This window comes from Mastigoproctus giganteus, chromosome 4 (assembly GCF_048544385.1).
Source record: "Mastigoproctus giganteus isolate SK-2022 chromosome 4, ASM4854438v1, whole genome shotgun sequence".
Classification (NCBI taxonomy): domain Eukaryota; kingdom Metazoa; phylum Arthropoda; class Arachnida; order Uropygi; family Thelyphonidae; genus Mastigoproctus; species Mastigoproctus giganteus.
Genome location: NC_143578.1, coordinates 41,438,968 through 41,506,989, shown reverse-complemented (window position 1 = coordinate 41,506,989; position 68,022 = coordinate 41,438,968). Strand labels below are relative to the sequence as shown.

Sequence of the window (68,022 nt, the reverse complement as noted above, 5' to 3'; positions counted from 1 at the left end):
AGAGCAGCAGACAGTGTGGTAACTCACTAAGTTTTATTTGATACCTCAACAACGGCCTTGACTGCGCCGTGAGTGTGCGCAGAATGACTCCTATGGGCACCACCTCATGTCAGGGTCAGTAAGATGGCCATGCAACAGAAAGCGTAGTGTGTGTTGTGTTACGTTGAATTTAAATCTGTCCTAACTTTGCAACGTCACAACACACTGCGCTTTTTGTTGCACGGCCATCTTACTGACACTGATCGAGGCGGTGAGCGAAGGAGTCATCCTGTACACACTCACAGCCCAGCCAAGGTCATTGTTGAGGTGTCAAATAAAACTTAGTGAGTTACCACACTATTTGCTGCTACGATCACAGCAATCGATCGAATATTTCCGAAGATAATTAAAAGGGAAATCAAGGACACCTTTTTTCAATGTCCCTGGTTAGATAAATTTAAGGTGCTGCATTTGGACAGCAACAGGAGAGGTCCCATGTAAGGACTAAAAAGGTGATAGTCTCCCTCTTTATGATCAAAATAATGTGGATTTATTTTCTGCTACATGATTAAAGCTTAATTATTCTTCCGAGCACTGCTTTTCTCCCTCTATTTAACTAATTTAGGCTCATCCTTTAGAAACCCTTGGGACCACCCCAGGACAGCAGTATTAACAGAATAATGTAATCACTGAATAACAGACGACATCGTTGATAATGAAAAAACCTGGAAGTAATTATACAATTGGACATGAACTTCTCTGAGCATTGTGGAGGGGACAGCTTTTGGGTTTAATCGATAATATACAGGAAATTTGCCAGGAGGGACAAAGAAGTGATTGTTCTATTTTATAAAGCAATGATGAGGCCTCATTTCAGGGATGGAAATCTCATTTTGGAAGGACTTAGATATCTTGGAAAGGGGACACAGAAGAGCAATAAGATTAGTCAGTGGCACAAAAAGGAGATTCTTACCAAGAAAGTCCTCAGTTCTGTAAATTGCAACGACTGGAAACTAACCCTGCAAAAAACCTGATTGAAGCTTTTATGAATTTTGATGAGCTAAACAAACTAAATGCTAATGGCATTATTACTCTTTCTTCCACGGAGACGTGGTGCTGTATAAGTATATATATATCAAGTTGGCTATTCATTAGCAACAACTGTTGTGTAGGAATTGACTGGTTTATGTGCCGATGAAGGCTCCAAGTCAGAAACAGCTGATATAAGATTGTCGTTCACACAAGTGTCGATCAGTTTTTGGGTATTTGCGAGGAAGAATGGGTCGGCGTCGAGATCATTCCGATTCGTGGGGGCAAGACAAGTAGATACCGGTATCTTTACGACAACCAACATGGTTAAATGATCCTATTCTGTGGTGTCACGAGTCTCTGTATTTGGCTCAACAGCGGTCAAACAACCAGCCATAGGTCACACATGGGACAGTCACATGTCGTTGACTCCCACGGTGAGCGTCGCGTTTCATCTAGTAAAATAACAGCGATACAGCGCGGTGGTCCAGCTAACCACCCAGTATAACGTGGGAAAAACAAGACCAATATCCATATGGTCAGCGCAGATGTGAGATACAACAGGTGGCGCCTGACCCTAACATTGTGCCCATTATATCCATATGGTCTATGCGCCAGATATTAGCCTGCGTGCATACGTTATGGCAGATGACAGTTGTCACCGGTTCCTGTACTCACTGCGAGACACAAGACTTGTATGAGTGCATCCACACCAACACTGGACCACTGATTTGGAAATCTGTCACCTGGTCTGATGAATTCCGTTTCCAACTCTATCATGCCGATGGACGTATCTCCATTTGGAGAAAGCAACATGAGGCCGTGGCACCCAGATGTTCGGTTGGTTGGAGGCGGTTGTGTTATGGGTTGGTGACTGTTTTCGTGGCATGTCCTTGGTCGTCTGATCACCGTTAATCAACGGCTGAATGGGAACGACTATCTTTCCTGACCAAGTACACCTCTTTATGCTAACAATGTATCCAGACAACAATCAACAATACAATGGTTCATGCCACAAAGCCTGGCAGGTTGCTGACTGGTTTCAGGAATATAACAGTGAATTCTCCGTCCTCCCATCGCCGCTGAACTTATTCAATCTCAACACAATTGAGGATGTTTGGGACTAACTGGAAAAGAACATTCGATATTATGACCACCTACCTGACAATGAGCAGGAATTACTGGACACATTGAGCAACGCTTGGTCAGCACTACCACAGGACACCTGCGTCTTGATATGAACTGCACCTTGCGCAGTTCATACCAAGACGCAGAGCAGCCCCAAGTGGGTAGGCAAGGTAAGCGTCGCTTTCGGGCGGCAGTTCATGAGGGTGCCGAAATTATTTTTTATATTGTTTTCCGATTGGTTAACGCTTATTAGTATTCAACATTTAGGGCGGCAAATTTTATTATGCTTACTGGCGGCAGGTAGCAACGCAGCGCTACTGCGCGTACGGGCTATATTAAGGGTGAAAGACGGCCCCACGAGGCCGCCTTTTTGTAGGTGCTGATATGAAAATCTAACTCAGTGTGCTTGTAGTTTGAATAAATTTAAAGAAGGATTAGAAATTATTGTAAGTGGTGGCAAAAGAGGCCCATTCAAGGGGAAGGCGATCGGCACGATATTGGTCGGAAAATGCTTATATATATATATATTGCTATTTCCTTATATATTCGAGCAATCTAATGTCACAAAATTGTTCCCAGTCGTCCCCAAAGGTGCTTAGATTGGCACAGGAGCAAATGAAGTGAGTATTTTTTTTATATAGATTTGCTTCCATGCATTCTTTTATCAATAATAATTCTAATATTAATATCGTAGGAGTGGAACTTATTTTTTTTTTTTTCCATACCATGGTTGAGTTTGCCTCTGGTGAAAATTGAATTATTTTATCTTCGGGAAACGCCGCTTGTTTTGACAAGCAAACAGAAAAACTGACAAACGAATATCCCATAGTGTGGACAGTATTCTGGTGTCTAATAGCCGCAATTGCTACGGCGATTAACACGCTTCAGCCTGAATACTAATACTTATATTAAATCGACTAGGAAATATCCGCAATTTGCAGTCACCAGATACTAGAACCCAGGACTGATTTTGGCTGTCAAGAGCCTGTGGTGCATAATCAATAAGCCCTCGTGAGCAGCACAGTTGGTAGAATTGCCGTCTTCCCCACATCGGGTGGAAAAGATCTGAGTTCGAATCCCCTTCGATGACGAAAGAAATTTTTATGGGTTTTTTCGCAATGTATCTGAGTTAGTCGGTCTCAGGGGAGGGTAGCATGGTTTAGGTTACGAAAACCCAGGTTTTTTTGTCCAACAAACAGAAATCTACCCGACAACACACGCAATTAACAGACAATATACACGGAGCAACATGGCCTTAGTTTCCGATGCTCCTAAAACCCAATAACAACATCAACAACAACATAATCAATAAACAGACTCTTACAAGAATCTTCTCACGGAGGACCATTTCCACCTTAATCCTTTCGTTGCAAACTCTAAAGCAGGGTGTCTTAACCTTTCCAGCTCTATGGACCACTTTTCAAACAAATTTTATGTAAAGTCAAACAGATGTTGGAGGTGCAAAAGTGTTTTTTTATAGAAATAAATAAAACTCATCTTCTTCCTCTTTTTTTTTTTTTTTTTTGACTAAAATCAGTGTACTCATTTTTGATCAATGCATGGTGGATCATTGCATGCTTTGTGGACAACAAGTTTAAAAATAAAAAGAAAAAGAAAAGCTGTCCAATTTAAAGAACTAATCCGAGTCAGGAGATTTGAAATCAAAATAAATTATTATTTTAAGAAAAAAAAATAACTACTGTACTTTAATTGCCTTCAAATAGGACACTGGAATTAATATTTGTGCTTTTCAGTAATTAAAAAACAAGAGTTGCTACTAGGGGGGGGGGAGTATTTCTGATTTCACGTGTGCAAAACATACAATGTGTTTAGACTTTTAGACTTGTTATAAGGTAATAGGATATTATGGTTCTATAAGTTTTTGAAAGTTTAATACTATTAATTAGAAAGAATCGGTTTAATATCTTGAGATTTTGTGTCGTGTTGACATCCAAATCTATTTTCAATATGAGTTCCTCGTATGATATTTGGATAAACATTCTAATTCGAATGGTGTATGAAATATTACATATTTCAAAACAATAAAAAAAATAATAATAAAATAAAATAAATGCTGATGCTTTATTTATCAGCTGTGTTTTTTGTATATTTATTCACATGAAGAGGAGACCACAATGAAGAGCGCTTTTTATTTTGTAAATCTAGAAAGATTAGTATATTCTTGGTGGTTTCTGTGTACCGTAAATTGAATGAATGAAGAGAGCTGGATTTTGGATTAGACAGAAATGCGGAATTTCGTATTGTAATTTTATTTTATGGTTTTACTGTAATTTAATAAAGCCCTTGTTTATTTTTCCCTGTTTAACTCTTAATTATAACAGGAGTTTGGCATTTGTGTATTGTAAGGGTTTTATTTATTTTTTAATCTCTTTTCTTTCCCGGCAGACATTACTTTTGTCAAAAAAAAAAAAAAAAAGTTTGCACAGTGGTTACAACTCTGACTTGGCCAGTTCAGGTTGCAACACCGTTTGGAAAAATTTTTGGTGTCAAGAAATGAAGCGAGAGTGACCATTAGGGGGAAAAATAATGCAAAGACAAGTGCATACCTGAATCTAATTCAAATATACTAATGAACCTCTGTTATTTATATATCTGCCAAGTTTCAGGTGATATTAGATTAGTTTAAAGCAGTTAGATATAAGCAGTTGTGGGTTAGTTTGTTTGGTTAGTCTACAATCTCGTATCCCTTCTGATTGATCATTGTGAGTAGCAGTAATTGACGTACCTAGCCTGCTATGGTTAGTCTTAGGGTGTTTATCCCCCCCTTGCCCCTTTTAAAATCAGAAACTTGTTTTCATATTTTAAAACAGCGGTGGGGAGGGAGAAATAAACACCCTAAGACTAACCATAGCAGGCTAGGCATGTCAATTACTGCTACTCGCAACAATCAATCTCAAGGGGTACCAGATTGTAAAGACTAACCAATTACTCTCTGGCCAAAATTGAATGTGATGCATTTATGCCCTTTTTAGATCTCTGACTATGGAAATTTACTAATATATATTGGGTAGTACTCAAAGGCATCATTTTAATATGTAGTAAGCTCTTGAAGATAGCAAGTGAAGTTTGCAGTACAGCATCATCAATATCTCATTAATATTCCTGATAAAGAAGACTATTGTTACTTATTTTCAGTTTAGTGCCACCACACAGACAGCACTTTCCACAGTACCTGTGGAAAGTGCCATTTGAGAAGTGCAACATTTCCTCAGCAAAATGTGTGTGTTGAGTGGCATCATCCTGTTGGAACTGCTATCCACAGAAAAGCAGATTTCTGTTTCAGCAAAATACATTCAGCTGGTGGTATCTTTTTTTTGGTTCCAGGTAATGTGCTTTCCCTGTTATTTTACCACAAAATAAGATATGGCAAGACCATGGCCTGATATGCCACACTAGACAGTTACTTTGTTGCTGTGAAGAAAATGAATGATATACTCAACTGGTCTTTCAGATCTGAGAAACTCAACTGGTGTTTCAAATCTGTTCATATAACCATCCAGCACAATGTGACATTCGTAAGAAAGCTAAACATTGCAGAGAAAACATTCATTTTTGTACACACTTGCAAGAGTGCTAACACAGAGCAAATGTCTTTGTTCCAAATCACATACTCATAGCTAGTGACTTATTTGCCTGAAATATGAAAAAGCTTCTAACAGATGAATCAGTCTTTTTACAGACATTCTTTTCATACTAAGTTATTTTGCTACATGCTGCTAGCTTTTCCTGGGTGACCATACAGTTTTGTCAAATTGCCCCATGTTCATGTTGTCTGTGGAGATCTATTTTCTTCCATTTGTTTTTATGCTGGCATAAAATCAAACCCATCTTCCTAAACTTATTCACCAAAAGCAACACTGCGCATTTAGCTGGTGGATTCTTTATTGATTCTGTTTGGTAACATTTGCTTACAATTTTCACATGGGGTCCACCTGCTTGGCCTACTCCATGTGAACAAAATAATGCTATACGATAAAAGGTTCTTCTTGGACACTGAGCCATCAATGATAAACAAACTTTGCATTTTTCAGTTATAGGCAAGGTCATAATGAACACAACACATCCTGTCTTGGCCAGTGACATAACTAGGGTTGATGGTGCCCATCACAAATAAAAAAATGGTACCACTTGAAAACTGTTCTTTAAAATTTAAAAATTCTGGCTGAATTTTATATATTGGTACTCAAGTAACGAGTTATAATACTAGTTACGAAATAATAAAAACAAAATACACTTTTATTGTTAAAAAATGAAACTTATATTGTTAAAAAAAAATGAAACTTATATTGTTAAAAAAATGAAACATATTTGGCACCCAGGGCACATGCTCCACCTGCCTCACCATAGTTACCCCACTAGTCTTGGCACCAACAATAGCTACCACAGGGTTTCTAAACTTCAGTATACTTTATTCTGGGCCATACTGTGACTCTTTGCTGTTGTTCTTGGCCCTTATTGCCAAAGTTTATAATTAATTAATTAAAGAGTTATAATTACTTAATTATAATTCATCTGCTTTAGCACATCCAGTTTCTTGAATAAATTTATCAATTGGCATAGTGTTGAGCATCTGCTGATATTATGTAATAATCTCATGCATATTTCTTTTAATTTACTAGGTTCATCAGTTCTTTTGGTCATCTATTTTGGTTTAGGCTTTGAATGGTAACTTTTTAAAGACATAAAATGTGAATGACTTCTAGAATTGTATCATTTGTGCTCAAGTGATTCCCAAGGCCATCATAATTCCAGAGCTCAGAATGGATGCTAGAATGCTTTACTAGTTCATCATACACATTGATAATGTTATGTATTGTGTGTTTTAACTGCTTTCTGTTCTGTTTTCCTGATGAGTATTCTGTTTCATAAAATCTTTCCATTTCAAGTCCTGCATAGTTCTCTTTGTGAAAATTAAAATCCTTTGCAGTAGTTATTGTTCCTGCAAATGATCCCTTTACTTGAATATTTTATATAAAGACAGAGTTATAATTACTTAATTATATATGCTTATGTAATGTTAATTTTAGCATAATATTGTGTTGTTTCCTGTTTTAGTTATCTTGGTTTTTTTTCCCTCAGATAATCTTAATTTCAGAAGTTTGGAAAGATATGCAAAATAACTGTAATGCCTTCAATTTGGTATATTCCACTTATCTGGGCACTAGCAACTTGTTGGATCTACTCACTAACACTCTGGGGACCTGATGTGTAAGTTAATAAATATTCACTCTAAAATATATATATTTTTTTCAAATGTATTCTTCAATAATAGTTCCTGTTTTTTTACTTTATTTATTTCTTTATATATACAGACTTCTCACCCTCAGGGCACACAGACCCTAAATAATGGTGAGAATGCTGAGAGTTACAGAATATCAATACAAAACAGTAATAATCAATACTTATATTTTGAACTTAGTAAAACATACAAAGCACTGAATGTAGCTGTGGTATTGAAAATTCTAAGAATTTTCAATACCACAGCTACATTCAGCTACAACTACAAGTGACTCTAAATAAAAGTTAGTGTCCCTACTCTGACATGTCAAAGGTTATATGATTAAAAAACAAAATCATATGTTATATGATTCTGTTCTTTAGTTTGTGCAAATTTACTGATAATGGTGGCTGATAAACTTGATCTCTTAAAAATGAGGGATGAATTATTTGTTGGATATATATCTGACAATCTAAATCATTTTCAGCGATCTGTAGTAGAAAAATCATATTATGACATATCAAGATACACAACTCTGGTGATAATGTTTCCATGAAAAAAAAAAAAAAACATGGACTGTAAATCTTTGTGCAACAAGGAGCAAAAAAACTTCACCTTTGGACCTTCATACATAAGCTCCATGTGTGCATGGATTTTGTCACTTCCTCAGATTTTAACATTTTGTGTATTCAATAATCTGTTCATATGAAAAGCACACTTGTCACTGGAGATGAAATGGTCATATGTTCCTTTTCTCTATCTCTTACATATATTCATCTTCCTTAATGAGATCACACATAACTATAAAAGTTCTCCCATTTTCACCACAGATCTGACTATATCCCAGGAATCAGCAAACATATTGCTTTGTTAGTTTTGAAATTAAACTTCTATAAATTATATCTTCTCTTGACTGTCAGTGCAATAAAGAAAGGAAAATCACTGGATACCTTTTAAATTTTATGGGGAGCTGTAATTTTATTCAGTAAATCTCAGTACACTTCAGTGACATCTGATAAGAATAAGTAAGCTACATACCAGCTTTTGAGATGGCTCCTCATTAAACCTTGTGTGGTTTTTGCATTTACATAATTCCTAATAACATACCTTTAACTCAAACATGGTTTCGACTGATTTCATTTTCTCTTTTAAGCTTTTTACAAAGAATGGACATAATTTTTCACAAACAAGTGTACTGCTTGCTATTTCTAGCTGAGCTGCGGAATTTACAATTGTTGCATCATATACCAACCTCACAGTTGACTTGTGTATGGGGTGACCTTGGTAAGTTTATGCCTGTTCAGTTTTGCCTACATAAAAATGGATGTGACACTCAAGGAACAATATGCTGCTCTGAGATTTTGTTTCCGTCTGAAGAAAGCATCAGCTGAAGCATATGAAATGTTAAAAGAGGCTTATGGTGAATCTACACTTCCATATAGCACATTTCGCAAGTGGTTTAGAATGTTTAAAGATGGATGTGATTTAATCATAAAAATCAGTGGTCTTAGAGCTCCAACCACTGCTGTCATCGTAGAAACCATAAATGCTGCTTCTGTAATTTTTAAAGCTCATCATATAGTAAGGCAACTGGCAGAAATGTTGAGAATGTCAGCAGGAAGCATGCACGGTATTCTCCATGACCATTTACCTGTGACACATGTTCGTGCGTGCTGGGTTCTAAGACTACACAAATGAGCAATAGGAAGTTTGCATGGAGGTTTGTCAGGAACTGCAACAGATGGTTACTGAAGATGGTGAGGTTCTGCACAAGATGATAATAGGGGATGAGACATGGCTTCATCATTTTGACCCAGAGAGTAAGCAGCAAAGCTCTGTTTGGAAGTCTACCTCATTGCCAACACCAAAAAAAAGCAAACGTTGTGGCTTCTCCATGTCCTACAGCTGTTACGGGACCTTACTACAGAACTGCTTACTTTGTGGGATCACATTTGCCACAAATTACCACCACTGCACGCAAGTGGGTGGATGCTGCATCACGACAATGTTAGACCTCACATTGTTTATACTTTCATTGAGTACTTAGCCAGTATTGATGTCAGATGTGTTTCTCATCCACCCTACAACCCTGACCTTGCACTCTGCAATTTTTGTTATTTCCAAAGTTGAAAGAAGGAGCTGCGAAGATAACATTGTTTCCAGTCATCAGAAGTTGTAAAGACATTGGAGGCAGTTCTCAAATGCCTATCAAAAAATGGCTTCCACCACGTTTTCAAAGAATGGCAGAAACATTGAAGTAAGTAAATTTCATCAAATGGCAACTACTTTGAAAAAGATTGTCAAAATATGGATGATTAATAAAAGAATGTTGTGAAAAAAAAATTGTGATCATTCTTTATTGAATAGCCCTCATATTTATATTTCCTTTCAAATCATTAAACTTATGATAACCAAGCAAGCTAGCTGCAGTGTTCTCGTGTAGGCCTTCTCTGCCATTAATGATAACATATATTAACTTTATAGCTTTTGAGTGTATCATCATTCATCTTTTTAATATGCTCAACTCCTAAGATTAATTTCATAAATGATTGCACATTCTAATCCAGTTTGGAAACTTAACTGAGCTAGAAAATTTTTTCTAGCTCCATTCAGTTTCTGAACTTTTCTGTTTTTCAACACTATCTCAACTGTTGCCCTTTCTCTCTCATCACGCTCTTGCATCTTCCTGTTTCACCTTGCATTTGTTACATCATGCTACATTGTTTTGAGGTGCCTCCGTAGCCGGGTGGGCAGGAGCAGCAGTGCGTAGCACACGCTTTTTGATTAGACTGGGGTTTGAGCCTGTGACCACCAAATACAGAGGATGCGGAAAGGTCGGAATGACCACCGCATATCCCTGGAGCAATATGGCCCTAGTTGCTAATGCTCCTAAAAAAACCAAATAACTAACGTTGTTTTGAATTACCTAACCTCAATGAAAGCCGACATGTACTGTACAGTAACAATTACATACTAACAAAACGTGTGGCAATGACAAATACAGTTCAAGTCCCATGTAGATTTAATTCTACGTACTTCCATTTCTACCACAAGCAAAATTATTACATATTTTTTTTTGTATAATGAAATAATGATTACTAACATATTATATAAATCTTTCTAACAGATCATATTTTGTCTTCAGAATAAATTACTCAATTTACCTGCAAAAAATAATTAAATTACAATCATAAATTCCCTGTCTAATTAACAAATTCCTTATATTACTTAATTTTATACAGATTTAATTATGAAATCTTTTTTCATGGTTCTTATCACTTAGAAATTTTCTTAATCTTCTTGCTAATCTTCCTCTATGCTGATATCCATGTGACACAGAAGCAGTATCAACAGTGTGTTGAGTTATGTCACCAGCTTCCTATCCTTGAGCTTCGTGTGTAAATATTCTTACAAGAACATTACGATGAACATTCACATATGGAGCATATTCTTTCCTTAACAGCTAGTTTGAAATAAGTTGAGAACAGGATTGTGAGATACATGCTCGGTCTCATCAGCAAATTCGCATGGAATTGAGGTTGATTGTTCTCAGCCTATGTTTGACAGACAGTTTTAACTTCTTGCCTATCTGCTAACTGTTCCTTGGCCGAGGTTTCTTCAACATACCTAGATAAGTGATCAGCAACACTGTTTGTCTTTCCAGAAATGTAAGAGATATTTAGATCAAATATATCTAGCTCGTTAAACCATTAAGTATTTGCTGATTGTGATATTTCATTTTTGTGATGAATGAGAGTAGTTTGTGATTTCACTTTCTGACTTATCAAGAGATGTCTCAATCTTTTGATGGAGGTGATAGCTAGTGCTTCTCCCTTGATTGTGGAATAGCCTTTTTTCTGCTTTACTCAATCTATTGTTGAGATGTGCAACTGGTTTTAGTTCACCATCTTCCCCTTGTTCAATCACTACTCCAGTTGCCTTGCCCGAAGCAACACATGAAGAAGTCTAGGTTTAACTTGGAATGTTTCAAAACTTGAGCAGAAGTTAACTGGTTTATGAGCTCTTCAAAGGCCAGTCGTTGTGCTGGTCCGCATACAAACTTACAGTCTTGCAGCCAAAGTGCAATGAATATGCAACTTTTGTGACATTGTATATTTTCTTCCTCTGAGTTTTTGGCATCCACAAACATAGCAGAAGTTGTCTGGGTGATTGACACAAGTTCTGTGCTTTGTCTTCTCCATTTTAATAATGCGTTAACCTAAAAACAGTAAAAGCAATTGGTAAATTTGAACAGAAGGTGAATTCTTGTAATGTAGTTTATCATACACTATATATTGAACAGTTGAATAGTGTAATAAAATTAATAAAAATACTGATTTGTCTGGAAAAGTGCATCAAAATATACTATATTGCAAGAACAGTAATGATGTACTTGCTTAACTTTTAGCCCAATAAACAAAACCAACCAAAAGTTAATAAGTTTAAAAATTGTATGTCAAACAGTAATGATATCTTTGTACAAAATCCAGTTATCTATCTATATCTTAAAACTGAGATGTGATAGGAAATTTTTATGATTGATTTTAAATTCAATACATAAAATTTGACCAGAAACAACCATTGATTTGCTGGAGGATTTTCTTCAAAAAAGGATTCCATTGTAGAAAATGAATAAAAATTCTGTTTTTTTTTGATGCATCCAAAAATCAAGTTTTTTCTTAAAACCCCAAACTTTATCATTTGCCCTGAATAAATTTACTGCTGACCCTTGAAGCTGTCAATTCAATTTGTTTAATTTTGAAAATATATCTGAGAGATGTGCTAATGTAATGAGCCATTTTTCTTTTTTCAGGTAGTCAGCATGATGAAATTCTGAATTTATTAAAAATATTATTTCTTGGCGAAGGTCAGATAATCTTGTGAGTATTTTACCACGGGATAGCCAACGAACTTCTGTGTGCAAAAGAAGTTGTTTGTATTCAATGCTCATTTCATCACAAAGAGCACAAATAACCAACTTTTTGTTGGTCTTGATTTAATGAAGTTTATCATTTTTATTGCTACATCTAAAGCGTCTTTAAATTCACTTGGCATACTCTTACAACTCAGGGTTTGTCTGTGAATATTACAATGTACCCAAGTAATATTAAGGAACAGTTTTTCAGATTTCAGCCATCACACCACCGTGCTTTCCTGTCATGGTTCTGGCACCATCGGAACAAATACCAACTCACTGTTTCAGTCAATTTTATTTTCAGTTATTTAGTAGTTGAGAAATGTAAAAATATCTTTTGCGGTGGTTCTTAAGGACTTAAGAACTTACAAAAGAAAAAGTCTTTGTGAGCACTTCCTTCAAAAATGTATTTTACAAAACAATGGATGTGCTAAACCTGCAATATCTGTTGACTCGTCAAGTTGTAATGAAAAGACGTCACTAGCTCACACCCTATTTAGTAACTGAGTTTCTACATCACAAGCCATATTGCTAATGCGGCGAGAAACTGTATTATTTGAAAGTGGAACAAGGTCCATGTCTTTTGCATCTTTTTCACTAATCATTGTCCTCACAATATCTTTCATCACAGGAAGCACTAAATTTTCACCGATTGAATGGGCTTTCCGTGATTTTGCAATTCACAGACTCACTAAATAACTTTTCATTCCGATTAACAGATGAGGGAATGATGTTTTTTTCTATCTGTAGTTTATTTAAGTGGTTTTTAAAAAAAACCTTCTGGCTCACTTTTGAAATTAGTATATTTTGTTTTTAAATGATGACGCAAATTTGTGGGTTTTAAACTTTCATTTGCCAACAAAATTCGCCAGGGTGGACAGGTGCCCTAGTGTTGCAACACCAGGGTACCTGCCCACCCACCGAAGAGAAGCCAACAAGCTTTGAAACGGTGCCGTCTGGGTGGTGGTATCTGCTGAGAATAAATAACAGTAGTCTTCTCCACTGGTGAAGTGTTATTTATTCGAGGTAGTACAATACTATGGCAACTTGTTGTGAAGGCATTCACAATATGAGATATAACCAAAATGATGCCAATTTAATTAATTAATTTAACTACTTTGGTAGATAGCTATGTTAAAATGATGCCTTTGCCCTTAAATGTTTTATAGTCATATATTATCTTGACTGTCACTATAATAAAGAAAAACCACTGGACACCTTTTAAATTTTAGGATGAGCTGTATTTTCATTCAGTAAATTTCAGTACACTTCAGTGATAGCTGATGAGAATAGATGAGATACATGTAAGCTTTTGAGAATGTTCCTCATTTAACCTTTTATGTTTTCTCTGACATTACTTGCATTTATGTAATAACATACCTTTTTCCTAAAAATATACGTCTAACTCAAAACATTCTATGGATTGAGTTCATAATTTTTCTTTTAAGTTTTTTATTTATATTTCCTTTTTGAATCATCAAGCTTATAATAACCAAGCGCAAATTGCAATGTTCTCACATAGGCTCTCTCTGCCAGTAATAATAACTAATATGTTGACTTTATAGGCTTTTGAGTATATTATCCTTCAATACTTTAATATGCTCAACTCATAAGATTAATTCTATAAATGATTGCACACTTTAATACAAACAGTTTTTTTAGCTATGTTAAATTTTTGAACTTTTCTATCTGTATTTCAACACTCTGCCTCTCTCAACTGTTCCCCTTTTTCTCTCATCTCTTCAATGTCATGCTAAATTTTTTTTGAGAGAGAGAGAGAGAGAGAATCTTAATCACCTGCTGCCTTAATCACCAATCAGTTTATTTGTTAATTATTCACTCCATGATTTCTGCTGCTTTAAAGATGGTACTTGTGTATTTTTCCACTCTGATATTCCTTGTCAGAGACTTCCTAATCTGGAGTCTCCTCATTTTGATATTATTTGGTCCAGAATTTCTTTCAGGTGGTATCTTTGTATACCTGCATACCTATTCCATATTCAATACAGTGCATTGAATATGGAATAGGTATGCAGCCCACAAAGAAGGACGTACCATTTTAAATAATAGAACCAGGCTTACTGTATCTGATATATGTGAGCTTGAGCCTCTGTTTAAGAGCATGACCTTTATATTTAGGGATTCTCTATTATAAACAAATCTGTGGCTTGGCTATTGGGCAGATTTAGTTACAGAGAATTTTGAAGGGTGATTACTAAATAATCCCCTATACCAGACGTTCCCAAAGTGTGGGATTCTGGGGGGGGGGTACAAACTATCTAAGAATTTCTGCAAAAGTTAGTTTGCATAAAGCCTGATTTTTTGTGGAGGACATGTATTATTTATATGAAGCACTTTAATGAAATATAAACAAGCCATTTTTTTAAAATCTTTTGCTTGGCTGATGCAGTTTAGTTAAATATATTGAAATATATATTAATCTACAAAAATATACTCATGGCTGAATTTTATGTCAGATCTCTTTATTTACAAGGCGCCTCTGTAGCCAGGTGAGCAGGAGCAGCAGTGCATAGCACACGCTTCTTGATTAGACCGGGGTTCGAGCCCGTGACCACCAAATACGGAGGATGCGGAAAGGTCAGGGAATGACCACCGCATATACCCGGAGCAATACGGCCTTAGTTGCTAATGCTCCTAAAAACAAAATAACAACAACAACAACAATCTTTATTTACACTTGATCTGTAAGGGGAGATGAAATTTATATTAAGGGGTAAAAAGTATAAAAGTTTGAGACCTCTGCTGTGTATGATGAGTGTCTGCCATGGGACAATGGCAGACACATCAAAGAGGCAGACCTTCTTGAATTTTTAAATGACCTATCTCCTTTCATTAAATTTACTGTGGAAGTAGAGATGTACCAGGCTTTGCCATTTCTCATTGTACTGGAGGATTATTATTATTATTATTATCATTAGCCATATGGTACAAGGAAGCCTGAGGCTTATGCTGCACCAGCCAAAAAAAAATTTCTGAATTACCCTGAGTGAGAGAGAGAGAGAGAGAGAGAACAAGAGTCAGAAGTAGAGAGGATTCATCAAGAAACAGAAGAATGATGATATCCAGCTCAGGACCCTGGGTGTGCCAAGCCCAAACTCACCAGATGTGAGCCCCTGGAACATACTGCAGCTGATTACAGCCAGGTCTTGCATAACGCGAGTTCGATTAACATGTTTTTTAGTTACTGCTATTTGAAAAAATTATACCACTTTTGACTTTACAGAATGCAACTTTCCAGTTAACGCAATCTTTTTTTATGTGATAATTGAAAATGATTTGAATTGCGTGCTAAGATTACTGTGCATCAGATGGGCAATAAACAAGCATTTGCCTGCTGCCCGCCTCAGTGTGTTCCATCAATTATCGAAAGCAGAAGTGTTACTTGTTTGTCTCCCGCTAATAAAGTCACATGCAGACTTGCATTTAAAAATTCTAATTTTTAAATGTAAGTCTAATTTTTAAATGCAAAAAAAAAAAAATTTTTTTAAACGAGCCAGGTGAAAATGTTACCACAAAGGAGATAACGGTAAAAGAACTAGTTGAAATCTTTCATATTGCAGAGAACCTCAAACAAAAGATTTGAGGTTCTCTGCAACATTTATTTCGCCAGGGCCTAGAGAAAATTGTCATTTATTGGAAATTGATTGGTGAAAAAAAGAAAGTCAACACTGTTCAAATGACTCTGTTCAAATATTTCTGTAACAAATAGTTTCTTCATTATGTATTTTATGCAATAAACATTTAATTCTATAATTATTTTCATTATCTTGTACATGGTATACAGTTAAAAAAGTTATTTAAAAGGTATTTTTAAAATTCTTTATGGACATTCCTGAAGGTCACGGGCCAATTATAATTTTTCCTATTGATTATTTGATTATTATATTTGATTAATATGTTTCCATTTTGCACGATGGAAACTAGATTACTAGTATTAATCTGCGGAACAGATTAATCACATTAATCGAGGCTAGCCTGTACTTCAATTTACAGGAAGCCTGTGTACAGGGATTAGTTTACAAACTATCTTCTTGTCATGCACTAGCGCATAGGGATAGTATATTATGAGCATAAATGAACAAGGTCCAATCATTGTGCCGGTGTATGGGATTGGATCTGGAAAAATCAAGTAGTAGGGTGGACTTAAACATGTGTGGTTTAACCATTCATGTTTTGGATCAATATGAAATTCTATCAAGGTAAGAAGGGAACCTCCCACTTTCCAGTGCCAGTGCAGTTTCCTTCCCTCTCTGCCCGGTCTGTCTGCATCTGGTACTAAGGTTGAGTAAGTAGATTTGGTGAATGTAACTACTTGGCAGAATGCTACATTTGCTTTGTATAATGTTGAACATCAGCACCCAAATATGATGAGAAGCAGGGTGGTGTACATTGTCCAGACTGTTGGTATCTCAATTAGTAAGGCCAAAAGGATAATTAGTGCTATCCACATTAGAGTTTACAGACTCATCACAGTAGTCATGTATTATTGTTAAATGTCATCAGAGTGATTCCTATAATTTGTGCATTATAGATCATGTGGATAACCAGAAATGCCACTGCTAGCTTGAGCCATCATACATCTACCATACCAGGTACTACTTTGGTTAATTGATTACTCTTTCTATTATTCATTCATAAGTAATTGACAGAAATTATTTTTTAATCTCAGTCTTTGTTATACCTGTCATTGTGTATCCTAATTTTGTAAGTATTTATTTTTTTATATACATTTTTACTACCTTTCTTTCCTAAAATCGTGTGAATATTATTGATGATTATTTTCTACATGCACCATATGGAAGTCTGCATCATGTCTAATAAAAAGCTGATATTGAAATGGTACATAATTATTTCATTTTATTTAACAATATCTTTTACCTGTTGATATGAAATCAAGAATGATAAGAATGGAAGTTGGTCAATCAATTGTGAAAGCTTCAAGTGACCAGAAATAGTATGCACAGGTTTTAGCAGAAATCCAGAGCACTGGAGGTGCTGCTGAAGCAGCTGACATCATTACAGTTGCAGGAATGTTAGTGTTCACCTCAGTGGTACAGAAGTTGCTTTTATGCATGTTTAGCCATGATTTATATTCTCCTAAGCACCAGAGAAAGAGTGTACTTGGTTTGGAGTAGGAGACGGTGTTTCCTGAACCTGACATTAGTGGAGGACAGTAATATTTGTTTCAAGAGAGTTAGCTTACAGTGACTCTATATGTTTTTATTTACTGAAAACAAGCACCTTGGAACCATCTCCAAAAAATTGAAGGTGATAGAATCCACTGCCTAATTTTTGGAATAAAAATTTTGCAGATGTGCACAGAAGTGTTTGAATGGGACAACCTTACTGGTTTAGATGAATATTACAGAGATGAGATCCTTTTGTTTTGCATGAAGCCTTACACAGTGGAGATTAATAAAAATTTGTTTTCATGGATGATGCTTTTCATGGATAATTCCCTTCCACAAATGGCTGATGTGTTTGAAGGATACCTCAAAAGTAAGGAATTATCAACACAGCCTGGCCAGTGTAATAATGACGCTTGAATCCTAGAGCAAATGTGTGGATACCTTATGCAAACAGGTATGCTTTACTAGAAGAACTATCCTTTGGCCTACTGAATGAAACATTTGTTTATTGGTACATGCAGTTTTGCTCTGACGCTTCTAGCATTTAGGATGATCACACTTTTTATTACAGTCTTTTTTTTGTCTTTCAGTGATCACTTTTTTTTTACATATATCATTAAAGTATCATTTTTATACATTGGTGTACTAACTGTTAAAATTTTTTCTGTTTCTCTTAAAGTTTTCAAGGTATTCATATTTAAGTGTTTATTCCTTTTGTTATGGAAATAACTTCTGTAATTTCCTGTCTTTATATACAAAAATATTTAAAACATAAAATGCAGTTCGAATATTGAATTTTCCCCCCCCTGTTTAAAAGATTCACTTATAAGGAAAATCTTTAACTGAATTTGAATGTTATGTAACAAATAAACTAAAACTTCTTTAGAAGTTGTAACATCCAAATAGTAGCTTACCCATTTTTGTTTTCTAGTGATGACTTAAAGTTCCCCAGCAGCCTTGAAGAGTTGAGTGAGCTTTCATCAGTTCTGAAGACTTATCAGAGAGCAAATCCTGGATACATTTTTCTTCTTTTCTCTTCTGCATACCTCTACAAACAAACATTTGCAATACCTGGATCCTTTTTCATGGTTTGTTAATATTTAATTCCTTTTTACATTTTTCTTATATCTGCTTATAAATTAAACATTCACTTAAAATTTTAAGCTACTGTATTTTTCCCCCTTCTCTCTCCTTCAGCCTAAGATAAATTAGTAAAAAAGTTTTTTACTTCTAATATGAAACAAATAGGGGATGCTATTACACAGAAAAGTGTTTTCTGTCAACAAACCTAAATTCAACTTTTCCACAGTACCCGATGTTTGACATGAATAAATATACACTCAGTGATCACTGAATTATGACCACCTACCTAATACCGTGTTGGGCCACTGTTCACACAGATAACAGCCACTATTTGCCTAGGCATTGATTCCAGTAGATGTCTGAAGATGTCTATAGGAATCTACAACCTTGCTGCCAGGAAAGGCTTTTCACAGTGTCGGAATTGATGACGATTGCATGTCCATACGCCTCACTTCCTATTTCAAAACATCCCCGCAGGATGTTTTGGAATGGAAAGTGTGGAAAGTGGCTTTGATTGGATTGGGGGCAGGCGAATTTGGAGACCAATCAAGATGGGCGATAACTTCACTGTTCTTTGAACCACTTGTGCACAGTGCAGGCCCGATGACATTGTGCATTATCGTCTTGGAATATCCTATTTCTCTCTGGGAAAAAATGCAACATGACAGGATGTACATGATCTCCTTAGAGCTGCTGGCAGGCTCCACCAATGAAACGTTGGCCCATACACACCAAAGGTCCTGTCCTAGTTCTTACCAGTAAAACATGCTCCATATTAAGCAACCACTGCCACATGGCTGGATAGTGGGCATGATGGGTTCGTGGACTTGTGTTGCTTGCACCACTCACTAAGGTATCCATCAGCATGTTAAATCAGATATTAGGACTCATCTGACCAGCACACTCGTTTTCAATCTGCCAGTGTCCAACCAGCACATTGTTGACACCACAGCATTTTGCCATCAACAATGATCAATATCTGAGTGTGTAATGCATCATTATTTGGGGTAAATTTTTACCTTCCCCATATTGCATTGCAACATCAAACTGTTGCACAGTGACCTGCTGTGAGTCCATACAACGTGCTGCACCCTTCACACACACACCATGAACATCCACCTTGCCTAATTCTTTACAGTTCTGTCTGCAGGAGGTGGTTTGACCTGTTTGAAACACTGCTTTGTACACGTTAACCACAGTGGGCCATGAGCAAATGAAAAACAGACCATTTACAATATGGAAGCACATAATACATGAGCTTCCACAGTTGTGCCCTTTTGAAACTCTGTGATATTGTTATATTTCCCATAACTGCTATATTTTCTCTTTGACTTGCATGCCTAGATGCAAATTATCACTGCTCTCCATATGAAGCTTTTCGATTTTTTGTACCGAGAACTATGCGGCATAGTCCATTACAGATGGAGTGGTCATAATTCAGTAATCACTGAGTGTATGTGGCATATGTGATATAGAATTAAAAGGATTAATTTGGCATGTAGAATAAAAAGAAAATCCCAAATATAAAAAAATAATCGAAGATATTAGTAAAGAAGAGATCTATCATTCTTTTCACTCTGGTATGGAAATCAACAATACTTGAGATGATTTAAGGATTAAATTTTGAAGCGACTGGTTAAATAATTCTTCTTGAGAAGAGAGAGGAAAATTTAAAAAATCACCAAAGATTAAACTGTTAATCTTCATGTTAAGATGTTTAATAATCCAAGCCACAAACTCAGTGAGGATATTTGTATGAGTGGGGTATCCAACATTAATGGTATTCAAGCAAAATAGCAGTGACTAAAATTTAATTACTCACCTCCAAGAGGTCCACTGGTGATAGATCAGGAGAGTAGGGTGCATGGTTGATCTGTACATTGCAATGTTTCATCAAAAATGTCTTCACAACAAGTGTGAAATAGATAGAGTTATTGCTGTGCAACAAGAACCTGCTGCCTTTCTCTTGAAATTATGGCCTCGCCTGGGATTCAGTAGTCTCTTCTGAGACTATTCAATGCTCTTCAATAGTCTCAAAAGTACCTGTACTTAGAACAGAGCATTGACCCTTCAGATATAAATTCCTTGTGAATCACACCATGTTTATTAATAAACATGATCAGCATCATTTTGGTTCCAGTCTTCTGTAAATGAAACTTTTTGGGCCTTGGTGGTGATTTTGTAGTCCACTGTATGCTCCAATGTTTCATCTGTGAATCATACTGAAACACCCCAACACTCGTCTCCAGTGACAATACAGTCAAGGAAATTGGGATTGTCTTGACAAGTTTTTATGAAGTCTTCGCATGATGAAACTCTTCATTGCTTCTGCTCATCCATGAGGCTATGCAGCACAAATTTTGCACAGATCTTCCTTTCCCCTAAATCTTTGTGCAGAATTTGACTAAACATCTCCTTATTCATATCCAACTCATCAGTCATCTTTCTGAGGGTCAAACAATGATCTCTTCCCACAGTTTCTCAAACTTTTGCAACCTCTCTCCTCAGTTCAAGAGGTTGACAGACGTACACTTCTTGGGTCATGACAAACATCCTCGGATCCATCTTTGAATGCTTATGCCATTCAAACACACTGGTACAACTTATGTTTCATACATTTCTGCTGCAGATTTTCCCAGTTTAAAGTAAAATTTACTATTTGTTCATTGCTCCATTGTACAATCGTGACATAGAACGTTAATGCTACTAATGAAACTGGTTATTACTTGCAGCCTCTCAGCCAACTGGACAATCTTTGTATCACCATCATCGGAGGAAGTTTCGACATACCACTTCTGTTTATTTTCAGAGTCACTGGACATGACCACAAACACCAGTCTGGGAACTTTTGTCATTCATTGATGCAGTAATATCTTCTATTTAAAAAATATTACTGCATCAGAAAACAAAAGGTAACATTGAGTTTTTTATTTTTTCATGATTTTTAAAACTATAATTTTTCTTTTTTCATTTCTGAATTTTGACAGTTTCTCTCTAATGTTGTACAATCAAGTTAAAATAAGAACATATTAAAATAAGAACACATTGGGATCGGGGGAAATGAACTGGCAGATGCTGCGGCCAGATCACCAGAACCCCACAACACTTATTACCTGTTAGTCCCCTATACAGACTACAGACAGTTAATACACACTAAATTACTGTCTCAATGGAACAATCTTGGCATGAGCAATTCACAAACAAGCTCTATCAGATAAAGCCCGTAATCTGACACTGGCAGTCTAGTCTGTGCAGGAACTGCAAAGAGGAAGTTGTTCTGGCTTGTCTCTGCATAGGACACAGTCATCTTACACATTCTTTTCTGCTGAGGGCGGCGCCTCCGTAGCCAGGTGGGAAGGAGCAGCAGTGCGTAGCACACGCTTCTTGATTGACCGGGGTTCGAGCCCGTCACCACCAAATACGCAGGATGCGGAAAGGTCAGGGAATGACCACCGCATATCCCGGAGCAATATGGCCTTAGTTGCTAATGCTCCTAAAAACCAGATAACAATAACTGCTGAGGGCAGATGACTGTCTTATGTGTGAGAACTGCAGCACCATTTTAACTATTTATCAAATTTTAACCGAGTGTCCATGTTTTCGACACAAACGTGTTTTATATTTTACCGCTTTTATTCACCTGGCTGAGCCTTATACACTCAGTCAGATTTTATCCGACAATGACCATGCATCTGCTGTTTTTAGCCTTTTAAAATCAATAAATGTTTTTGTTTGTATCTAAAATTTACATTTTATTGTTATTTCTTTATTTTTTTATATAGGACCTGGTCTTGGCGCATTATAGCCTTAGTTGCTAATGCACCAATAAAATCCAAACCAACCATTCTTCTCTTTCTTGGTGATTCCCTTCTACTTCTGCCACGCATTCTCTCCCCCTCTCTCTCTCTCTCTCAGGGTAACTCAGAAATCAGGCTTTCTTGCCCTATATGGTTAGTAATAATAATAATTACGATATTTTCACGATATAATGGTGTCTCTGGGATGGATTAATATCGTAACGTGGGGTACACTGTATTGTATAGCTACGAGCGTTGTTTGAAATGCGGTATTTATTATTGTTTAACATTCTTTTTTTTTTTTTTTTTTTCACTTTTTTTTTTTTTTTTTTGCAATTAATGTTTGTATTTTTGATTTTGTTGATACTTGATATTTGAGGAAAAAAACTCATAAAGCTGGGAACTGCCTGTATATTTTGAGGATATTACTCTATCAAAAAAATAAATAAGTAAATATTTTTTTACAAATTTTCTTTTTATTCTGATTTAATTTTTGACAGTAATTTCAGTGTAATGTTGGAAATGAAGTAAGTAAGAATAAATAGTTATTTAAAAAGTATATATATATATATATATATATATATATACACAAAATTTTTATTTTTACAGAACTTTAAAAATCCATAAAGAAACTGCAGAGCTTTTCACTTCCTGTAGCTTATACACATTTATAAAATCCACTTCTGAAAGGGTTAAGAACATTATTCTAATATTACATAAATTTTAAAGAATTGGTTCATTATAATTAATTATAATCTTTATTTTTCACAATTTATTTTAACAGAATGTTCTAGCTGGATCCATATATGGCTTATTTCGAGGATTTTTATTAACGTGTACCCTCACAGCAATAGGTGCTTCTTGCTGTTTTCTGTTATCTAAAAATTTTGGTAAAGATTACGTCGTAAGATATTTTCCTGAAAAAATAGCTTTTCTTCAAGAAAAGGTAGGTTATTTATTACTATTGTGCAACATTATAGTTATAAGATGAACAAGAACAGAAATTTTAATACAAATCAAACTTGCACTATTTTATTTTATTTATTTATTTAAAATAATTTTTTAAGAAATATCCATTCCAAGTGCCACAAGTTTGAGGTCCTTTCATAAATGTGCACTGAAATGGTTAGTGTTAGTTATTCCTCTGTACTTCTCTATTTCACACATTAGCATTAGTAGAGGCATACAATGCAAGAAAGCAAGCTTATGCGGCATCAGGACATAATGGACTTTTATTTATATTTTATTATTTTTTATATATCTCTTCAAAGTATCATTTCTGTTCACTTTTGTGCACAATATCAATCTAGCCTTGCAATTTGCAGATTAGTATATTAGCATTAGCATTAGTTGAGGCATATGATGCAAGAAAGCAAGCTTATACAGCCTCAGCCAAAAAAAAAAAAAAAAAAACCTTCCCATTTCACCCATTCGGTCACTCCAAATGTTTGTATAGTTCAGCCTTAAATTTTTTATTTAAACTATTAACTTCCACAACAACAGATGGAAGTCTGCTCCAGCAATCAACTACCCACTGGCTAAAGGCAAACTTTTGCACATCTATTCTACAACTGTCTTTCCTCAATTTGAATCTATGCCCCCTCAGGTTCTTAATCTGAGCAAGCAGAAGTAATTCGTCAACATTGAGCCTGCTCAAACTATTCAAGGCCTTATACACTTCGATCAGATCACTTCGCAGATGCCTAGTCTCCAGATACTGCAACTTGCAGAACTTTAGCCTTTCTTCGTAATAGCACCCCTTTGTTCCTTTTACCAGTCTTGTTGCCCTTCTCTTTACTCATTCTAGCAACTCTGCATCTTTCCTAAAATGAGGCCTCCAGACCTGTACACAGTACTCAACGTGTGGCCTGACCATTGCCTTATACACCTTCATTACTTCCCTGCTTCCTGCCTGCACTTTTGCTGGGTTTTAAGCTTCTTTGCTACTTGGAACACTTTTCTTCTGTTATTTTTCCCATTACATTTCAAAATTTTGTATATTTTGGTTATTCTTTCTTAAAAATTTTAATATTTTACTAAATTTATATTTTAGTAATAATATGGCCACCTATATTTTATTCTCATTTGAGGCATTGGTGGGTACTTATATACAGTCTATTCATTTTTCATGTCTTTGAGTGCTTCACTGGTTGGGAATTTGTTTGCTTACTGGTTGTTGTAGTAAGGTGGCTGCAGTTGTTCACCTTGGCCCCTTACTAGGGTTGAGGCATTATTGAAATGCTATGTTCTTCAGTCACTGTTGTGCCTTGTAGCTTCTCCTGAAGAGATGGAGCATCTACAGCCAAATTTCTCATTCTACTTCTTCCCATATTTCTTTTTACATGCAATGTACAGCATTAGCATTAGTAGAGGCATATGATGCAAGAAAGCAAGCTTATACAACATCAGCCAAAAAAAAAAAAGACTCTTCCCATTTTATCCATCCATTCATTCCAAATGCCTGTCTAGTTCTGCCTTGAATTTATTTAAGCTATCAACTTTCACAACAACAGATGGAAGTTTGTGTTCCAGCAGTCAATTACCTGCTGGCTAAAGGAAAATTTCCACACATCTATTCAACAACTGTCTTTCCTCAATTTCAATTTATGCCCCCTCAGGTTTGTAATCTGAGCAATCAGCATTGAGCCTGCTTAATCCATTCAAGGCCTTATACACCTCAGTCAGATTGCCTTGAAGGTGCCTAGTCTCCAGATGTTGCAATTTGCAGAACTTAAGCCTTTCTTCATAAGAGCACCCCTTTGTTCCCCTCACCAGTCTTGTTGCCCTTCTCTGTACTCGTTCTAGCAACTCTACATCCTTCCTAAAATGAGGTCTCCAGACCTGTACGCAGTACTCAAGGTGTGGCCTGACCATTGCCTTATACAAGGTGATATCACCTCCTTATCTCTGCTCACAAAATTTCTGTATATCATTGACAAAACCCCATGACCTACTCCGGCAGCCTGTCTGCACTGTCAGAAAACTTCATATCCATCAGTACTTCATTAGGCAGACTTAATTCTTTTTCTTAATTTGTCATTTCAGTTTGTGATAACTTTAAATTGGTGAAATAGGTAAACACTGTCTTACTGTCGTTTTTGCAGTTTTTGATTTCTGAAATTTCTTTGCCATGATTTATACTTTAGTACTTTATATATGGGCAGACTTTGTTTATTTATTTAAAATTAACATTATTATTGTTATGAAACTATGAGTTTGATAACAGAGACATACCATCTTGGTTGACTTTTTTTCAAGTTTCATTTACCCATTTGGTCAGGTCTAGCAAGAAAATTACTGTGTGCTTAGTATTGGTTATATGGTTCTGGGGGCCCCAGGCTTTTGATATATCAGCCAAAAAAATTAATTAATAATAATAATAATAAATAAAATAAACTGAGTTTTACATTTTTCTCCTTGTGTAGGTACCTATGCAGCTAACTTTTGAATCTATCCAAGCTGTCATTCTCAACTACTCATAGAAGTAACTTATTCCAGTAATTAAAAACTCACCAGCTAAAAGAAACTCCCTACACTCCAGTCTAAACCTCTTCCCATGAAATTTGAATTTATGTGTACTAGTTTTGGTATAATTTATAACCACGAGCATTTCCCCTTCATCCATTTTAATATCCTCTATCAAAACCATGTCAACTTCAATCAGAACCTCCCCATGGTACCTAGTTACCAAGCTCTGTGGCCCACATATTCAGAGTCTTTGATCATATGGATATATGATGAAAGACTGAGTATGTGGGCCCCAGAGCTTGTGGGCCTTTTGCTGACCTCATCACTGCACATCTTTGAACCCTTGCAAGAAGCCTGATGTCTTTTTTTAGGTGCAATCTCCATACTTTGTTACCGTATTCCAAGAGAGGTCTTAATATTGCCTTCTACAGTGAGATTATGACTTCCTAATCTTTACAATGAAATGTTTGATAAATCATGGATGGGACATCATGGCTCTCATTGCCACCTGTCTACACTATGAGAATTTAACCCCACCAAGTATGTAAGTTATTTTGGGATTGCTCTTCCCCAAGTGCAAGCCCTTCTATTTTTCAGCGTTAAAGCATATCTATCACTTTTTAGAAACATCCTTGAAGCCTATCCAAGTCATCCTGAAGGAGCATTGCTTGTTATTGATCATTAATCATTCCTCCCCAATGTTTATATGAAAATTTTGGCATTGTACTACCCTCAATGCTTTGCCAGTATAATTTAAGAAAGTCAGTGTGGATCCCAACATCCAACTTATACAATGGCCTCCCCTGGTTTATCACTTATCAGTTTTGGTATTGACCAGGCTTACCCATGATGCATTTTATCTTGAGGAGGCTGTTTAGTAATGGTGTAAACAAACAGAAGAAGATATACAAATGAATGAAAAATTATTCATTAAAATTTGGAGTAGGTAAATACTAAAGTTAATGTACTTAATACTTGTGACTGCTGTTACAAATATATTTTCTCTTTGATGGCTTATCTCCTTTAAATTTTTGCTAATGGTTGTAGAAAAGTATTTCATAAAATTAAAAATTTTGTTTAATTTTTTTTCGACTTTAACTTTAAAATAGTTCATATAATGGAAGTACAAGAATCAAAACATAATATAATTATTATTTTCATGATTCTCATAAGTTCTCTTCATGACAGATTCATGACAGCAAGAATCAGTTACATCTCCATCCCTTCCCATCTGTGCCCTAAGAGTATGACAGCATAGTGGTACAGTGTTAAAAATGTCAGTATTTATTGTATATTTGGTCCTTGAGGTTGTCACAGACATTCTCTCAGATATGCCAGACAAGCTGTACTTGCTACCTGGGAGTTTAAAACGCTGATGGAACTGATATTTGGGTGACACTCAAGTCAAGTGGACCCAATTTTGGCAAAGACCGGACAGTTTGTGGCAGCCAGATCCTCTGCTTGCACCTTCACGATGGTGGGACTGTTAGTAATCCTGGGTATAACCTCCATGCACAAGCACACGATGGGTGACCACTCAGGTGTGAACCAACATAAGCAGGGGTCGAGGTGTGGTGCCCACACCATATGGAGGAATGCTACCCCTCAGTGTTACCAGGCAGTACTATGTGGTAGATGACTCTCATAAACCGGTGCAATACCACCACTTTGCTTATTGGAGGCTTGAAGTTGTGATGGTGGTGGAACCCATGTTCAGTCTCCAGAGCTAAGTTCCGGTCAACCCTTCCCGATCTCTTCCATCATGCAGTATAATTGATGACTTTTGAGGTTATGATGAACATCGTGGCGAGATCCAATCTTCCTTACATTTCGAGGGTACATCTCTAAAACGGTGTTTGCAGGCTGCCCACTAGTTAGTACACCGGACCGAACCTATTGGTAACTGTCCAGGAGGCTTCCGGATCAGCTAGTGTATAATATTGCTACCTCTACTCTACCAGACAGTGACTGGAGGGAGTCCGAGTAGTGGGTATGTGGGGGGCATTGTTGAGGCCATGTTATTTCAACGATCTGGGTATATTCTTACCATATGTACGCTATATCCAAAAATTTCATTACTTCATACAGCATGTCCCACCCTCCACACAAGACTTTTATCCAATCTCTTTCTTATCTGATATCCAGTCTTCCTCTAAATATCTACTTCCATTTCTTAAATGAGAATTTTTCTAATTGGAAATTAGAACAGTTCTGGTTCTAATTTCCTGAGTAGACTGCCAAGGTAACTGTTTTTACCCACTTATAATTTCCTTTTATTCCTTCCCACCATCTTAACTTAGTCTTATCTTATTTCATATTCTTCACAGCTTTCCTTAAGTCATCCTACAAAAGCTATAATCCCCCTTCTGTATTAGCACCATGTCACCTGAAAATCTCACTGTCTGTGCAATTTTATCCCCCTATCCTTACACAGGAGATGGGGATGACAGGATGGATGTTTTCCATCCATCCTGTCATCCCCATCTCCTGTCTTACATATATATATATATATATATATATATAAAAACTGTAAAACTATTATGAAGAAGAGTAAGAATAGAGCAATAACGAAATTGATGTCTACAAACATAAGTGGCTGCTTATGCATATCCAACAAAATGTTGCATGATATAATGTATAAAAAGCAATATGGAGGCAAAATGGAAAAAGCACAACCAAACAAGAGAAGAAACAAATAAATAACTAAACAAGGACAGAAGTAGAAAAAGGAGAGTGAAAAGAATATGTACCTAAAACTTTTGAAAATACAGTAAACCCTCGATTTAATGGACCCCGATATAATGGATTTTGGATTTAATTGACTGTACAAATAATAATACAGTAATGTACATACAGTAATACCCCGACTTACGCGAACTCTGAGTTACGCGGTTCTTGATTTTTTCATTTGGCAACACTGCCGCCCACTATCTTCAAGGTCGTTTTTCATATGCTATCAATATACGGTGCGATGGCGGAGAGTGAGAGCGAAAGATGAACAAAATTCAACTTTGCTGCCGCATGAGCTGCACACATATACAAGAATTTGTATTCCAACTGTCATATTTATGTGTGCGTTCGAATTCGTGCTCAACTTTTGTTGGAAATTACATCATTTTCGTGAGAGAAATGGATCGTGTCGGTTGAGCCGTATATCGATGGCATATGAAAAACGACCCTCAGTGTTTCTCTTGCTGTGATACGCATTGGATATGTTTCGCACGAACTCTACGTGCACAATTATGATTCTATGATCGACGAAACTTAAGATTGTTTTGTTATACGTTTTCTAAACCCTTAAAAAAACTATGTCGTTCAAACAAAGTAAATCTGATTCTCCTGCACCTGGTAAGAAAAGGAAAACGATATCTTTGAAATGTAAACTTAACATTATCAAGGATTTTGATAGCAGAATGAAAATTTGTGAATTGGCAAAGAAGTTTGAGCTACCGGAATCCACAGTAAGAACAATTATAAGAGATAAAGAAAGAATTCTTCAAGCGGTGAAAAATGCTCAATCCTTGAACTCAAGCATAATCCGTAAACGTCATGGTATTATTGCTGAGATGGAAACAATGCTGAAATTATGGTGTGATAAGTAAAAGTGAAGAATTGTCCAGTCGATCAGAACACTGTGTGTTATCAAGCTAAGATTTTTGAGAGGTTGAAAGAGGAAGCTGAGGAGGCGGGCAAAGATAAAAACTTTGTAGCTAGTAATGGTTGGTTCAACCGATTTAAAACTCGCTGTAACTGGCACAGTATCGCGGAGAGTGGAGAGGCAGAAAGTGCCAATAAAGAAGCTGCATCTTCTTTTCCTGAGATACTCAAGGCTATGATAGAAGAAGAGAAGAAGAAGGTGACTATAGCAGTGAAACCTTATTTAACGTGGATGAGACTGGCCTGTTCTGGAAGAAGCTGCCTAAAAGAACTTTTATCGCATGTGAAGAAAAAAAACTTTCCAGGCTTTAAAGTTTCCAAAGACCGATTGACAGTGATGGTTGGCAGGAATTCAGCTGGTGACTGCAAGTTAAAACCTCTCTTAATTTATCGCTCCGAAAACCCAAGAGTTTTAAAAAATATATCTAAAATTAGCTTACCAGTGATTTGGAAGTCAAATCATAAAGCTTGGGTGACAGCTTCCGTCTTTGAGGACTGGTTTGGTTACCACTTCATACCCGAAGTCGAACGTTATTGCAAGTCTAAACAGATTCCATTTAAAGTGATGCTTCTTATTGACAATGCACCCGGTCACCCTCCTGCCACCCTAATTAATTTCAATGCACTTGTGAAAGTTGTGTTTTTGCCTCCAAACACAACCAGCTTGCTTCAACCGATGGACCAGGGAGTCATCAAAACATTCAAGGCTTACTACACGAGGCGTTCGTTTGCACGTCTGAATGAAGCTATGAGACAAAATAGTGGGATATCTGTTAAAGACTTTTGGAAACAATTCAATGTTTTAGCTGCCGTAAGAATCATTGAAGAATCTTGGGATGAAATTTACAAAAAAACATTGAATGGTGTCTGGAAGAAACTTTGTCCATTTTTTTCAAAAACGAGATGAAAACAATGCCAGAAACTGATCGTGTCGCTCATGTGATAGAAGTTGCTAATCTTGCCAGGCAATTAGATTTGGATGTCAATGGTGATGATGTCAATGAGCTGTTGGAATCACATAGTCAGGAGCTGACAATGAACGAGCTCATAGAGATGCGTGAGCAAAACGTCACTGAAGTATCTGACACTTCAGACCCAGTTCCACCTGAATAGCGGGCGACTCCATAGCCAGGTGGGAAGGAGCAGCAACAGTGCATAGTACTCGCTTCTTGATTAGATCGCGGTTCGAGCCCGTCACCACCAAATATGGAGGAAAGGTCAGGGAATTACCACTGCATATTCCTGGAGCAATATGGCCTTAGTTGCTAATGCTCCTAAAAACCAAATAACAACAACCAGAAAAGCACGTGACACTTGCAAGCTTGACAGAAGGTCTCAGCTCAATTGAAAAGGGCTTAAAAATTTTAGAAAACATAGACTCCAACGAAGAACGCGTTATAGCTACAAAGCAAGGAATAAAAAAATTATTAGCTTGCAACGAAGAAATTCTGCGTGAAAAAAAGAAGGCGCTGTGTCGTCAGACGAATTTGTTAGTTTTATGAAGCCATCGACATCGAAATAACTTGTTTACGTAACTTATTTATTTTTTTAATACATATTTTGTATTAATATGTATAAAGAACTGCAATTTTATTAAATATTTTTCTTCTAAACTAGTGTTTTTGTTAGTCCTTGGTTCGAATTAAACAAAATTTATATCTATTTATATGCAAAGTTGTACCCCGACTTACACGAATTCGACTGAAGCGATTTTCGTCGGACCCACCTATTGCGTAACTTCGGTGTATTACAGTATTAATCTCGACCATATTATTTTTTTTAGGTTATACAAAACTTCTGTGTTATTATTAATTAAAAATTAATAATAATTACCTATTTCCATTATTGTTTTGCTAATTACCTACTTTTATTTTTATAATCAAATTCAGGAAATTGTAATCAAGAAATTGTGTTTTATTCTTTCTGAAAACGTGTTCAAATAGCTGTTTCTTAAATTCCAGATTACAGATTTCTCCCAGATTACAGATAACAGATAAGAGCAGTTGGTGACTTGCAAGCTGAACGTGACTCAGGACACTAAACTGCAGGTCACCCGACTCACTTTGTTTCATTCTCAGTCTGCCCCAAGCTATCGTGCGGTCAGGTTGTATACAGAGTGTTTCTGTGATTTCTGAATTGTGACTTTATATATTAAATAATTTTGCAATCTTTACAATTTAAAATGGCATCAAGTGATAGAGGAGTTAAAAGAAAGTGTGTGAACTTAAATGTGGTACAGAAGTTAGAGCTAATTGAAAAATTAGAACAAGGCATCTCAGTAGCACGTGTTTGTGAAATTTATGGTGTAAAAAAACAAACTGTTTCTGATATCCGTAAATCAAAAGCCAAATTGCAACATAATTTTACATTGTACAGTACTGTATATTGTATTAAAGTTTTTTTTTTTCACATTAAGAACAATAAAAAATGCCCCTCCCCAGGTTACATCCGATTTAACAGACTTTCGGCATTAACGGACACCCCCCTTCTCCCCTATTAGTCCGTTAAATCGAGGGTTTACTGTATTAAATAAAAGACAAATATAGTCAAGGTTACAGCCAATAATGACAACACTGTTGTTTAACTCTTCTACCTATTTCTATTTTTTTCTTTTTTTTTTTTTTTTTCTTTTTATAGTTTCTTTATCAGTCTTCTGTCTCTCAAATCAGTTTCCATATCCTTCAGTATCTTCATTATTATTATAATATGGGTTTTATAAAATTCTCTTGTACAATTGCTAGAAATTTATAATCACTGAACCATGTAGTAGAAAATTTTAACTGGAACTGATTAGAATTGGATAATTACATGAGATTATATTGGATGATTACATGAGATTATATTAGATGATTGCATGAAATTATATTGGACGATTACATAGCAAGCTTTGTGATTATGAAAATACTATAATGAGAACCATAATGATGATATTGTATTATTGCACTCCTTAAATTAATAATAATTTTGTTAAATTTTTTTGCATTTGACTATTTTTTTTAGATTGAAGAAAACTGGTCTAGGTTACCATTCTTTCTTTTGTTTCTCCGGTTATTCCCAATGACTCCAAATTGGTTTCTTAATATGGCATCACCAGTTTTAAACATTCCACTGTACATGTTTTTTTTATCTGTATTAATTGGTAAGTATAAAGTAATAGAGCTATAAATTTTAAATGCTACTTATTTAATACTGTTATACTTGCAAACGTTTTTACACAATGTATGAATATCTGAAGGCAGTTTTTTCAGTTCATATATTTCTTTGAATTCAGATTTTATATTCAGCTGGTGCCATGTAAATGAAAATAAAAACTTGACATAACTGTATGATCTTGATTATTTGAAAAATATCACATGCAATGTAAGAAATCACATATGTAAATTTGAGTGATTCTGCCAAATTCTTGAAACTGACAGTATTCCAACCTTCTTACCACATGCTGTTGGAGACTTTACCACATGCTGTTGGAGACTTAGCACTGTTCACTATTTTTCCTTTTCAAGTTGCTTGATTTCACCAGTATGAAAAACACTTCTCACGAGCGCAATTATCAGAGTTGAATTATGTGGAATGGAGCTTAATGTGGGCATGTCTCAAGCATGCTCAATGTATTAAATCTTATTTGCTTCTACTTGGGGTCAGTTGCACTTGCTAACAGCACAGAATTTTTCATTGCACTTATAATATTTTTTGGGTTTCCTGATTTCTATCTGAAAATTGTCAGTAGTGCAAAGATTATCTTTAGTTTCAGTCACTGCTGATGTGTATATTGTTATTATAAACCAAATAGAATAACATCTTTAATGTATTAAATAGCTACTACATATTTTTTTTTTTTTTTTAATGATTTAAATATCATCTAGTTATGAATAGTTAGGCTTTGAGGATATTGGTACTAAAACCCATCAGGAGATGAGGACTGAGGTAGCAAATTTCATGTAGAAAGATAGTAAAATTCTCTACATGCAGTCCATATCATATTTTTAAGTGTGCAAAAATGTTCTACCATGAATGTTATATATAGAACTTCCATAATATTCCTGCTCACACTTGTAATTCCTCCATTAAGATGTATGCACAGCGCTTTAGCCTTCATGAATTCAGCAAATGCCCCATTACCCTAAAGGCACAAGGTAACACTGCATCAACCTTGACCGAGTCACAAAACTGCATAGCCAACCGGGCTAGCCGGGTGGGTAAAGTGCCTGCCTGGCAAACCAAAGGTCGCGGGTTCGATTCCTGCCTCGGGCTTGGATCAAAGTACTGCAAAAAACCTTGGGAGGTGCATTATGGCCACAGAAGCCTATGCGCCAACAACTACCAAAAAAAAAAAAAAAAAAACTCTGCATTACTAAGTTCCCTATGGAAATCCTCCCTCTCTTCTATCTTTTGTCTTAAGTACACCTGTCCCAACAATTAATGCTTTCTTGTGTTCTCTCAGTCATCTCTATGGAAATGCAAATTAATGATTAATGATATAAAAGCTGAAAGCTTAATAGTGCCAAAGCAAACAAACTTGGAATTGAAGATTAACTCTTAAGGGTAAGCATTGTTTATCGCCATTCCCATCCAAGTAATTTAAAGACCCAGAATCAGGCCAGGCATGTCGCAGAAACAGAATAACCTGCAACAAGTCTGCCTAGCCTGCCGCAATGGGAAGGAACCAACCATTTGATGTCATGTATGCAAAATAACCTTTTGTGTCCACTTGGTCAAAACAGACATCACACATCTTTCCAAACAATGTTGGAGAAGGTTTGCATGTGACAAATGCCTTGGAGATAACTCTGAAACATCTGAACTTCCTCTTTCTCAGTCTGAACCTAACACTATTGACCGGACATTGATTCAAGTCAATATTCTCAGTCAAATACTAGTTTGCCTAAACCTTCACTCATGACCGTCGCATGTGATCAAACAGTGGGAAATGAAGTATCACCTGATAGCACTGCCAATCACATTATATGCAGCACTCTTCCGCCAACTTCCCATTGGAAATTAATGATCAAAATTGTGCCTCGAACATTAACATGTTCTCCACCTCAAACCAGCCACCAGTCACAACAATTAACTTCCAAGAAGAAGGTGATTCTCCAATAATTAATGCTGAAACTACAGTGTTGACCCCTCCTCTACAGCCTGACAGTGCAGACTTCTTGGTCCATCTAATTTACCAGTTGAGGTCCCAAATTGAGGATCTCAAGGATGAGGTCCACCCACTGAGGAACCAAAATAAGCATATCACCCATATACACTCTAACATAACCCTAACACATGGCTATTTGGCCAGTCAAAATGACAAGCTGACTTCTCAGCCACCAATCATACCTAAATGCACAAAAACCACTCCTGTCAAACCTCCTAGCCTTATAAAGCCTGGTTCTCACACTCAAATCCACTCAAGACAGTTAGTAGAGAGATCTGCAGACACTCTGAATAAGCACATTAGCAAGGCCCATCATGCATTCAGCAGAAAAACATACTCAGGCCCACAATGGCTGGTGACCAACAACAGCTGTGCACTCTTGAAGAAGTATCCCAACCAGAGAATCCATTAGGAAATAACAAAAACTCCCTACAAGCCCAAGAACTAAACAGTAATTCAACTAACACCCATCATGTTCTGCCCACCTCATATGCCGTTATGCTTACCAACAGCCCTCCTAGTGATACCTACGTCCCATCTAGAGTTGTGACTTCCAAGCGAGGAGAGAAGAACTGTAACACTGTCATTGACTCCAACCCTAACACACAGGTGTCAAAATCGTACAACGTAGAGGAAGGAGGCCAAGGCCTTCCAACATTTTTATAAACAGATTAAGCCCGGAAACAACAGTGGAACAAATCTCAACCCTTCTCAAACAACTTGACATACCTGGTACTCCTCTCAAGGTCCAAACCAGGCATCCATCCTATGCCTCTTTCCGGATCAAGATCAAGGGTTCCAAGATTGAAGAGTATTTAAACACAGCTATCTAGCCTGCTGTTATTGTTATTATTTGGTTTTTAGGAGCATTAGCAACTAAGGCCATATTGCTCCGGGGATATGCGGTGGTCATTCCCTGACCTTTCCGCATCCTCCGTATTTGGTGGCTCACGGGCTCGAACCCCGGTCTAATCAAGAAGCATGTGCTGCTCCTGCCCACCTGGCTACGGAGGCGCCTATCTAGCCTGCAGGTCTCCTCATAATGCCATCTCGTAATGGTGACCAGAAGGAAGAACTGAATTCACAGGCCAAACCAGATGGGTGCAGTGTGCCTCTCTCAGCATAGCTAGGCAGCAGACCAAGCAGACTCCTTCAACAAGCTGAACGAAGAGCGGCTGCCATTCCGACTGACACCTAATTCAGATTAAGTTCTCCAACGATAAACATGTGAAATGTTTCATGCAGAATATCCAAAGCCTAAAGAACAAGCTCAGCACTCTGATCGATATGTTGCTCAGTGCGAATCACGATTTTGTTGTCCTTACTGAAACCTGGCTTCGCGACGACATGGAAGTATCGTCTTTAACCACCAACATCGGTTATCAGTCAATTCTGGCGAACAGGAAAGATAGGAAAGGAGGCGGAGCCTTAATCTGCCAGAGACAACAGCTCCCGCTGATCAAATCTTGGGCATACCCTGGTAGCAATTTTGATGACATCCTTGACTACTGCCTAGTCTGTGGAATCCAGTTGCTAGTATGCGCAGTCTGCTTACCCCCACCTGTTACAGATCAATGCATTATTAACTTCTCTGCCTGGCTCCTGACTTCAGTCAATTACAACCAAAGAGTGATAATTCTGGGAGACTTCAACCTGCCTGCCATCTGCATTGAAGTTCCTTGAAAGGCTAATTTCAGATCTGTCAAATCTCAATATGCACAGAATCTTTGTACCACCCCCTCTCATGGAGAAGCCACATTATGGAGAATCTTTTCCAGCTATGGTAGTGTAGAAGTTTTAATCGGCTCTAATTCGACATTTAACTCCGACCATAGGTCAGTTGAAGCATCTCTGATCCTCATGGCAAAAGAATGCTGTAATCAGTCTCTCCCAATTTAAAAGATCAGAAAAACTGTATGATCCAAAATACTTAAAAATTGAAACGTCAGTTGACCTCTTTAGGCTCTACCCCCGGAAAGCCCTTAGTGAAATTAATATTGAGGAAGCAGCGTTTTGGTTTCAGAGATGGCTTTCATTCATTGCAAGAGTGTGTCATCTGCCCATGCTTGAAGCCGTGGTGGTCCAACACCCTTATGCACCAATTTAAAGAAAAGCAACGACTACATGCTCAATTCAAAAGACTACCTTTGCAGAGAACATACTCAGCTTATTCACTAGCCAGAAGCACCTTCCAGAAATCCAAGAAGCAGGCAATTGACAAGTTCATGGAGAAGAGACATGTGGCCTGTGGACAGTGAGCCCAATTGACCAATCAAATTGGGTCACCACAATCGTTAGACCTGCCGAATGGAGTGATCACTTAACTCGATTCCTTAAAAAAAGACAGTGAAATGGCAGACTTCCCCTGGAATAGTACCCACTACAACTCAACTAACCTCACTAAAGTGTCGCTATACGAAGAAGAGCTAATCAAGGCCATCAGCGCTCTGGTTGATAAGAAAACAATGGGAAGTGACTCTATTCCCACTTTTTGTCTAAAAATCGCCTCCTACTTCATCAGCAAGGAGCTGACAGAGCTGTACAACAGAATCCTACAACAGGGAGTCGTCCCAGTTGCTTGACTGAATTACAGAGTTGTTCCAGTTCCAAAAGTGCAAAACCCTAACTCAATTACTGACTACAGGCCAATTTCTATTTCCTCATCTCTTCTCAAATGCCTAGAGAAGTGCATTTTCAAAGCTGTTGCCAACCAGATCCTCTCCCAGTGACCTCAGCACACACTATGCACTCTCACAAAGATCACCAATAACGTGTCTACAGGCTCTAAACTTGAAAACCCTGCAGCCCTGGGAACAAGGCTCTGTTCTTCATGCTGTCTTCCTGGATCTGAAAGCTGCATTTGACTCAGGACAGATCAATTCTCTCATGTGCCTCCTGGAGAACTACTAAGGTTTCACAGGTAATGTCGCTAAGCTCCTCAGAAGTCTACTCACCAAGAGATTTCTCACCTTCCAGCAAGGAAATCGCTGCATCACCTAGCAGATGGATGTCTGTCGGCAGTGCTATTTTCGGCGATATTTTTACCGCTAATAAATGAGTTACCTGCATTTATGGCCTGTGCCAACGATATTGTATGCCCTCTACCAAACCCTGCTAACACCTCACGAGACCCGGCAAAGAATCTATTGAAGTTTGTCACCCTCAACAAATATCTGTCCTCCTTGTAAATATGCCGCTTTTTTGGGCTAAAACTAAACCCGGAAAAATCAAAGTACATCATCTTCTCACCAAGAGCACAAGCAGACCTCAATCCAGCAGTCTCTCTGGAGTCTGCAGTTGAGGGGCATCTACTCCTCGCCACTCATTCAGTTAAATTCTTAGGGGTGATAATGAACAAAAATCTGACCTATAAGGATCAAATCCAGCAACTGCACTCAAAATCGCTACGGGCCTTCTGGGACATGAAACTTGACCTGTAAATCGCATAATAAAGAAACAGTTGGGAAATTTCTCTTCTAATATTCCGGCTCAAACATCGGTTATGGCATTGAAGTCTGGTCTGCAGCTCCTTTGTCCAGCCTGAAGATGCTTTGAGGTCTAGAATTCTGGGCCAACAATTGGGCTCATCTTCCCTATATGACATCAAGATCACAGCTCTGTAAAAATCTAAGCTACACCCCAGCCCAGCACATGGCATATGCGAGAAAGCTCACAGTGGCACTCAATCTGTGCTCCGCAGTTTGTGACTTCATCAGCATCTGGGAATTCATGGGTTGGAAAATCCCAGGTAGGGCTCTCAGAAACCCTTCAGTGCTCTGTTCAAACCTGCAGAAGCTCTCAACCTTCAAGTGGCACTTTCCCAACAGCATAATCAGCACACTGAGCTCAGCTGACATTGATTTTGATCTGTGGTCCAGTGATTTGGCATACAGGGAAAAAAAGAGAAAATCCATAATTCACGTGCAATCACAGTTCCTCTGGATGCCTGTAATGGGAATTGTATACTTCTAAAAAATTTTGTATATAAAGAATTTTATTATTATAAATTCCACATATATTTGTAAATTAGTTGCTAGTTTTCATTTGTCCATTATCATGCATAAAGACTGTCAACACACAAAAATTAGTGCATTGTTCTTTAGTTAAACAGAATTATGCATGATTGTTTCAAAAAGGCATCTGTAGACATATTCTACTGACATTAATTAATAATAGCCCATTGACTGCTAGTTACTGTATCTTATTAAAAAACATTAAAAATAACAGTTACTTTTGAGCCTTGTAAGCTACTGAGGAAAGTGACTTTTCTCTCTTTAAGTGCTTTCACCAATACCATTCACTTATTTATTCACTGAATGTGAACTACACTTCTCTGATATAGTAACATAAGTAAGTGATGCAGTGCCTGCATGAGACAGTGAAGAGATTACTGAATCCTAGCATTAATGTTCTGAGATTGGTTGTCAGATTTATTCTGATTATAGTGTTGTTTTTATACTGGTTGTGGTACTTTGGATTTGTTTGTGTGCAAAAAAAAAAAGTAATATGCAAAAAGCATAATTATTGTAATGGCAGCTTTATTGCAGCAGTATATAAACTTCAGTACAATTAATAAATTGCCTTACCAAAATATAAACAAAATGGAAAATGTTCAAATCAGGTAGATTAAATGCAGAGGCATATGCTGAAATTATTATTCTTTTCTAGTAAAAAGTAAGGTACTATTACTCAAAAGTTTTCTCAAACTTTTTTTGTGTTTTAACTTGAATTAGTGAAATTCAGAAGTGATGTGGAGTTTTTAATTAAATTTTGTAGTTTGTTACAAAAGGAAAAAAGCTAAAAGAATGACAAAATAATTTAGGAATTTAGAAAAATTTAAGAATGCAATTGATCTGTCTCTCAATTGTGCACTCTAAGAGCTGGTTGGCAACTAGAAAATACTTCATATCAGTAAAACTGTCTTATTGAAATATATTCCTAATGTATGTATATACATCCATTTATCTAAATGCAATTACTTTGATTTTTTTTAAATATTGTTCACATTTGATTTGTTGGTTTACTATGACAGAGTTAAGACACTCTACATACATAAATTTTCCCATACAGTATTCAGAGAAATATTGTTAATTGTAAAATTGTTAAGAATGTAAAAAATAATATTGGTTGGTTTATGAGTATGCAATGACCACACAAGGTGATATACACAGCAACAGTAGATACTGAATTTAAAAAAAACTAGGAAAAAAACGGGAAAGAAGGAGAAAGGAGGAGAGGATATGCAGATGGTTGTAAATGTAATACAATCAAGTGCTGAAATGGGCAGTACTGGAATGCATGTGGAAGAGTCCTGCAGCACTACCAATTCCAACAGGACTACATATCTGTCCTCCTAACTGGGCACTTCCAGCACAGTTTGCCAGTAATACAGTCATCACTCTTATTCCATCTTTTGTATTATGCTGGGGAGTGGGAGATGGTAAATTTGGCTATGCAATGCAAGAAAACAATACAAACTGCAGCAGAAACAAAAAAAAGGTTAGCTTTGCCTGCACTTTTTTATTTGTCTCTAAAAATTTTTGGCTTTTGTATTAATTTATGGCATCAGAATTTTTTTTTTTTTTACAGCTTATAAACTTATGTTGTGTTTTATGCATATAAATTGAGTTTGATAATGTTATTTGAACTATCATATTTTCCAGACATATATTCCATTATTGGAACATATGTTCCAATAATGTTATTGGAATTATCATATTTTTTAAGATGCATTGGATCAAGAGACATACCCAGGTTTTAGAATCCAAATATTGGTAAAAAATATTTTATTACATATATCAGAAACCCAAAATGCTAAACTAAATATCAGTCTAGAATGAATTTACCTGTTCTAGAATCTCCAAAAAATTCATTACCATTACTCTTCATTACTTATGGTCTGCAGTGTTATGATGCTGTGATCTGAACTGTTACTTTTTTCAAAGAGGTCAAAGAAGCCATCGTCTTTTGTACCATCAAGGGCATTGGTGATTCTCCATTTCTTGAAAGATTTTGAGTTTTAAAGGGAAATAGGGTTTTATTGATCTGTTCTTGTGAGATGCATACATCCTCAATTGCATATGCTAGGCAAGAACAATGACTAATTTCATATGGCTGGTATGGGGAAAAAAAATCTCACTGCATGTATATGGTATGTCTTTGAACCATGAGATGCAGCAGAATTTTAGGCAGTGTTTTGCAGGAGGAAAAATGCAACATGGCCAAAAAAATACGATATATAGAAATCTAGAGTTTAATTCCTACCTTCTCTTAGGCTTAGCTTTTGAGTTAATCATTAGTAGTGGCATATGATAAAAGAAAGCACTGGGAAAAAAAAAAAAAACACTTCCCATTTCACCTATCCATTTGCTCCAGTAGTATGCTTAGTTCTTCCTTGAATTTATTTAAGCTATTAACTTCCACAACAGATGGAAGTTTGTTCCAGCAATCAACCATTCACTGGCTAAAGGCAAACTTCCGCACATCTATTATGCAACTGTCCTTTCTCAGTTTCAGTTTGTGCCGCCTCGTGTGTACTCTGAGAAAGAATCCCACTATCATTGAGTTGTGCAATCCATTCAAGCCTTAAACACCTCGCAGGTGCCTGGTTTTTAAGCTGCTGCAATTTGTAGAATTGAAACCTTTCTTGATAAGAGCACCCCTTTGTTCCCTTACCAATCTCACTGCCCTTCTCTGTACTTATTCCTGCAGCTCTACATCTTTCCTAAAATGAGGCCTCCAGATCTGTATACAGTAGTCAAGACGTGGCCTGACCATTGCCTTATGCAATGGTATAATCACCTCCTTATTCCTACTAGCAAAATTCCTGCATATCATTGACAAAACCCCATGAGCTGTCCTGGCAGCCTACCTTGCCCAGAGAACTTCATATCTTACTGCACAATTTCCCCAGGTCTTTTTCATTTTCCACTACCTGAGCGTAGTACCACATAGTTGGTATGTTACTCTAGAACAGTGATCTCCGAAGTGGGGTGCGCGCACCCCTAGGGAGCCGCAAGATGATCCATGGGGTTCGCAAGATCCTCAATAAAATCGTGAGGACTGTTTTCCACACTGATATATAATCTAGATATAATGCATACCGTGTAAATTATTTCTGAATAAAACAAATATTATTGCATTACATTTACTACACTTGTTACATTAATGATTTCTTATCATTTTGTACTTGAACCTCAATTTAATTTTGTTTTGTATTTTTTCATTTGTGATCTTTTAAATTTATGTGATTTTTGATATAATGCCTATCATGGAAATGATTTATAAATAAAAAAAATATATCAGACTTATATATTTAATTTTTTTTTTTCTGGGATGCATGCGTCTTTTAAGTAAAATGAAGGGTGCACGACCAAAAAAGTTTGGAGAGCACTACTCTAGAACAGCGTTTCCTAAACTGTGTTCTGTGAAAAATTGTAATTAATAATTTAAAAAATAAATAAATTTTGCATATTTGCAGCATACACCACTTTTGTATCATTATAATTTTTAACATAATTTCTTTTTTCGGTTATTAATATACTGGCATAGACTAATAATCAAATAGACCGCAGAAAACTTTATTTTGGCAGGCTTTTGCATAGAGAAGTGTGCGTAGAGGTAATGACATCTACGAAAAAGTAGCAATGTAGTGATCTAATATGCCATTCATATGCGATTTAGCCTGGAGTACACGGGTTGAAGGAGAGGGGGAAGCGAGCGATATAACTAAACTCACTTCCTTGTATAAATTTTTTTTGATAATTATCAGTATTTCGAAATATTATTATTAAAATAAATGACCATGGATTTGTGGTTGAAAAAAAAGAACTTTAAAAGGAGAAGCAAGTACTTCTAGTATTGCAAGTGTGGTTGATGAAAACGAACACAATATTGTCACTCTTCAAAGTGAGGATGAACAGTCGCAGCCTTTTGTTCCCCAAAAATCCGAAGTGAAAAAACAGGAACCAACTAATAAAAGACCAAAACAAAAGTATGATGACGGTTATTTGAATTTCAGCTTTACATGTGTTGGAAATAGAGATGCACAGTGCTTCGTATGTAATAAAATATTACAAACAGTTCTTTGGCTCCCACTAAACTCGTGTTTCGTAAGTGTTCCGTGAATATATTGAGATGAAGAGTGTTCCATGACTAAAAAAGTTTGGGAAACGCTGCTCTAGAATTACAGCTATCCATATACAGTACTTTGCATTTGTCAATGTTAAACTTCAGTTGCCATTTCTCGGCCCATCTGCCTAACTTTTCTAGATTCTGTTGAAATAGCATACTGTCATTACTGTCATTAACCACCATGCCAAACTTTGTTTCATCTGCAAACTTGGACATTAAGCCTTATATGCCTTCATTAGTATCATTGATAAATATAGAAAACAACAATGAGCCCAACACCGAACCCTGGGGAACTCCACTAATAACATTAGTCCACAAAGAGCAGTGCACATTGTTTACCACTCCCTGTCTTCTCCCATTCAACCATCCAGTAACTTGCCCTTATTGACACACTGCTCCAATTTGTATTTACATTTATAAGCCAGAGTCAAAATATTGCTGTATTTATCTTTTTCTCTTTTTTTTTTTTTTTTTCTTGTTTACATGAAGATATTTTTGCTTTAGCATTTTTTAAACTTTACTATTTGACTTACACAGTATTTTTATTGTTTCAGAAATATTCATGTAAACTTTTTCTTTTCAAAGAAAAAGGCGAATCAGGTTGGACCCTTGTGTACTGGGTGTGGGAAAGCCTTAGACAACCCAGCTGTTGTTGCGGATGAATTCAACAGGTACTTTGCATCTGTCTTTACTGATGAAAGACTCTTCATGCTGAGAAGAAGCTGTATGAATGAGGCAAAGCCATATGAAATTAGTGATGTAATTACAGATGAATGTGTTTATTAGAAAAACTTTTGATCACAAAGGCAAGTAAGGCTCCTGGAGTTGATGGCATATATCCTGTAGTTTTGAGGGATAGTGCGAGGGAGTGTATTGAACCATTGAGGTTAATTATGAGGACATCTTTGGACCCTGAGGAGGTTCCTTTGGATTGGAAAAGTGCCAGTGTATTGCCAATACACAAAAGCAGTTCTAGGAGTAAAGTTTCCAACTACAGACCAGTTTGTCTGACTTCATTGGTAGGAAAAATCGTAGAGGAATGATTAAGAGTGCAATTCGGGGACACTTAGAAAGATATAGCATTCTGAACACAACATGGCTTTGTTAGGGGTAAATCATGCTTAACTAACTTAGTAGGCTATTTTCACATACTTACTCATGACCTGGATTTAGGGAACAATTTCGACAGTTTATTTGGATTTTAGCAAAGCATTTGTCTCGGTCCCTCATGAGAGGTTACTGTATAAGCTTGAACAGGTTGGGATTACAGGTGAGATTCTAAGATGGATTGCTAGGTGGCTGCAGGGCAGAAGGCAGAGGGTTGTGATTAAAGGATATTCTTCAGATTGGTATAACTCTGGGAGTGGGGGTCCATCAGAGATTGGTTCTTGGATCACTGTTATTTCTCATATTTTCATAAATGACATTGATGAAGGGATAGAAGGCGTGATGTCAAAATTTTCAGATGACATAAAGATTGGCAGAATCATTAATGATCAGCGCCAAGCAGTGCTCCTTCAGGATGACTTGAACAGGCTTCAAAGATGGTCCAAGAAGTGGCAGCTATGTTTTAATGCTGCTAAATGCAAGATCTTACACTTGGGGAATAGCAACTCACAAATAAATTATACACTTGATGGGGTTGAAATAAAAACAGTGGAGGAGGAAAGGAATCTGGGCGTAACAATATGAGCAAAAATGAAGTTTTCTGAACAGTGTAAACAGGCAGCCGGGAAAGCCCACGGTGTCCTATTAATGATTTCTCGAACATTATCCTGTAGAGATAGGGAGGTCATAATCCCACTGTATAAGGCAGTTGTAAGACTACATTTGGAATACTGTGTTCAAGTATGGAGATATTATTATATTACTATTCATATTATTCATACATTACTATACTGTCACCATTTATAATGATGAGACATTGTGAAAGTTATGCCTGTGACTTTCTGGTTTTATGAAAAATTAAAAGAAATTACCATTATAATCAGTAAATGAAATATATTTTTAAAATGCACAGAGTGGTATCAACCAGAAAAAAAAACATATATATATATATATATTTATACATTTCCAAACTCATTAAATATACTGTAGTTTTTAGTGTTTTGCACCAACCAAGGTTGGTGCAAAACACTAAAAACTACAGTATGAATATACCCAACCTCAGAGGCCTGTTTGAAGAATTATTTCGATGTTATGGCCGTCCAATTGTGCAGTACGTCAGAGAATTTCAGAGACATAGTGTTAGGGAGGCGAAACATGAACAGCATTTGAGGTTTGCCCATCGATGCAAGACGCATAATCTCATTCCACGAGGCTTTCAAACAAAGCTACCCTTTGAAGATGAACGAGTATTTAACATTACCAAGTGGTATCAAAAGAAGATCCTTAATATATGGATCGAAAAATTACATGACAATTTATACCACATTAGGAGAGGTAAAAGGCAGTGCTTGGATAAGATAAATGACAAGTTGACTCCGATACACTTAGCAGGAGTGGTTAGTGTGGTAGCAACTAAAGCAAAACAAATTTCGGACAGTTATAGACGGAGACAAATGGGGAAGTTTGACAAGCTTAGAGAACAAACCAAGCTTAGGGGCAATAGTGATAGCACCACCAAGGATTTTGTGGTGAATATGAGCAATAAACAATTAACTAAAGAGCAATTGGAGGTTCTAAATTTAGGACCGAAATTTGCCATGGTACCGCCCAGATTACCCGTTGCAGAAGTAGCAATGGGCGTGGAAAGGGCTATAAACAAACTTCCCGAAGCTACAGCTAATGAAGTTCGAGTAAAAGTAGCAGCGATCCTAAGTCAAGCTAAAGATGCCCCCTCCAATCTTAATGTGAAGCAAAAATTAGCGCTAAGAAGCCTTAAACAAGATGATAGCATCGTAGTCCTACCCGCGGACAAGGGCAGAGCAACTGTGGTTCTTGATAAGGAAGCATATAGAATTAAAGCGTTGGGTTTATTGGAAGATCAGATGACTTATAAAGTTATTCAGAAAAGTCCACTTCTTAGTTTGGAACGGCAAGTGAACAGAATGGTGCAGGGTTGGCTTAAGTCTAACAAAATTTCTAAGGAACAATATTGGATGTTGCACGCTACAGGTAGCCAAATGCCAAGATTTTATGGCTTGCCTAAAATTCACAAAGTAGATGTGCCACTTAGACCCATAGTCTCATTTATAGGCAGTCCAACCTATGCACTTTCTGGTTTCTTAGCCAAATTATTATCCCCACTAGTGGGACTTTCAGAATACAGTATTAAAGATAGTAAAGAATTTGTGCAGTTTATTAGAAGCCAACCCATAGAAGAGAATGAAATCATGATTTCTTTCGACGTGAAATCGCTATTTACATGTATTCCGATTGAGCATGGGGTGTGGTGTGCACACATGACGTTACAGAGGGACACCACCCTAAATACTAGAACGCAGCTAAAGCTGGAGGATATTGAGAAAGGAATAGAGTTATGCCTCTCAAGCACCACTATGGTGTTTGACAATACTATGTATAAGCAGGTTAATGGTACAGCCATGGGCTCCCCCATTAGCGCAATTATAGCTAATTTAGCTATGGAGGAGCTCGAGGCCAGAATATTTAATGCTAGTATTCTCCCTATGCGCCCCTGGAAAAGGTATGTGGATGATACGTTTTCAATTATTCGGAAGGGGAGTGAAGATCAGGTGTTGAACATCTTAAATGACTTCTCCCCATTCATACAATTTACATCGGAGGTGGAAGAAGGAGGGGTTTTGCCGTTCCTAGATGTGTTGGTCTGTAGGGAAGATCGACAGCTAAAGACTAGGGTATATAGGAAGTCCATGTGTAAAGGGCAGTATTCGCATTACAGCTCAGCTCAGACCAACCATCATAGGAACAGTGTGATAAGAACTTTAGTTGATAGAGCAAAATCGCATTGCAGTACCTCCGATGATAGAAAGTTAGAGTATGAACGGGTCACGACGGATCTTGCAAAATGTGGTTACCCCCAGAGGATTATAGAGAAATATGTTAAAGGAAATCAGAGGAGAGGCGAGCCTTTTACACCAATAGCCACTGCATACATTCCCTACTATCCGGGTTTGACTGATCATATAGCTAGAATACTAAGAAAGTACCAGACACGTTGTGTGCAGCTTCCAGGGCGGAGGCTGCACACAATCGTGTCTCAGGTTAAAGACCCCATTCAAAAAGAGAACACAAGTGGGGTCGTATATAGCATTAGATGCCCGGATTGTGGGGAATGTTATGTAGGGGAAACAAAACGCCGTCTTAAAGATCGTCTGGGGGAACACACTAAGGCAATAAGAAATGCGGAATATGGCAAGTCCGCCGTGGCCGAGCATTTTTGGGAGAAGCAACACCAGATCTCCCCGGACGATGCTATCATCACCGATCGGGCGCATAAGTTCTGGGACCGTAAGTGGCTCGAGAGTTTGCGGATTTGTTCTACAATTAACATTAATAGAGATAGAGGTACGCGGATTCATCCCATCTTTGAGACCACTATCCTCAGAAGGGATGAACGGTTCCGTATGACTTCCGCTCGAGCCACTTCCGGTTCCACAACGCAAGAGAACGGAACACGTGTGAATGAAAACACGTGAGGAGTACCATTAACCTACTGATATTTAAAGATGTACTGCAGAACAAGAAAACACCGCTGAAGAAGAAGGCTGGAGCCTTTGAAAGCTAAGGTTGGTGCAAAACACTAAAAACTACAGTATGAATATACCCAACCTCAGAGGCCTGTTTGAAGAATCATTAAATATAGACATAAAATCTTGTATGTGATACTGAAAAGTGCCTAGATTTTAGAACTCTTTATTGCATACAAAATGCACATGCTGTACGCAATACCCTTCACAGCTACAAGCCAGGGGTTTCTGTGATATCGAGTATCTATAATTAACATATATGTTTTTTTTTTATTCCAGGACTGATGCCTTACAATTTTATATGTGTGCAGACAGGAGCAATTCTTTCAGAGGTGAAATCTTTAAGTGATGTATACACTTGGAGTACAATGTTAAAACTGGCTGCTATTGCACTTGTTGCTTTGATCCCAGGTTTTGTAATCAGAAGACGTCAAAGAGCTAAAGTAACATAAAGTAGTTTAGGCCATTATGATATATATATTGTATGTGTTATAAATATCATAAGCATAAAATAAGCAAATTGTTTGTATAAATTCTTTGCATTCAATTCTATGTTTTAAGAACAAAGAACTATTTACAAATTGAGCTAATTCAGTACTGACATAGCTCATTATTCATATTTCATTATTCTTAAAACATAGTAAAGGTATTAAATAACATATCAGATACCAATATTGTATCATTAAAAAATAAATACAGTGATTGTACCCTTCATAGAAGTTGGAAAGATTCTGATTCATACTCTTAGAAAGCATTATTCTACATCTTTCTGAGAAAGTTACAACTACAATATATTAATGTACTTTGTCTCCAAGAAGCATTATTTCACATAGTGTGGTTGAATTTGAAGGGGGGGGGGGGGGTTACAAAGTAAAGGAAGAAAGTGCTAACGAGAAAATAAAGATAAAGATATTGAAGATAACTTGGGGACCAGGGAAAATAAAGGAAACTGAGAGAGAGGGAGAGGTATAGTGAACCAAGTGCAATAAATAAATAGCATTAGTATTGGCTTGGCAATGATCAAGGAAACAAGCTTATACAGCATCAGCCAAAAAAAAAAAAAAAAAATACTCACATCATCTGTCCATCCCTTCTAATAATTTGTCTAATCCTTAAATTTATTCAAACTTACATACCTTCACAACACCTGATGGAAATATGTTCCAACTATTAATTAGTAGCTATCTGAAAGCAAATTTTTACATATCTACCCTGCAACCATACTTTTTCAATTTAAATTTATGTCCCTTTATTTGTGTTATCCAAGAAAGAGTAAGAATGCCATCAACATTCAGTTTACTGAATGTTGATGGCATAAGTAAAGCTTTGAACATTTCAATCAGGTCTCCTCGCAGGTGCTGCTATTTTCAGAACTGAAGTTTTTCTTGGTAAAAATATCCGTTTCCTCACTAATCTTGTTGCTTTTCCCTGCACCCTTCCTAAAATGAGGTTTCCAGACCTGTATGCAGTACTAGATGCAAAAGTCTAATGCATATGCTGATTTCCATGACTCTCCACTCATGTGTATGAATGGTTAAAGGCAATTTTTCTACTAGTCCAGCCTTACACATTACTGCCTTATTAGTAGTCTCCCAGTTTACCATAGAGTGATCTGACAATTGTCTAACACAGCAGTTAAGTTCTGACCAACTTCAAGAATGAACATTTCTCAAATAATTCTCAACATAATGCTGAGAATTATTCCATTGTTTCTGATATTTAGGAATCATTGGAAGTCATTCTCTCTGGGTCAGTCGGATGTCAAGAATCAATGAATTGATTCATGGTATCCTCAACAACTGACTGACTTGGACATACATTGAATGAAAATACATTCTACTTTATATCCCTCAAGGCACTTTCTCTACTTTATTCACTTTCCTTAGCATGATTAGCATGATTGATAGTATGCTCTTTGGCACAACAGCTGATGAGGTTAATTCTCTACATTTCCACACTAGAATAAATGCCAGTGCAATTGTCTTTGCCACAAATTGCTAAAGAAGATTGAATCCAATTAAACCACTTGATAAATTCCATATAGTCAAGCTTAACAGCCTCCTGAAGAAGAACATCTTTATTGAAGATTTCAACCATGATAAAAAGACCATAACCAAATGAAACACAAATAGTTTTAAACAGAAAGGCCTCATTTGACACTAATCAAAACTAAACCTAACATTGGTGTACACTATTAAACTGAACAAGCAGTAGTGGTTTGTGCTAAATATTTTATGGGGATGAGAGAGGAAAAATGTATGAGAAAAGAAAGATAAATTTAAACAGTGATGGTGTTTGGAAGGACAGGAAAACAAAGAGAAAGGGAAAAGATTAAGACTAGAAAATAAAAAAGTGACTAAAAGAAAAAGAGGCAGAATGATAGCATGTGAGAGGACGTGGTTAGTTAAGCATATGAAGTAAATGGATTTAAGATGACACTAAAGGGCAGGGGTAGGTGGAATAACACAATGAGTTGCGTATAGGAAGGCTGTGGGAATGCTGACTGGCATTTACAAAATTAGATTCATTATCTTCTTATGGATATGTAATTAACTTATACATTACATGTGATTGTGGGTGCCATCTAGTATCCATATAGATCTGAATGACAAGCATTTCAAGTGTGGAGATTTTAGTTAGAATTGATTTCACCAATACACCTTTCAAAAAATAAATCAATACTACTTTTTAACACTACTAAAACTTTTAATAAAATTAAACAGTACCCAAATGAATCACAATGAAAAGATAAACTTTTGGGGCATGGCAAATTTGAATGTGTCCACTGATTTGACTGCTGCTTGGTTTTTGTTTTATGGCAAAAACCAAACATTGCAATGAAAAAGAACATGGATAAATATGCTAATAACAAGTATGCCCATGTAGAAATCCATGTGAGAGAAAGTAAATCTGATATTGTATTATGCAACAAAGTGAAAGGAAAGAAAGAAGTAAAAATAGTGCCATTCAGATTTTTTTTTTCTCCAAAAGTTTAATCATTTCCCAATTTATACATAGTTATTCTTGCTTTATAATTTTGCATATTGAATAAGTTTTAAGCTTTGGACAAGATGTGAAGGATGTCACACACCAATAACAAAATGTTGTTAATTGAAGCCTTGGTTTTGAGAATATTGCGGTTACTAATATTAACATTAGGTGGTAGATGATTGTTATCAACTGGTGTAATACCACCAATTTTGCTTATTAGTGGCTTGAAGGTGAAACCCATGTTTAGTCTCCACAGCAAAGTTACATGCATTCCTCCCATCTCCTTCAACCCATGCATGGTACTACTAGTACTAATACTAACTAGTACCATCACTAATACTAATGTAAAATAACACTAATAATACAATACTAATACTAACACTAGGTTGATAGGTGACACTCATCAACTGGTGCAGTAACACCACTTTGTTTATTGGAGGCTTGAAGTGGCGAAACACATGTTTAAACTACAGAGCAAAGTTTCCAGCAGCTCCTCCCCCACCCCCCATTTCCTTCAACCCATTCATGGTACTACTAATACTAACCAATATCACTAATAATATGATACAGGTCAACCATCACTAATCCAGCATCGCTGGGACCTGTGGAGTGCCAGATTAGTGAGTTTGCTGGATCACCGGTGGTTAGATTAGCACATACAGTTTACCCAACAGTTAACCACCTCATCCTACCTTTAAAATACCCTGTAAATTAGTACAAGTTGATTAATAAAGGAAAAAGAAACATTAAATGAAAAGCAAGTAAAATTTTAATGAAGAACAGGTAAAATAAAGGGTGCAGGTACAATAATTCTGTTGACTTGCGTAAGAAAGTTCATTGTGGCCGCTTCCAAAGTGAAGAGCTGGAATTTACAACTAAGCACAGTTACATATTAGGAAGTGGGGGGGCTGTCAGGATCACCATCTTCATCTTGAAAGGTGACTGAAACATCAGGAACTGGTGATGAAACTGGCACAACATCTTCAGGAACTCATTATGATGTTGGCAGCTCATCTGGGTGAGCATGATGGCACTGGATTTTCAAATGTCGACTCCTCTGATGCATGATTTTTAGCTTTTTTTTTAACACATCTTGCAAGCTAAGCTGTTTCATATATTTTGGTCTTTCTTTGATTAGTTTATCCTGCAGCATGTAAATGTTCATTATTTTTTGTTCAGTTATAAAACTATGTTGCTCTAGACCTTTTAGCACTTCACTTGTTGTGAACTGAATTAACCTATCAATAGAGATTCTTTCTGCTACATCTTCCTCATTTTTATCATGGCTTTCTTCTCCACTATCTTATTTCTGCAAACTTACAGCCATCTGCACAATTTCTGAGTCAGTATAATGATGAACAGTAGCTACGGTGTCATCTACATTCATCCATTCCTCAACATTATCTTCATCCATCCTCGAGGCAAGATCCTTGGCAGCAGGATTAGTTAGATCATGAGTGAAAGAAAGCAGTTCACGTATAATTTGATTTTCCTTTGAAACCCTAAGTCCTGTAAAGTCATTTGCAGTGTCTTCACCAGGTGCAGACTCGAACATTAAACCTGACCACAATTTATGCCATTCATTTTTTATTGTGGATGCCTCTACAGTCTTCTAAGCATTGGCAATACAGTAAACCATATCTCTGACATTAAATTCCCTAAGAAACTCCTGTACTGGTCTGCCAGAATTAACTGCACTCAGTAGGCGCCTCATAAACAGGGAGCAATACTTAAGACTTAAGAGAATGTAATATGCCATTGTCCAGGGGTTGAATTAATGACGTACAGTTAGGTAGGAGGTAGATACTGAAAACAGATTTTTTACCAGAAGTTCTGCTTTCGGATGTGTGGAGCAGTTGTCTAAAAGGCGCCTCCGTAGCCAGGTGGTAAGGAGCAGCAGTGCGTAGCACACGCTTCTTGATTAGACCGGGGTTCGAGCCCGTCACCACCAAATACGGAGGATGCGGAAAGTTCAGGGAATGACCACCGCATATCCCGGAGCAATATGGCCTTAGTTGCTAATGCTCCTAAAAATCAAAAATAACCTAACTAACCAGTTGTCTAAAATAAGCATTATCTTACTGTTGTGGTCCAAGCCAACAGTCACAGTGAGCTCTTGCTTTGGGAACAAAATATTTTTCAAATCATTCCAATGTAACGTTAGTTATAATCCATCCCTTCTTGTTGGCACGGTAAATCACTGGAAACTGTCATATCTTTGAATGCCCTGGGATGTAAACTTTTGCCGATGACCAGGAACTTACACCTGTGGGTTCCCGCAGCATTAGAGCAGCCCAGCACAGTGACACGATCTTTCAATGCTTTATAACCTAGGCGCCTCCATAGCCAGGTGGGAAGGAGCAGCAGCAGTGCGTAGCACACTCTTCTTGATTAGACCGGGGTTCAAGCCCGTCACCACCAAATATGGAGGATGCGGAAAGGTCAGGGAATGACCACCGCATATCCTGGAGCAATATGGCCTTAGTTGCTAATGCTCCTAAAAACCAAATAACAAACAAACAGCTTTATAACCTGTTGGTGATTCTGCATCCTCAGTTGTCAGTTCTTCTTGGAGTACATCTCCAATACACGGCAGTCTCATCAGCATTGTAGACCTGCTCAGGACTTAATTTTTCATCAGATACTAACTTGGCGAACTTGTCAACAAATGCAGCAGCTGCTTCCTTGTCCACTGAACGTTTTTCACCACACACACTGCATGAAACTTTAAGCCATGTTGCTGCTTGAAACGCTGAAGCAAACCTTCACTATAATCACACTCGTAATCTAGTCCTAGTTCTTTATGAAAAATTTTAGCTTGTTCCTTCACCAGATCCCCAGACAGTTCAACACCTGCATTTACGCAGAGCTTAAACCACGTTATCAGCACTTTTATCCAGTTCTGAACTTTTTCTGTCTTTCATTGTTTTCCTTATGCACATCTGTTTCTTTGATCCACTGTTAACAAAGAACTGGAGCAATTTTGCTTTATGTCTATGTCATATGCTGTCGAAGAGCCAATATTGTATAATTCACACAAGCTTCTCACAGACACACTGCTGTCAAGTTTTTTCAGATGTTCAACTTTATCTTTTATGGACAATGTGCGGTGTTTGCACTTTACACCACGAGAAGCACTTCCTTTATGCATTGGAACCATGTCTGGGGCTAAATGTGAGCAAGTTATAATAATAAATGCAGAAAAACAAGTAGGAATGGCTTGCCAGTGTTTACGAGTTTGTTCCGGCAGCTGATGCTGCAACCAACGCCACCAAAACAGTAGTGGCAGGTCGGTGTGCCGACCCAGGAAATTTGAAATTACGCTTGTGGAAATTATGTCTGGATTACCGGTGGCCAGATTAGTGATGGTCGACCTGTACTTTAATATAATAGTAATCTAATACTAACACTAGGTGGTAGATGACACTCATCAACCAGTGCAATACCACCATAAATGCTTATTGGAGGCTTGAAGTGGTGAAACCCAAGTTTAGTCTCTAGAGCAGTGTTTCTCAACCTGTGTGACGTGGCACATTAGTGTGCCCTGAGTATGCTTAAGGTGTGCCGCGGAAAATACAAATAAAAAAAATTAATAAATCCAAGATTTATAATAAAAATTAATTCAAATAAAAAATTCATTTATTTATGCTGCACCAATCCCAGCCCCCTCCAACGATCGATGTGACATCACGTTTTGATTCCTAGAACCAGATCTGTTCACCTTTAATCCTTTATTCACCTTTTGATTCCTAGTAGTAAATCTGTTCACCTTTATTCAGCCATTCTTATCATTTGCGATACTCTCCCAGACACCCTGCAGGTGTATAAGTGCAACTTGTAAGCAGCATAGTAAGAAATTTCCTTTGTGTTTTAAAAGTACTTTTTGTGTTTTTATATGTCTAAAACATCATATTCAGTTAATTCGTATAGAACAGGTATTTTCAATTAACTGTATTGGTGCATTCTAGAAGTAACTTTAATTTTTTTAGAAATTATTAGCAATAGATAAATTTTTAGTGAAAGGAAATCAGAAGAGGCAAATTGATAACAATCAATCTTGGATAAAATGACCAAAACAAGCACGAGCAACCATTAACATCAAAAAATAAGAAAACATGTCGTAAATATGATGATGATTATTTGGCGATGGAATTTTCTTATACTGGTACCCAAGATTGTCCTCTACCTTTTTGTGTGGTATGTGGTTTAAAACTGTCGAATGAATCAATGGTGCTGAGTAAATTGCAACGTCATTTTTCTATGAAACACGAGAATTTATCGTCCAAAACTATGGAATATTTTAAACAGTGCAGGCCTCTTCTAGAAAACAAGGTACAGAATTTTATAGTATGACTAAAATATCTGACAAAGCTCAAGAAGCCAGCTATTTAGTAACCGAACTGGTGGAAAAAAAAAAAAAAAAAAATCTCACCTGATTGTAGAAAGTCTGATTTTACCAACATATCGGGCAATCGTGAAAAGTATTTTGGGAGAGGAAGCTGGGGAAAAAAATGACAGTACCACTTTCGAACAGCACAATTAGCAGGCATATAAAAGAAATGTCCGATGATATTGAAGGACAATTTGTTTGAAATATTAATAATTTTGGGTGACCGTTTGCATTACAAGTAGATCATTAATAGCATATGTCAGGTTTATCAAAAATGACACAATTATTAATCATTTTTTGTTGTTGTAAAGAACTCACTGAAAGAACAACCGGCCAAGGTATTTTCAAAGTAATGAATAATTATTTTCAAAAGTGTGGTATATATGGAAATCGTGTGTCGGCATTTGTACCAACAGTGCTCCCACGATGATAGGAGCATTAATAGGATTTGTAAACTTAGTAAAACGACACAATTCAAATATATTACAACACACTGTTTTATACACAGAGAAGTTCTAGTAGTAAAGACAGCAGTACCTGATTTAAAACTTGTACTTGATCAAGTGGTTGAAATGGTCAATTATATCAAAACTATACCAAAAAAATACGTATTTTCGGAAAATTATGCAAGGAACTGGAGTCTGATAATTTTTCTTTAATAATGCATACTGAGGTTCGGTGGCTATCAAAAGGAAATGTACTTATGCGCATGTACGAGTTGTGTGAGGAAATGCTCATATTTTTTTCACTTCAGCAATCAGAATTTTGTGATTGTTTAAGTGATGAAATTTGGTGCTGTAAATTAGCTTTTCAAGCAGATTTATTTGTACAGCTTAATAAATTAATATCAGTATGCAATGCCCATATGAAAATTTACTGACTTCTACTGACAAGTTGTTCACCTTTAAAGAAAAGTTGAGTATTGTATATGGAAAAAATATGTAAATGAAAAAAATTTAGAAATGTTTTGCTTGACTGCCAAAACGAATTATACTAAAATAATTAATGTAATAAGCGAAACATTAGAGCTGTTAAAGACAAAAATTGAGCATTACTTTCCATCCCTTGATACCAAAAAATATTTATGGGTAGAGAACTATTTGCACCAAGAAACCTTCTGACGTTAGAACTTAATCTACAAGAGGAAGAATTGGCTGAGATCTGTAGTGACCAGTCACTGGAAATTCACTTTAATAACACTAATATTAGCAAATTTTGGATCAAAATTCAAAATGAATTTCCAAAAAGGAATTTTATTTAGAATTTTATTGGTGTTTTCCACTTCCTACTTGTGCGAAACAAGGTTTTCCGCTTTAAACGAGATTAAACGAAAAAAGAAAGAGAGACTAAAGTCGGTGGAAGAGCTGAGAGTAAGCCTATCTACAATAAATCCTCTTATTAAAAAACTGTGCCTCCCATCAAAATGTCTCACTGATTAAAATGTTGTAATTATGTTAATTTTTTACATGTTTTCTTTTAAATTTCATGAATTCATATATGTTCAAAAAAGAACATTAAAGCATTCAAAACAAATAATATATGTATTATTAAATATACCTGCCAGAAATAACTTCCAATTTGTGAATATATATATTATAAATAATAATAATATATTATAAAAATTATAAATAATATATATATATATTATTTATAATTTTTATTTATAAATTTTATTTGTAATATTTGTAGATATTTATAATATATATAATATATATGAGTGATTGTAATGTGCCTCAAAATTTTAGGGTCTCTAAAAGTGTGCTGCAACAACGAAAAGGTTAAGAAACACTGCTCTAGAGCAGGGTTTCTGGTATCCCTCCCTCCCCATCTCCTTCAACCCATGCACAGTATATCTTTCTGATATCTTTTGTATTTGAGGTTTTTGTTAAAAAAAAAAAGTAATTAAAATAAATACAATTTTGTTATCTACTTTGCTACATGAAAGATCTAATTAACATTGACTCCGAGTAGTCTTTCAGTCATTGAGAAACTGAACATTAGCATAAATTCAACATGAAACATTGTTAACAAATAAAATATACTTCAAAATACAGGCTTTTTGTAGCATGGATGCATTAATTGTTTTAAAGAGACTGAGATGATTTTTTTTTCTTTCGAAGTAGTGTTTTTGCAAAAGAGCTGAAAATAAACTTTCCAGTTTGGTAAATTGACATCAGATTTACAATAACCTTTATATTACAGACAGCAAATTTGACAAGTAACTAGAAAAAAAGAAAAAACGAACTTCACCATATATTTTAAAAAAGAAGAAAAAAGTCTTAGTCACATAGTGCATTCTAGATACTGGGTAAATAATTATTCTGAGGCTACACAACATACTGAATTACTTTTCATGGACTAATGTTATTAGTGGAGTCATCCGGGGTTCAGTGCTGGGCCTATTGTTATGTTCTGTGTATTGTTAATGATATTGATGGAGGTATATCAGGCTTAATGTCTAAGTTTATGGATAGTACAAAAGTTGGTAGGATTGTTAATGACTAATCAAGGTATGCTACTGAAACAAAATCTAAAAAAATTGGGCAGATGGGCTGAGAAATAGCAATTGAAGCCTAACATTGACAACTGCAAGGTTACTGCATATGGGTAATCCCAGATTAATGTATCAACTGTGTGGTACTACACTCAGGGTAGTGGAAAATAAAAGAGACCGACCTGTGGGTAATTGTACAGTCAAATATGAATTTCTCTGATCAGTGCAGACCAGGCTGGCAGGACAACTCCTGGAGTTTGTCAATAGTATACAGGAATTTTGCTATCAGGGGATAAGGAGGTGATTAGCCCATTGTATAAGGCAATTGTTAAGCATCATCTTGAGTACTGCATACAGGTCTGGAAGCCTTATTTTAGGAGGGATGTGGATCTGCTGGAACAAATACAGAGAAGGGCAGTGAAATCAGTGAGGTGAACAAAAGGGTGCTCTTACCAAGAAAAGCTTCAGTTCTGCAAATTGCAGTGTGTGGAGAGTAGGTACATATGAGGTGATCTGATTGAGGTGTTTAATGCTTTGAATGGATTGAGCAAGCTCAATGCTGATGGCATCTTCCTCTTTCTGAGGCTACACACATGAGGGGACATAAATTGAAATTGAGGAACGATGGTTGCAGGATAGATGTGGATGTTTGCTTTCATCCAGTGGGTAGTTAATTATTGGAACAAACGTCCATTTGCTGTTGTGGAAGTGGGTAGTTTGAATAAATTCAAGGAACTAGGCACATTAATGGAAGGGATAGACAGGTGATGTGGGAAGGAGTTTTTTTTTTTTTTTTTGCTGATGCTGTATAGTACTGTGTTGCATTTATTGCCACTACTAATACAGGTAGTTCCCGCTTTACGAGTTCCTGGGTTTACAAGTTTTTTTTTTTTTTTTTCCCCAAGTATCAACAAAATCGAAAATATGAACATTAATTGCAAAAAATTAATGTTAAACATTCATAAATACTGCATTTCAAACCACGTGTGTAGCTATACAATATGGTATACCCCGCTTTATGATATTAATCCATTCCAGAGCCACGATCATATCGTGAAAATATCATAATGTGAACCCATAGCACATTGTTTTTTGGTAATTCATTCCACGACCTCGGAAGTTATAATTTTTGCTATATAACTCTCTAAAAGGATATTTTTATAGTGTAAATTGTATTAGTTACCAATTCAAATCATTAAAATGCACTACGCTTTCATTGTTATAATATGTTACATTATAAGAATCAATTTTAAACGCCTTTGTGATATTTTTCTAATGCATGTCTCTGGAGGTCACTACCATAAAACAATAAAAACAATTTGCACTTCCTGGTTTATTGGGCTTTTCTGTTAGCGCAGAATATTATAAATGGGTGGTAAACTCGATGTTATTGCATTTGCAAAAATACCGATAGCTGGAATTGTGTGATTTTTTTACCTCAATATGGTGAAATGTGTTTCCCCTTTACTGAAATCTTCAATCGTATAAAAAACAAATAAATTTTCAGAATCTTCTCTTCATTCCTTTTTTTTTAAGCTTTGTAAACTTGTTACTCCGCGCAAATCATGTTAGTTGCAATGTTTGTGCATTCCATTAAAAAATGCTTATGCATGCTATTGAAATTTATAAAGAAAAGAGAAGATTATCTTGGAAACAAATGCATCTTGAAGCATTTCTGAAGAAAATTACTGCTTGTGCAACAAACCAACAAGTACCGAGCCAATAATGAGTGATCAGTGAGTGTGCATTTAGTTGATGATCACTGTGTAGTAAGATCTTACTACTCAGTGATGAAGATGATGAAGAATAAACATTCTTTCACATTTGTAAGTCATAAATAATTTCTTTATTATTATAATTTGCTTGATTTTACAGGCTATGTTTTCATTTCTTTGGATAAATCAATCATTGTTTAATCATAAACTAATTAGCTAACTAATTTCATTGTTGAGAACATAACCCCTATTTTTAACATTGGCTATGGGAAATAAATTCTCGCTTTACGAGCACGCACTAGGAACGAATTAACTCGTAAAGTTGGGAATTACCTGTACTAATAACAGAAGGCACCTTAAGTGTGGAAGGAAAATAGTGTGTTTTTAAGGTAAAGTTCAAAACTTGCATTATTTGAATGTGTATAAATAAAACACCTTTCTAGTGCAGATAATCAAATTAAAAAAAAAAATTAACAGGTAAATTCTGTGAAAGTTTCAATAATTTGAGACATTTGCACAGTCTTAATCTGTGTAGCATAAATCCTATTTTGACATAACTTGACATGTTGAAAGTTATAGATTTTATAAGACACAAGGGCATAACTTAAATTCTTTCAAGCTAGAGGAAAATCACATTCCTTCAAACCAAGTTTTTTTACAAAACCTTCATTAAAAAACTTTAAAGTAAGAATGTACTAATGGACAGTCAGTGCATTACCATTCAGCCTAAAAAAAAAAAGAAACTGAGATCTACAGACATTAAATGTGCTCTGACACTATTCTTCCTTGTTCTGTTTTTTTTTTTTTTTTTTTTTTTGTCAGGATGGCAAATGTGCTCCAGTAAAAGATATATGCTTTTATAAAATGTCTGCAAAAGTTCTTGTTGGAAAACTTGCAAAAGTGCTGGAACTTTTGCAGACTTTGGCACCACTCAATAACATGTTCTGTGCTACCCACATCTACCAACTTGCATTCTTATGTGCCAAACCACCAACTACTACTATCCCCTGTCAACTTCTTGTCTAGGTTACCTTAATAGTCACTCTTGACAAAGTCAAGTTATGATCTTATAAACTTGTTAAACATGCATCACTGCACATGACCAGTATTGACTGTGCCAGTGCAAGAACTGTGAAAACACAAAAAAATATTTTCCAGTTTCAAAATAATGGGCAAAGATGGTTTGGGGTCGTGGTTTGGTGTAGATAGTGTAGATAAAGAATTAAGTAATGTACAATGAACTTGTGCAATTTTATGGATGTGTTTTGATTTGAACTTTGGAAGCATGCCTACCATAGAGAATGTACACAATCCCATGGTCACCACCGTCCCTTAACAAAAGTTGAGGTTACATCTGAGAAAACGTAAATTAACATATCAAAAAGAATATGGGAAAATATTAACAAGTTCCAATCAAACAAATAAAAGGTAGTATCTCAAATCAGTGTTGTGTGGTCAAGATATCCATGTAAAGTGACATTTTAATGGAATGCAGTTTATGTTGGTTCTTTGTTAAGGAAATTTTCTGAAAAGCATTCTTTTTGATATCAAATTACATCATTTGCAGCTAATATCCATTAGATAACAATCAGAACAAAATGTAAATAATTGTACATAAAAGTTGTGTAGATTTTGTGGATTATATTTGCTTTTATATTAAAAAAAAAAAAAAATCCTTTACACATTGAGTTATTTATTTTATTTTTTCATTTAATTTTCTGTTTACAATCAGAATAATTAACACTTTTAACCTTTCAAAAAAAAAAAGAAAAAAAAAAAGTTAATCCTTGAATATGTTTTAGCCATCTTGAATGTGTTGGAGTCCATCTGTGGAAAACTGTATATGTGTAATAAAATAATAAGCATATGTGAATAAACAAAAAATCAATATAATTTTAATTTTTATGTAATTTTATGTTTTAATTTTATTATTAAAAAACTAAATGCATTGGTGCTGCTTAACCGACCGATACTAGGATTAAACATGACAAGCAAGTGATATCTTATTTTTGTTTTGATTATTTTTTATTCATTTCTCGAACATATGTAGTTTTTCACAATTTATGCACCTTGTGGAAATGCATAAAATTTATAAATAGATACAATTGTAAATGGATAGTCATGAATTTCATGTAAAATTTACTTATTTGTGATGTAACAGTTCATTTCAAATTCATGTTATCATAAGAATTGCTGAGAGCATTAACATTCCTGAGAATAGTGTAAAATATTTTTATAGAGATACTAAAATCTTTGTAGTTCCAAATATATTGTTTAATGAGATTTATTATTGTGTGGGGGGGGTGTTTTCTTTAGTTTTTAATTTTTTAAAACCTGACTACTGCTTTTCTTTATATAAATTTGTTATTTTGGCAGAAAAATTTGAATTTAATTATTTTCAATTATACTGTGTTTATATAGTGTACAGTTTTAAATTTCTTTTAAAAAGAATGTTACATTGCCTTCTTGTTTGTCTCTACTCTTCAGAAACACTGAAGAGTAGAGACAAACAAGTTCTCTGCCCATGTTGAGGGGCATAGATAATCACATTATCTATGCCCTCAACATGGGCAGAGAATTCCTCACCTGTACATGGTGAGGGGGGTTCTCCCAGTGATGCTGTTGGTTCTCCAGTTAGTATCACTCTGTCCTGTGACCCATGGAAATTTGGAAAGAGAGCCTGGTGGTTTGGGGCCCAGCTTCAACATACCACTTGGGCCTCCTGCTTCAACAAGACAGGAGATCCTAGGATGGCTTACCCAAGATTGACTGGAGGGTGGGTTTGCCTGTGAGAATCAACTATATCAATGCAATGCCACTACCCTCATGGTCTGAAGGACAGGATTCAGGTTGGTGCTTGGATAGCCCTGGTAATAATAGTAGTAGTGGCAAATGATGCAAGAAAGCAAGCTTATATAGCAACAGCCAAAAAAAAAAAAAAAAAAAACCTACATACTTCTCCTATCCATACCCTCCAAGAATTTGTCTAGTTCTTTCTTGAATTTATTCAAATCATCCACTTCCACAACAACAGATGGAAGCCTGTTCCAACAATCAATGACCCATTTGCTGAAGGCAAACTTATTCACATCTATCCTGCAACCATCTTTCCTCAGCTTAAGTCTTTGTCCCCTCATGTGTGTAGTCTCAGCAAGAGGAAGAATGCCATTCACATTCAGCTTACTCAATCCATTCAACACCTTGAACACCTCAATCAGATCACCCTGTGGGTGCCTAGTGTCCAGAAGCTCTAATTTGCAGAACTGAAGCCTTTCTAGATAAGAGCACCATTTTGTTCCCTTCACCAATCTGGTTTCCCTTCTCTGCACCTTTAATTTTCCACTATCCTGAGTGAAGTACCACACAGTTGATAAGTTACTCTGAGATTACTGCTATCCATATGCAGCACCTTGCAATTGTCAGTGTTAAACTGCCATTTCTCAGCCCATTGACCCAATTTTCCTAAATCTTGTTGCAATAGCTCACCATTAATAAATATTGAAATAATATTTTAAAAAAATTAATATTGAAAAAAATATCATTAATAAATATTGAAAACAACAATGGGCCCAGCACGTTACCCTGGGGAACTTCACTAATAGCATTAGTCCATAAAGAGCAGTGTCTGTTAACTGTCTTCTTCCACTTAACCATCCCTTTATCCATAGCAGCAACTTGCTCTTATTGCCACATTGCTCCAGTGTATACAGCAGTCTTATGTGAAACAGTATCAAAAGCCTTCCTGAAATACAAGTATATGATATCAAAATTATTTTTTGCATTCATTTTTTTGGTCACTGCATCACAGTAACATCAGATAGGTTAGACAAGCCCTTTAACAAATCCATGCTCTGATTGTAGTATAATTCCTCTCTGATTTCCAAATGCATTTATTGCTTGCTATGGCATACATTCCTTTGGCCTCTGGTGAGTGGAGATCTCAGGAACTGAAAAATATAACCTCTACAAATCCTAATAATAAATATAAATCTCTCCTGGATTTATATTTATTATCAGAATTCTATGACATTCCCTCAATAGAGTTAGTCAGAGAAGCTGAGCTATCTCTATTGTGGGGAATGTCAATCACTAACACCTTGTAAGACACTGAAGTCACCCTGAGGTGTGCTGTCGGCATGTCTGAAGAGGTTCTGAGTTAAAGTTGTAAGGAATGACAACTACTAAGTGAATATTTGTGTTTAGGTATGGGAATCAAGTTCCCACTAGAAACCTGTCCTTACTTGGACAGGTTTCTGGAGGTTCATTGGAGACAAATTGCTGCTATGGATAAAGGAGAAGACAGAGAGTGGTAATCAATGGACACTGCTCATCGTGGACTAAGGTTATTAGTGGAGTCCCTCAGGGTTCAGTGTTGGGTCCATTGTTGTTTTCTGTATTTATAAATGATATTGATGATGGTATATCAAGTTTGTTTGTTTGTTTGTTTGTTTGTTATTTGGTTTTTAGGAGCATTAGCAACTAAGGCCATATTGCTCCGGGGATATGCGGTGGTAATTCCCTAACCTTCCCGCATCCTCCGTATTTGGTGTTCACGGGCTCGAACCCTGGTCTATTCAAGAAGCGTGTGCTACACACTGCTGCTCCTGCCTACCTGACTACAGAGGTGCCTTGGTATATCAAGCTTAATGTCCATGTTTGCAGATGATACAAAGGTTGGCAGGGTTGTTAAGGACACTACTGACGCTATGCTGCTGCAACAGGATCTGGAAAGGTTGAGCAGATGGGCTGAGAGGAGCCAAATGAAGTTGAACATTGACAAATGTAAAATACTACATATGGGAAACAGCAACCCCAGAGCAATATATCAACTCTGTGGTACTACACTGACAGTGGTAGAGATGAAAAGGACCTGGGGGTAATTGTGCAGGCAGATATGAAATTCTCTGAACAGTGCAGACAGACTGCAAGAGTAGCTCATGGTGTCTTGTCAATGATATACAGGAATTTTTCTAGCAGGGATAAGGAAGTGATATTCCCTTGTATAAGGCAATGGTCAGGTCAGGCTGCACCTTGAGTACTGTATACAGGTCTGGAGGCCTCATTTCAAGAAGGATGTAGAGCTGCTGGAACGAGTACAGCAAAGGGCAACAAGATTAGTAAATGGAACAAAGGGTTGCTCTTACGAAGAAAGGCTTAAGTTTTGCAAATTACAGTGTCTGGAGACTAGGCACTGGCGAGGTGATCTGATAGAGGTGTATAAAGCCTTGAATGGTTTGAGCATGCTCAATGCCGATGGGATTCTTCCTCTTGCTCAGAATAATCACCTGAGAGCGCATAAATTCATATTGAGGAAAGACAGATGTAGGATAGATGTGCAGAAATTTGCCTTTAGCCAGCGGGTAGTTGGTTGGTGGAACAAACTTCCATCCCTTGTTATGGAAGTTGAAAGCCTAAACAAATTTAAGGCTCAGCTGGACAGGTATTTCAAACGAACGAGGGGTGAAATGGAAGTGGGTTTTTTTTTTTTTTTTTTTTGGGCTGATGCTGCATAAGCTTGCTTTCTTGCATCATATGCCTCTACTAATGCTAATGGTAATACTTTCAGTTCACCAATGTCTCTGAATTCAGTTAAAACTGAGTACTTGCACAGCCCAAATAAAGCCTTGTACACCAAATCCTTTAAGCTGCTTAAGTGTCAGAAATATGAACACTTGCAAATGATTTGTTGTGGTTCCTTTGCATGCAGAATGAAGTCAGTCTGTTCCAATCCAAAACCCACATGTTAAATCCCAAAAAGAGTACCTTGCACTTGCAAGCATGCCAGTAGTGGCAAGAATAAAATGAAATATAAAGATTAAAGGCAGAGCTGAACATACCATTAACATACTAAGGGCAAGAAAAGCAGTGAAACCTATAAATAGCAATAAGTCTTCATATCTTAAGATTTCAGGGAGCTGATCCATCAAAACTGAAATGGCCATCCTACCTAAAGAGTTATTTATTCCAATTGCATGCTGTTTATTAAGCTCACAAAAACCCATACAGAAAGACAAAGCTACTACTCCTGTGTCAGTACTGTCCATTGCATCCTCTTTCTCCCCCTACCAGAACCAAGTGGTAAAGGGAAGCTACAAAAAAACTGAAATACATTCTGTAATGAGAAAATGGATGACTAGGTGAAGGTACCTGATGATTCAGCCTTGGAACTCTGGAGAGGAAGAGATGAACACAGTATGGTGTCCATACTTCTCCAAAAAAGCTAAATCCAAGGCTGAGAAAAATGTGCTCACCATTTTGGAAACCAACTGACAGATCCACCAACCCCAAATAATGGCAAAGTTGCTACAGTGGATTCTGGTGAAATACAGATAACATCGGGGCCCTCCTGCAAAAAGCATAAACCAATTTGCTTTTGTTTGCAGATGACTCCTAAAGGCAAATGAATCTTCCTTTCATAACACTACACTATCACCTATGGAGATAGAAGCCAGGATGAACCTGCCCATGAAAGAATTGCTGTCCTTATGGGCAACCCAGACCCTATATCTTTCTTTGCTACTCACAACAAATATAGAAGCAGTAGCAATTGTAATTACAGTTGTGTTTTATTAAGTGAGCTATATTGCCACCTGGGATAGACATGCCCTAGACAGACCATGATAATGTTATGCAATTGCCTTCACCTTTTTTTAGGGACTTAAGTGGAGATAACAGGGTAGACTGACATCAATGAGAGGGCTGAGTATGATCACCAACAGTGACAAATATGCGAACCAACACCTTTTTCCATGTGCCTATCCAGATGTTTTCTGTCACTGAACTTTCTATCTGTTTCTCTTTGATTGGAAAATGGAAGAGAGCTCCCATGGAAGTGATAACTTCTCTGTGATAGCCATCCTACTTATTGAGAGACCATGTCTTCTAGGTTATCTAGTGGAAGATTGATCAGACTGACTTGAATGCCTTCCAATATCTGGCAGTTGGACACTAGAGTCAGAGACCTATCAATAATGCAGTAATATACATCACAGAAAATGCCCATGTCACTGCAACTGCAATTCCAAAAACCTTCCCAGTTTCCATTGTTTCTCACTGTAACACAGAATGTGCAACACCATAAAAGGCACAAAACATGGCATTGGGGGCATTCCAGAAATATCCCATCACAGCTAATTTCCTTATCATGTAAACATGCATGTGCTAATGCATATTATGTTCAATATCAAAGCCAAAAGGAACAAATACAATTTATTTCCTCTATTACGAGCCTTAAGGCAATCTGAGGCAAAATCTGAAAAGGAAAGGGAAATGCACTTTATAAGAAACCAGAAGAGTGTGCTGTAGACACAAAGAATGCATTGAATATGATGATTAGCTACATCAGCAATAAGGATTTAAACTATCCAGAAATAATAGCAATTTTATTACAAGTAACTACATGAATTGTTATTTGGACAAATAAAATAAAATTTACAAAGTAAGGAAAATCTGCTTTCCTTTTTATTAGATTTTTTTATTTCCTAAGTTTTTCTGTTCTGATTTTAAAGGTCAGCATAATAAACATACAAGGAAGGTAACATTTTAAAATAGAAACACCATTCTACGCTATAGACATTAGCATCTCAAACAAAAAATTAGTCACTTGTGGTATTTGGGGCATATAACAAACCTCAAATGCATGTCATGTACATTTGCTTGTTTATAACAAGAAAAGAGAATCTTAACCCATTTTCTCTGTTTATAAATGATTGAAGAAGCAAGAGTTTCCACCATAAATGATGAGGTACAGAAAAGATGTTAGCAAGTGGCAAGGAGTGATAATATTTGGCAGGTCAAAAGGACATCCTGTTAAAGAAGTAGCTGAATTTGCTGATGTTTCAGAAAGTAATAAGAGTTTTTAAACAATGGTGTAAGTTGATATCAACCAGAAATTGGTGGCACAATTGCAGTTGGAAGTCTGTGCTAAGCGATCGTGGTGATGAATAGCTCATTTAGTGGCTAAAATTTATTGTTACAGTCTCCAGACTGTCGACGATGTGGCAGTGATTGACTGGTTGAGACCACCCGCTCACTTGCTACCTTTCCTCTCTTCGTCTGCACATTAGGTGGGGTGGTAATTGCTATCCCCCTGTGCTCCTTGTCTGCATTGTTGGTTATTTGGCAGTCACTTATGGGAAATTTACTTATGGATGCACCTCCAGACTGCCGGAGATACTGCAGTATCATATAGCAGATGGCTCTGTAATACCAGACTTCGCTGTCAGCTATATGGCAGTCACAGGTTATGATGTCATATGGTATTAAATTTGCTTTGTCTTTGTATCTCTGTTTGAATGTTTGTATCTAATTGGCCAATTAGTGCATAATAAAAAAAAAAAAGGGTGGATGGTTTGCTTGTTTGAAAATGAATAATAGCAGAAGTGTGGGGGCATAAGTCCCCACAAAAGTGGGTTCTGATAAAAAATTAAGAAATTTCACATGATGAGCTATCTGATTGGCTGATTAGGAATGCGTAATTTCCTACATTCGGTTTTTGTTTGCCTACCTGTGTGTGTGTGTGGATGCCCTTGTGATATTTTTCCTTTCTCATTGCCACAGAGATATACAAGCCAGCAGTTCAGAACAGTGATTGAGGACATTGCACTGGTTAGATGAGTGTTTTTCTTTGCTTTTTTTTTTTTTTTATGTGAAATCGTCTAGTAATGCATAACCACAAAAGTGGGGGTTGGGGACAGACCAAACCCCCAACCAAAAAATTAAAAAAAAAGCATTTCTGTTGACATGCATCAGAATTCTCATTGTTAATGCCCATGAAATTGTCTAGTAATGTACTGGCAAGAAGAATCGCATGTCGCACGTGGTGTGAATTTTTGTTACTTGTTTTAAAAAAAATTGCCGTTTTGCTGTTTCTTTTTCTTCATTTCAGCTCCAACATGTGATGTCACGGAACATATCGTGATCCCCGAATAGCATGCATTTTGTTACTTGATTTTAAAAAAATTCCCTTTTTGCTATTCCTTTTTCCTCGTTTTCAGCTCCGGCATATTGTTGTCATGTGACATCTGCCTGTAATGCGC

The 68,022-nt window shown here is 36.5% G+C and overlaps 1 protein-coding gene across 1 annotated transcript; it reads left to right on the top strand.

Moving 5' to 3' along the window:
* The first annotated feature begins 7,279 nt into the window (after positions 1 to 7,279).
* LOC150086660 (transmembrane protein 41A-B-like) lies at positions 7,280 to 47,846 on the top strand. The gene is made up of 5 exons (XM_090372220.1): positions 7,280 to 7,365; positions 18,372 to 18,528; positions 23,105 to 23,266; positions 32,446 to 32,584; positions 47,674 to 47,846. Exons 1-5 carry the CDS (start codon positions 7,283 to 7,285, stop codon positions 47,844 to 47,846), a joined length of 714 nt encoding a protein of 237 aa, XP_090228346.1. The 5' UTR covers positions 7,280 to 7,282.
* Positions 47,847 to 68,022: the final 20,176 nt, after the last annotated feature.

What these genes read in the sequence shown, in the direction of transcription:
- LOC150086660 (XM_090372220.1), top strand. Translation starts at nt 7,283, where the DNA reads ATGCCTTCAATTTGGTATATTCCACTTATCTGGGCACTAGCAACTTGT. An exon ending in TAGCTTTTCTTCAAGAAAAG is followed by an intron (nt 23,267 to 32,445) that starts GTAGGTTATTTA and finishes TATTTTTTTTAG; the next exon opens with ATTGAAGAAAACTGGTCTAG. An exon ending in TTTTTTATCTGTATTAATTG is followed by an intron (nt 32,585 to 47,673) that starts GTAAGTATAAAG and finishes TTTTTATTCCAG; the next exon opens with GACTGATGCCTTACAATTTT.